The sequence below is a fragment of the Perna viridis genome, chromosome 1 (assembly GCF_037379345.1).
Source record: "Perna viridis isolate PV_CMFRI_1.1 ecotype Kerala chromosome 1, ASM3737934v1, whole genome shotgun sequence".
In the NCBI taxonomy this organism is placed as follows: domain Eukaryota; kingdom Metazoa; phylum Mollusca; class Bivalvia; order Mytilida; family Mytilidae; genus Perna; species Perna viridis.
In genome coordinates this window covers 8,529,691-8,591,111 of record NC_142445.1, presented here as the reverse complement: position 1 = coordinate 8,591,111, position 61,421 = coordinate 8,529,691, and the positions used below count along the sequence as shown (strand labels likewise).

Sequence of the window (61,421 nt, the reverse complement as noted above, 5' to 3'; positions counted from 1 at the left end):
AGGTTCTACCATGTGCAATACAAGTAATGAAGCCTCACTGTTTTGAAATTTGTATAATAGGAGAGTTCTTCGTGATGTCATCACTTACCTGTGATTTGGATTTGGTTGGCAAAAAATCCCTTGAGTGGCATGGGGCATCAAATTTAAATCACCATAACTTTTTCTTTTTTTTTAAGATAATTGAAGAATCTTTTGGTTCTCTACACTGCCAATAATACTCTTTTTATCCACGTAATTTTAAAATAAATATTCGGTAATTAGACTATGTGAGCATAAAAAATTTAATCAATTTTTAATGATAATAGAGGTTTACATATAAATATCATTTCAAATTTATTTTTTAAGTAAAAGAGTAAAAAATTTACATAAAAAATATGAATTATTTTATCTAAATGAAACATTTTACAGAACCAAAATTGGATATAAAATAACAAAGTTATAAAGTTTTGAAAATTGGGATTCTAATCATGAATTTGTTAATTGTTTATTTCGTTGTTCATTTGCCAACCAATTTGACACTTAATGATATGAAAATTGGTCAATATGACATCACTAATGAGATTGGCGAACTCTCCTATACTGAAAATTTGATAAATATAATAAATCAAGGATTTTTATTGATGTCAATATATATGTATTTTCATTTTAAAAATGTATGAATGACAACGTTTGTTGGTTCTCTCAAATATTATTATTCAAAAAGTGAAGAATGGTTATCTTTAAAGATGCCCTGAATATATCTGCTTCATTTTTTACCGGAAGAATTTTCAAATGCATTCCGTAATCGATTTAAAATTATAATAAAAATGTCATTTCCTGCATAATTAACTGACAACAAAAGACTCACAAACAGAAGATTTCAGTTAAACATCTTAATAAGTAGGTCGAAAAATGCATTCTTATAGTTTATATTTAATATTTCCATGGTAATGTACATTTTTTATCTGTCAAAGGTCAACTTCGAGCACGGCCCCTACATGGGACAGTCCGATTATAGGCAAGCTTTGAAAATTAGGTCTAATATTGACGGGACCTGGGGTTAAAGGACATGTATTTTCAATAATACTTATTTTACACCATATCCTTCTATAGTTAATTTTCGATTTGACTACACAAATGAGTTTTGTGTTTTTGTGTCCTTCAAAGGTAAAAATAAAATAACAATAAATTCTTTATAAGTTATCGATTGTAATGGATTACAAATGATAAACTAGTGTAATCGATTATTAATTGTTTACGAGAAAACATCCCTTGTAATAGATTATAATCAATTGAACTTGTCCTATCAGGCAAGAAGTTCACAAGATTTAGATGTCCAAAAATGATATTAGTTTGTACCAAAATGATATCAGCTTGTCCCAAGTATTGTCTTAAATGACATTTCAAGAAACTTCAGTTGAACTTCGGACAACTGTGATTGGAATTCCACTTGACTGAAAGTCAGCTTTTCTTGCCTGGGCAAAATGACAACTGTTGAAGTCATATCCTGAATAAGATACAATGTAAGGAGAGCATTCTGATGCCAGATACATGATTTTGAGCAAAACTTGGAAAATGAAGAGGTGATAAAGTGTCTATAAGATAACAAATTTGACTTCTTGCACCAGACTTGACAGATTTGAATGAGGCAAAAGTAACTCTTACATACACAGAGTTGGATGAGGTGTCTATGCAGCTAAGACTTCCACACTTAATACAGTGTACAATCGTGTTGTAGTAGAAGGATCTTATTTTTAAAAATGCCAAATTTAATTTGAGATATGGTACTTTCATTTGTTTAGTTCCATAAATCTAGGTAACAATAATGATTTTTTTTTATTGTTTACTTAACCACTACCTTGTTTTGTCAACTTGAAAGCTATCAGATGATTCTGTGAATGCTCAAATGAATTGTATGTTGGCATGAATAAAGGATTTTTTTCAATTAAAGATCAATGTATTTTGAGTATTAGTATTTTTACAATCACTCTTTAGCAAATTTTTATCAATAAAATAATTGGAAAACGTCTTTACCAATTGATTTTTTTTGTAGCATTTTAACAATTTTCTTTGAACTGAGCCTTGCTCTACTTCCATTATACAGCAGATGTGACATTACATGAAAAAATAGGTCTTGTATAAATCAGTTCCACAACTGTATATGTATTTACAAAAGAAAAACTTAATGATGATCAGGACAATTACATGTAATATGGAGTAGGCATTACCTGAATATGGGAGGACTGCGAGTTTCTAATTCACAATTAGTGTGATTCCAGAACTACATGTATTAGTTATACATGTATTTCTGGAATCACACTATTAATAGTTCTCTACGAATTGCAGGAATATTTTACACATTATCAGTGACTTAAACATAATTTGACATAACTTACAGCATGTTCATACAAGTTTTCCAGAACTTTTCTAACAGGTCATATAAATGATTTAAAAAAAAAATAGAAGACTCAAGACTATCAAAATTTGTGATTGGTGGATTGATATTTGAGTTGTGTCGGGAGAAAATCCAAGAAGGAAATTATTTCATTGTGAATTATCGATTTCTTTTTTAATCCAGTGAACATCACTGCTGCCTATATGATAAATGAAGTTATTTTTTTCACTGAAAAGAAATCTTTAATTATACATCTTTTATTTGTTTGGTCTCAGAAAATGTTTATTTTTTGCTGTTTGGAAAGTCACTTCTTGGGGGTTACTTCCAGGACATATTTTTTGCTGTTTGGAAAGTCACTTTTTGGGGGTTACTTCCAGGACATTACTTGTTTTTGTTTGCTTTTATATATTTTGGAATCTGAAGGGAAATTAAGATATATGTGATAATCTAAGAACTCACATTGCTTGATGATGCTTGCAGTTAAAACAAATAGTTAATGGTCATGACGAAGCAGAGTAATATAGCTTCTCAATCTCCTTACTTTTGTTGACTTGGTTCTAAACAACATTCATTAGACTTTCATATGAAAACAAATTATATTATTAATGATTGTCTGAAGTCATTCTGACTCTGTAACCCTCATCATTATTTGGGGATATTGAAATGTAAATAAATTGTTGGATTCAGGGTCAGAACAAGATTTTTTCAGTACAATATTTCACCATCATGAAAAGTTTACCAAGCTTTTGTTGTCATGAGGTAGCCATAATTAAAGTGATTGCTAAGTTTATAAATATAAACATTGTAAATCTTGCTAATGTACAGTTATTATTAACTTGGTGACATTAATGAAATAACTGTTCAACTACATGTACAGTGTACAAAATGTAGACTATCAATTCTAAGCCTCCTTATTGGTATTATACAAATTGCATGATACTAGTTTATACATTTACACATGTATGTAAAAAATGTGCAGTGTGCTTACATGTATATTGTGTATTTACAACTAATTCATCTTTATTTATTCCTCATGAAACATTTATTTAGTCTGACAGTCTTTACAAATCAACTGTTAAAAAAATGATGATTGATTTATGTTTGTACAATAAAAAATGGTAGAGCAACATTGTACCATGTCTAAAGTACTGGTAACATACATTGTACTTTTTGTTCTGCATTTCCAATACGAAATAAAGAAATGAAAGTACTGTATTTATAAATAAAAACATACTATTGTCTGATTAAACAAGACTGCCTACATGTATCTGTCTACACTGTTGGATGAAAGCAGTGTTTTTTTTTGGCAATTTTGTGATCACTTTATATGTGGAAACAACCAGTAGATTTCTTTAGATGTTTGTTTGTATATGGTGCCAGACAACCCAACTTATAATGATGTTATAATTATTTTCACTGCAAATATTGCAGATACAAATGTAAAAACTAAATATTTAAATTTTTTCAGATATCTGGCATGAAAAAGAAAACTAAGCCCAGGAAGATAACACAAGAAGACATCCAAAATGATGACACCTTTGATTTCATCAGTGACATAGTAGATGAAGACAGTGATTATGATTTTCCAAATGACTTTCTCTATCTTAGTAGCACTATTGAAAATATCACTCACAGCAATGGGACACTACAGGAGCCTAAAGATGAAGTAGGTAAAGTACCAAATGGAAATAACTGTGAAGAACTGAGTTTGCCCAATAGCAGTACATTGGAAAATGGCATACAGGAAGAATATAAAGACAGTTTTAGTAATTTTTCATCTTTGTCAGATAATGGAGAACCAAATGAAAGTTTTTCTAATGCAAAAAGGGAGTTTGACCAAGATTTCACCTATGTTTTAGAGACAGGTGAGGTGCCCAGAGATGAATATGATGCTTATGATCAGTTGGGTGAAGCTTGTTTGACATGCAACTTATGCAGTAAAAGATTTTCAACACCTGGAAATTTGAAAACACATTTACGTACACATACTGGAGAGAAACCATACTACTGCCAGTTTTGTAACAAAAGATTTACAACAAAGGGAAATCTTGATGTTCATGTCCGCACTCACACTGGCGAGCGACCTTATAAATGTCAATTCTGTGACAAATATTTTTCAACGATTGGTAATCGACAAGTTCACATGAGAACTCACACCCAAGAACGCCCTTTTACTTGTAATCTGTGTAACAAGCCATTCAGCACCAAAGCAAATCTTCATACACACATGAAAACACATTCAGGAAGAAGGGACCATGAATGTACATTTTGTGGTAAAGCTTATACAACACTTGCAAATTTGCAAACTCACATGAGGGGGCATAACCCATTTCTGCAGTCATTCCTCCCTAATGAATCAACAAGCACCAGTACAAGTGAAGCTGAACAGAATCAAACTAACTCTTTGAACATGGGTCTGAATAATTTACTACCCACCCCACCGTTACTGGGAAATATGAATCTGAACTTGTTCAACCCAGCATTATTTCTTCCTATGGGTATGCCTATTGGCATGAGTAACTTTATTCCACCTAACTTTCCATTGACCAATGGTTCCATCACAGGTCTTGATTTGTCAAACCCAGAGGATAAGAAATCAGACGGCAATAAAACACAGCAGAAGCCTTCAGCAGCAACTGGATCATCCACAGATGCCAAAAAAGAGTCACAAAAACGTGCGCTAGACCAAGAGGAGACTACATCATCAAAAGCATTGAAGTTAGACCAACAACCCACAGGCATTCCTAATGGTGTTTTACCAAATATGGCTTTGTTTAATCATATGAACATGTTGAATAATTTTGCTTTTTCAGTTACAAGCCAAAACAAATAGAACAGAAAATTTAGTATATGTTACAAATTACAATGTCAAGGAATGTATTTTGATAAGTTAAATGTTATGAATTATATGTAAATTGGAATGTACAATTTATGAAGTATAATCATACAATGGCAATATATTGTCTTGCTAAATAACTATTAGTTGATGATTACAAGCTGGCCTATTAAAGAGTACATTTAAAATCTATCAATTCATTTTGTCAACTTGTATAGTTTGAAAAATACATGTATGCAGTAGTTATTTTGGCATATTATTTGCTTAGAGACATACAATCTCTCTGAACTTATACTTTATTTATACAGCTGTTTAAATTTATTTTTGTGGTTGATCCTTTCATTATTTAAAAAATCAGCTTTATATATTAACTATTGTCTTGGTGCTTTATTTAAAGGGGGCCCAGAGGTTTCATAATATATTTTTTTTCCAAATTAATGTAACATCCATCTTTTTTTTTTAATTGCATACATGTAATAATATAAACAGCAAAGTTTGGCTCCCTTTTTTATGCCTTTCTATGGTATGCTGGTAACCAGCCTTCCACCTTTTACACTACGTACAAAAACTCAAGTAGCTGCCACCAATTTTTGTGAAACTTAAGTGAATTGTATTTCGATTGATGTGAGTTCTCTTTCATTTTAAATGAATTTCTGATTTCTTGTTTTTGAGTTATGGGACTTGTACAAAAATGGGACGATTCTCTGTTTTGGGACTATAAAGCCTGTTACAGGTATGTCAATGAAACTTTGGTGAGTTGTTTATTTATATTGATGTTAGCTCCCTTTCATTTATTGTAAATTTCTGATTTTTAAGGATATTGTTCATTAAAAAAAGGGGATTTCACAGTTTTAGGACTATAATCTCTATAACTCAGTAGTGGTTGCACCCATTTTCATGAAACTTTAGAAACTAGCTTCTTACTATTGATGTTGATTTTGAATTTTTGGACTTTATTAATAAAAAAGGAGTTATAACTTGGAAACCCTTCAAGCAATTTTCCTGAAATTTTGTTGAATTGATTTGTTTGGGTTTTTTTTATTCATGTAAGCTTCTTTTTTATTTTTATATATTTTATGTCAAATATCTAATTACAAATAGAAATTCAGGGCTCTATCAAGCTCGAATTTTGAGTCCATATGTGCACTATATAGTCAAGGTTCAACCTCTTTGCTCTGATGAAGCATTTTATTGTATTCTAGCTATCCAGTAATTTTAAAATTTGTAATATTGTATGTGAAAATAATTTTAGATACGCAAAGGAAAACAAATTTGAATTGTGATCGACCTTTTCTATTATGTGTAAACCCTTGAATGTATGCTCTGAAAATCACCAATTGCCCAATCTAATATTATGTCACAAGATTTCATAACTACAAATAGGAAAAAAAAGGAATGTTAAAATTTGACATTTTTGATTTAGAAGTTCTTTTTTTACTGAAGTTGTTTCCTGATAACCAGCATTATTTGTTATAAATATTAATTATATTTAAACCATGTACTGTATGATAGGACAAACTCATCTTTACAGTGTAGTGTTCAAATTCTAAATTGTTAAATTTTACGTCAGCGGTTTTCTAGTCATTAATACAGCATTTTACGTATTTTCTACAAGCATTTATAAACTTTTTTTCCCTGTTAACACCATTTTTATTTACTATTTCATTTACAAGTTCATTTGATCAAAATATTTTTGTTGACCATTGTTTACACATTCATATGTTAATACACTTGTACAAAAACTAATAAGTTTATAAAGTTATCATTGCTCTAAATTTGCATGTGCACTTCTATACATGTCTTTGCATTTGGCAATTTTTGTTTACTAAATTTATTTTGTTCATTTGTACTACAGTAATAATTGACAATGTGTTCTGTTAATTACATTCCATTGTATTTTTACTGGATCATTTTCCCCTTACAGGACAAGTATTCTGGATTATGTCTTATTTACAATTCTAAAAACAATGCATTAAAATCATGTTTCTTCCTGCATTGGTGAATTAAGACTTTTAATTCCTTATTTTTGATCATTTTAGCCATGACATTTGTGGCTTACATAAAACACAAATTGATGTGTAAAAGTAAAAATGATAGCGATATATCAGAGTTAATCAAAATGTTAATGATTCTATAATATACATGTACATGAATTTCAAATGTTATTTTAGAAAACATGTATAGTAATTGAACATTCCAAAAGTAACTTTCATTTCCTTTTGTCTATATGTGAAGGGCTTTTATAGTTTTCATAAAATTTCTGGATTAGCCGATATGTCAGTTTATAATGTTTATATTTCATTATTTTATACCGTTTTGTTTATATTCTACCATGAATTGGATTTGTTGTATATGTAATTTTGTGTGTATGTGTGCCCTCTGATGTATCTATCAGTAGTGTCCTCTGATCTACGTATCAGTAGTGCCCTCTGATCTATTTATCAGTAGTGCCCTCTGATCTATGTATCAGTAGATTCTGTTTTATTACTTAAATGCATGGTTTACAAAGCAGTGTTTTCAAAGGGTTTGCAAGAAGCAGATTTTTTATTATTTCACCTGTAACAGGCTGACTGGCATAAGTACAGTAAAATTTGATTCAGGCTTGTGAAAAGTTGATTTTGTGTAGATATTAAGAAAACTTTATTCAATCAATAGTTCAGGCTAGTTGCTAGAAATCATTTTGGCACATACTGTCATATAATAACACAAATTGTAGATATGACCCTTATAAGTTATTGGTTATCAAAATATCACGCAGATGACCTGTTTTATTTGTAATAAATCTTCAGATAGTTATACTATAAAAGTATTTGTTGGCAGTTTGAATTATACATTATATTTTTTTTGTTTTAAATTGGAATATCTTTGCTGAATATGTATCCTGTGTTTGTGTACATAGTAAGTTAAAATGTCTAATGACATTAAATGAAGAGTCCCAAAATAAACATTTAAATTTGTCACTTGATATAACATGACAATGAAAAAGTATAGGACTTCAGTGTAGTTTAATGTTGTCAGTATAGATGTGTCTACTAAAAGTAGAGTGTTAGAAATTGTTGTACTATCTGTTGTGACAGGACTAGTGCTGATAATGATGACACTTGTGTAATCACATGATTATATTGTCATAAGATGTTCAGTTGGTTATTTCATTCATGTAAAATATTTTGTAATGTTAATTTTTTTTTGATACACGTATGTCTTATTTTTATGATTATATCAGGATTTTTATAATTGAATGACAATGATTAAATTTTGTTAATTTTGTTTAGATGATCAGTTAATGTTATTGTTTGTACGTGTATGTATTAGTAGCGCTAGGGTGCTCTGTAATGATTGGTTTTTGTGTAGTAGTTTCTTTAGTTGTCTCCCTAAGATTCTATTTTTTTCCGTCCAAGTAGATGAGATTACAAATGGAGATAGATCTGATTCTTACTCTTTTTATCAATTAAAACTTTTGTCTCAGCATTTATTCCATTTCCTTTGCGGCAACTTCCTCAAGATGCTTTTACCCGTTTTTAATCAAATATGCTTCTAAAACAGATTTCTGTTAAAAAAATATTGGTAGCAACTACCTAGTTCCATGGGTTTAGATTTAGTAATTAATAAATATACTTTAAGTTAGGTAATTACTTATTTTAGTTGGTTTGTTGTCAACAAAGGAGCTTCACTGTATGATGTCTACTGTATTAGACTTGAAAGATCTGTTTTTATAGGCGTTTTACAGAATTAGTGCTACTTTTGTGTGTAATTGTAGATATTAGTAAGCAATAACATTAGATGTGTTAGAAATTCTATTAATTCATCTCTTTTACTTTATTTTTCTCAAACATCCAAAATTTTAAATATGTCACTTCTGGACTCACTAAACTATAAAAAAACATTTAGGCAATTTTTATTATCAACTACTTTATGTTACTACTGGTAGTTGAAAATAATTTCCTTTACTTTGCAGAAATAAAAAAAAGATTTATGTCTTCCTAGCAAAATTTGAATTATTGTTTCGGTGGAAACATGTCATGCAACCATTTAGAGTAGTTCATGTTGTTAATTTAGAAAGTTCTGTCAACTACATAACACAATTTTTTTTTCTGTAATCTTTTACATATATGACACCAATGAAATATATAGATGTTGTAGTAATTATTGTGATCAATGTTGACCCTACAAGGTATTGTGTCAAACAGTATTCAAATTAAGCATTAAAATGATGTAGTTGTCTTTTTTGTTTCTTATTTGCTGAAAATAGATTTAAGTGCCTAATCTAACAGGGTTCAAGTGGAATTTCAGAAAGTACTGGACTTGATCAGGTTTCAGATAAAAAAAAGTGGTATAATGATATTGTGCTGGCATCTTCAAAGGTAATGTCCATTGACATTTTGTCCTGACAATTGCTTTAGTGTTTAGATTTTTAAAGGAAATTGTACAACGTGCCCCATGCCACAAATGAAGGCCAGGACTGATTTTGGGGGTTAAATTGTTAAGGAATTTAGGACCAAAAGCAAGCACTTTCCTGATGTCTGGACAATAAGGACTACAAGTGAATGGACCTCTTTGCAGTTGGACCACAAGGTGCCGCACCACAAACAGAAGTGTTAGATTGATTTTTAGGGATGTAGGAAAAAGGGACCTTTTTGATTCTGGGCAAATTACTATTCTGTGTCAAATATTTAATTGTGATCAAAATTCAGAGCTGTATCAAGCTGGAAGGGTGTGTCAACACTTGCCCCAACTGTGCATCATGATGTATGTTCTGTTAAGCGTAAAAGGGTCATAACTCTTGAACAGTAAGTTGCAATTTTGAATCCACAACATTGTGTGCCATGAAGATCACTACAATCTGCTCACTTGTCAAAACGGAGTTTTCAAAATCATTTGCTTGTAGAATGGAAAAACTAAATCATCCAATCAGTTGGGAATATTAACTTAATACAGTAAGTCAACATTAAACTCCTAAAATCTCAACTGTTTGAAATACATCAGAAAAAAATTATGAAACATTCTCATGCGAGATCAAATTTCACATGCAGGGCAGAAAGGATTATAAATAAAATTTGGATAAGGTTTACATTAGAGACAACGAAAAATACTGAATCTTTTATTTCCCTCAATATTTTGTATAAATACTCAATATAAAATTTTACAGTCAAGGTAACAACAATTTTAAATAAATAAAACAGTAAACAATTACTGTACTTGAAGGTTCTAAGTTAGCATAAATTATCTAGTATGTTTACAGCAAAAACTAGTTAAAGAATAATCATACATGTATACAGGTTTATCTTACAAATTGTACTCCTATTATCAAAATTATGCTTGGAACTGCTTTGAATTGTGCACATAAAATAGTACTGACCATTGTATAAAGTTGGTTAATTAACTCCGTCACCTTTTTCACTATTTTTTTACTATGAAGCACAGAATGATATTATTGCCTACCCTGAGATGATTGTCGTGTGAGGTGCCACCTAAAATACAAGGGAAGGTAATTTTGCTCCCACAATAAGAAGTAGAGTTAGTTCTGGATTGTCCACTTTGGTCATGTGACCCAAAACAATGGTCATCATAGTGCTCATCATAAACAAATGTATTAGAAGTAGGGATAAATTCAGAAACTACAGTGTTCATTAATTATTGCATATTGTAATACAGTATCAGAACAAACTTCAATCTAAACCTGTGGGATGTAAAGACAACCGTTTTCAGCAAAGACAAATATATATCATTCATACTTGTTGCATATGTTAGTAAGATGCATTTTTCAAAATATTTCACATAAATATCAATAATCCAATGTTTACCATAAAAGCATTTCAGTAACTGTCTAACATAGAATCTATCATTCATGGATTGAAAGAGAACAAATATCAAGTATTTACACTGATAATATGTTATTTAGAATGCTTCAAAGTATTGAAATCCATTACTAAGCAAAACATTTTTCTTCTAGTAATGGGAAAAGTTTACTGGAAATGCTGTCTTTTACCTCCTCAATTACTATTTACTAAAAGGCTTCAGAAAAAAGTCATTGTCCATTCCTTTAATAAAATGCCTCAAGCTGCCTTACATCCACACTAAAAATGTGTTATCATTTTTGGAATAAATAACCTAAATACAATTTTGAATGATTCTAAGCACAAACGAAAAGTACTGTATATTGATGTCAACAAGTAATAAAAACAGATGTCACACAAATAAGATTAGTTACAACATTCTGACACCCACATTAATAAACTACTCTACAATATAAAAATATCAAACATTTCATATAACTGTTCTTCTCCATAATTTTTTTTTCTATTTTACAATAGATGGTCTTAGATGGCCACATATCTTAAATGGTTTTTACCTGTAAAGAATTATACCTGCCAAGGAATGACTCTTAAAATTTGTTGTTGATTTAATCATTCATTTAATAACCTTGCCAAAAAAAAACTGTTTTGAAGATATGTTTGTGTGTGTGTTTTTTTACATTTGGAAGGGGTTAAGTTTTGTTATATGACCTTGAAATTTTCTTCCTTTCTTCTAAATCACAAATAATACAGAGAAACAATATTTACAAGAAATAGCACAAAATCATTTAACTTAAATTTCATAACTAACTTAAATTTTCAAAATACAAAAATTTCAGCCTTGATGATTGAAACTGTTGCTATGTAACAACATTTTACAAAAACACAGTTTTATCCCTTACGAATCAATGTGGTTTATTAACTTCACAATAGTTGGACCCAACCAGTAATCATGTTCTAAGAGTTAAATGATTTAAAGCTACATGAAGCCAGAGACAATTTGCTTATACTTTGGAGGAATCATAAATGATGCAACTCATAATCAAAAATAGAATAAATAGATAATTCAAAACCTAGCTGCTTTTTTATCTACATACACATTTCACTTGAAACAACTGCTGCATTAATTTCATAATCTAATATCTCGAAATAGTAACATTTGAAAAAATTCAAGTATGTGTTTTAAAATATGTGGGCTGCATTGTGGTTTTTTCTGTTTTAAAAGTATTATAAAATATCAATATAATATAAAACTGAACACAAACAAAAAGAAAATGGAATGAAATAGCATTAGGATAGAATGTACGTATATAGAGTGTAAGTAGCACATAACATGTATGATAAATAGCACTTAAACCTTCCATACCCAACATCTCAGCTCTGAGTAACTCATTCATATTGCATATATTGTCTACTAATTTACTTCATTATCAACATCTTAAGAGACAATGGCATCAGTTACAATAAAGACATTTTAACAGATGTTATAGTAATAATTCATTAATACAAAATATCAAATGTCCATCTAGACATATAATGAAATGAAATCCCCCAAGTTTTTAAATACTGATTCTTTTAATATCAACCGATCAGGAAGGCTTAATATCAAAATGATACAACCATTAACCTTATCATATGAGGATGCTTGTGGCATTTTTATTTACTCTTGGCAGTGACATACACTAAATGATTTGTTTATCATGAATATGGATTTCATCAAATACATAATAAATTCAAAATTAATAAAAGTTAATTTTTATAACAATATGCAGCAAGATGTTACAAAAAAATTCATGTCAAAACATTCACCATTGACCTATCAACAAAATTAACTTCCTCTTCAAGAAAACATTCCCTCTCTCTCCCACACACATACTGATTTCTCCTCTGTTTATAAAACAAAGCACATTTCCACCCTATGACATAAGACATTTTACATGATGATTTGAGGATTTGGCACGGATTCTCCTATTGATTTGTGAGGTAGAATTCTTCCACCATTGATATACAGTTCATCCTTCACTGATACATCTTCTCCTAACACTGATACATTCTCCATTCTAACCTATTGATAGAAAAAAAAACAAAGGATCAAAGAGAGAGAATCAACAGAGGTCATGACAAAGACAAAGAAGTTTTAACATTTCAGACTAATTGGCACTTTGAAAACAAGTCATTGACTCACTGAGAGATGTAAATATTAATTTCAGTAGCAATGAATAAAGAAAGAGAAATAAGTCTAGCCAACGGTTCATTCATACAATACCTATGAGATTTCTATTGATAACCTACATGATACAAGTCAGTGTTTCATGCTTATTATCAAAACTGATTTCCATATACTCTGATCATTTTTACCTGATAAGTTTTTTTCAATAGGTAAACATGAAATAATTACATACAGATAATTAACAACATGTATGTAAGCGTAGTACCTACCCAGCTTCCCACCATACAGATAATTAACAACATGTATGTAAGCGTAGTACCTACCCAGCTTCCCACAGTACACTTCCAACCAATAATACATGACTCTAACCAGGAGTGAGACTTCAGATAAGCTCCCCTCAGTACTGTACATCTCTTTATACAGACACCATCTTCTATCACCACATCAGGACCAATTGTTACATTAGGCCCTATCCTACAATTGTGGCCTATTTTTGCACTTGGATCCTGCAAAACAAGACAATAACTAATTAATGAATAGTGAATTAAAGGTAAAAGTAATACACTAACCAAATAATGGTGATGGTAACTTCTCTATGATTTAGTACTTTCATCCACATCTTTGATAACTAGATATAATTTGATATTACACCGTGGACAATATGTTACAAACAAGTGACTGTCACATTGTATATAACATCTGATTGGTTGGAAGCAACATTGTAACATTCCTTACTTTGTTCTCCCATAACAACTAGTGAAGTAATGGACAGACATTGCAAGAATTTCCACCATGACAGAAGCAAAATGTCAAGCAGCCAATTAATCTAGAGGAATCAGAGAAAAAGGTTTAATAAATCGTGAATTAGGAATATTATAAATTATCAACTCAATTTCTTTAATTTCAACATCAAAACAATTTCAAATTCCAGGTTATGATGTTGAATCAAATATCTCCAGTTGATATTTTTTGTGACATTCAACTTTCACTCATTAAGAAACCTATAAATCTCAATATTGTGAATTAACATATTCACTAATAAATTGTCAGAGAAGGCGACTTAAGATGTTTAACTATTGCAATCTTTTTAGAGTTAGAAATAGAATGGGTTACATATGTGTTTGTAGAGGATTTTTATAATCAAACAATCTTTTAACTTTATATAAAGATTGCACTGTTCTTTGAAAGAGCTAAAGTAATACATAAAGAATACTTTGGGAAAAATGTCATTCAGGAAAGTTTAATCCAGAAAATTTATACATATATACCATCTTAACAATCAGCTTTAATTTCATTTGAAACTTTTACTATTGGCGCATAGCATGTACTCACAACCAATACATTTCCTACAATACCCTCTCCACTGTACAGTTTCTCGGGTGATTTCTGTCGTAATGAGGTTAAGTATAAACACATCCCTGTAAGAAAATCTTTAGGCTGACCTACATCCATCCAAAAACCTGAAATAAAAGTTTAAAAGAAAACTTATCTTTATTTTTATGCAATACTGTTTTCAATATTGATGTATCAAAGATGTATACAGTTGCAGATTTTGCGATATATAAGAAGAAATCCAGTAATAGAGGAAATTTAACACCAATTTGTTACTGTAAGAAACAACTTAGTTACATTTTCACAAGAGTAAAAAGATGGGGAATGTATCAAAATTCATAATACATTTCTAAAGTTTATAATGTCTGGCAACTAGTTAGGCAAGTTAGGCAATTAAAAAAAATGAATAATCAATCTTATAATGCGCATGTATACTCTACTAAAATACATTACAATGCTATATCATCTTCAGCTAATAATAGTTGATATCATAATCAGCCTCATAAATAGAAAGTAACTAATGGCCATGGAACTTTTATTCTCTTGATATTTTAAGGCTAATTTCAAAAACATACCCTGTAATTCCATTGCAAACAATTCACCATCTTTTGCCATAAATGGAAAAACCTCCTTTTCTATTGATGTCGGTTGTAACTAGAAAAAATAATAAACTTATAACCAACAAAGAAAAAAGGCATAATAGTAACAACTGTAATACCTGAATCTTAATGTAAATAGTAAACAACTGTGATACCTGCATCTTTAATGTAAATAGTAAACAACTGTGATACCTGCATCTTTAATGTAAATAGTAAACAACTGTGATACCTGCATCTTTAATGTAAATAGTTAACAACTGTGATACCTGCATCTTTAATGTAAATAGTTAACAACTGTAATACCTGAATCTTTAATGTAAATAGTAAACAACTGTGATACCTGCATCTTTAATGTAAATAGTTAACAACTGTGATACCTGCATCTTATGTAAATAGTAAAACAAATAACCATTATACATAAATACCAAGTTACTTAATCTGTGAAAGGTTTTAGGCATTTAATAAAGTCCTTTATTTTCACATGAAAATACAACTCACTTGACTGCAATTTTACTCTTGTTACTTTGGTTTTGTTCTTTAAAACAGTTTCAACATTCTTAAATGAAACTTTAATACATACATGAATTTCAAATCTATAGAATATACAGTTGAATGAGAAAACTATGTTTAGTTATCATTCTGTGTTTGCAAAGTCTTTCTACAAATTTTGTAAAAATCTAATGAATAAATCCTAACCAAAATGGTCTACAAAATGTCTATCAAATGTTAATCACTGAAGGTTGTCAGTGTATGACTTACTGGTATTCTCTTTAATATAGATGGATTAAATATATACATTCCAGCATTAATCTTATTAGAAACATATTCCTGTGGTTTTTCAACGAAGTTCTGTATTCTGCCATTCTCTGGATCATATACAACTACACCATACTTAGATGGTTCTTCTACTTTTGTTACCTGTAAATTAAAAAAAATTCTCAACCTAAAAAAAAACATTTTTCTATGGTTCATATACCTATTTCCCTTTTACATTGGTATTCACCATTAGGATACATGAATAAAAAAATGCGTAAGTTCTCAGGCATTGCTGCATTTCTTAAAAACATCTGTGTCAAAAATTTTATTTCCACTGCACAAAAATAAAAAAAAATATGGATTTTTTTGTTGTTCCTGGTCTGGTAAAATGGTTTCAATTTTATAATTTAGTCATCCAGTTTGTTTGGGCACTTGACTGGAAGGTTCAAAACGCTACAACAGATGCAGTTATATGACATAGATTAAAATATGGCCACTAATATTGTGCAAAATTGTTTCTCTAGGAAGATTTTGATGCCATTGAATCATCATACGCAACTTTTTCTGAATATGCACTTTTTCTGAACTGCATAATAATTTTTTTTTAAAAGCCACCTTTCAACATCAGTTTTTTAAAGAGTGCCTGAGAACCTAGATATTTTTTTTCATTGCCTAACCCAACTAAAATTGATTGAGAATAAGACTATGATACAAACTTCAAAATTGTCATACTGTTTTGATCTTCATATAAAAAATATGAACTAATAGCCATGTACATATACTGGTTCTTTTAGTAATATAACACATCAAAGAATAGTTTTCTATTTACTTAAGTATTTCTGAGTATAATCATTTATCATAAAAAATCTCTAATGAGTGATTTGTAATATTTATACTGATGGATTTATCTAACTTTTTCTTCCAGAAATACAAATCATTGTGTGGTTTGAGCATATTCATTCTCAACCCAATACAATACTCCGTAAAGATGTGTTAAGTTATTGATTATTCAGATATTATTTGCACTAGCATCTGACTTTAGATCAAACCCTATTAAACTGGTCAAGAAATAGACGTTTTATTTTAAATTTGTTTCACAAATCATTTTTGAAAACTTGGGAAAACAACTTATAAAACAAATCACTTTCTTATATTTCAGTAAGAAGCTTTCTTACTAAAAGTCATACTAATTCATTAACAAATACTTCATAGAACAAAAACTATTTTGTATTTAGGTTATACACTGGTGCATTTGTTGTGCGTCACCATATTCTTTTTTTCCACATTAAATTTAAGTTCAAAAGCATAAGCCAGAAACAAAGACACTCAGTCAGCTATCTACAATGAACCTTGAGATGATTCATTTACAGGAGATAACATACTTACAACAATAGTTCCTTCCTTGCCATGGTGTTTATGGAACTGAACCATCTTTTTAAATGGGAAATCACAAATAACATCACTGTTTAGTACAAAGAATGGCTCATCATCTTTGGTTAAATGCTCTTTAGCTAAAGCTAATGGACCAGCTGAAAGATAAAAAGTGTATATACAGTGAAACTTCTCCAAACGGCCACCACTGGGACAAGAGGAAATGGCCTGTTTTGTGAAAAATAGCAATGCATTCTATGAGTTGTTTTCATTTATGTGTTCTATAAACCTACACATCGTCAGTTTGCTGGTCAAGGCATGTTTAACGCCTATTCAAAACTTCAGGCTTTTTATTGCATTTCAAAACTTACATCATTTGTAAATGATTTGATCTTGTTTTTGTACCTATAAACAAAGTTTAATGATTTTACCTCTATATTGTTTTGGCTTGGGTACACATCACAATAATTGGCAGTTTAAAGATCGTACTATTAAATGACCCTGGTTGCCTGACGTGTGTACACACCAATTAACACCCAACCAGTGACAAAATGTGATGTCTGGATTAAATTTGTAGTTACTGTCCCCTTCAATTATCATCTATCCACTGATGAAATGCCAACTGGTCAGTGAATAAATTTTAATTATGTAATATTACGTAATCATGTACAGTTTTGTTGACACATTTATTATATGTGAACAATAACCGGTTGGTCGGAATTGAGAGGTTGTTTTTACTTGAATTATATAGCTAAAACTTTGAAAAATAGGCCCATGTATGGTTTTAGGGGATGGCTGGTCTACTGAATACAAACCACGCAGGTTTCAAGGTATATCGGCCAGGACTTTTGAAAATGGCTGGTTTGAAGGGAAGACCAGTTTTCTGAGGGTCTGGTTTTGAGAAGTATCACCGTATTCTCCTACAAATGCATGTCCTATTAGGTTTGAACAAATGAATGTCACACAGTGAGTAGAAAAATCATTAAAAGATTCTGGTTTACTATTACAACATCAAAATTTTGTAGATATCAAATATTCTAATAACATAAAAGTTCTGCATTCCTGGTGAAATCATTGAAATTACTTTCAAGTAAATCCTGCTTTGTATCTTTACTAAATAAATAGTGAGAGCAAAAACTTTAAGTTCAAGGAGATTAATCTGTGTGGAAACCTGTCTGTTATTTATATTTTTACCATGTTACATAATCATTTATCTAACACAAAAAAATGAAAAAAGTATGAAGTCTTCAGTACAGCTCAGCAAAGGATTGAACCCATTACCCCCAAACAAGTGAGTATCTTGAATAATCACATTTAACCAGGAATGATCTTGAAAAAAATATATTTGCTGAAGACAATACAAAATGCATTTCATAATGCATGCACCAGGTCATTCCAATGGTCAAGAAAATGGGATGGTGTTACACTTTATGGTTACAAAAGAAAACAGCATTCTTTGGTTACTCCTCTATTCAAAATGGTACTTATTTTCTTGTCACTGACACCATAATTCTACTAACCTGTTCCTAATGGCTCTGATTCAAGGGAGATAGTAATTGTCACTCCTAACTGAAATAATAATTTTGAGATACCTATGTAAGCCTAACTTGAAACAACTCCATAAAAGAATGGTTATAAATAGGTATTGTGTCTAAAAGGACAATATGATGCTTTATCTCAAATACTTATGTACAATGTACCGGTACTTCAAACTTTTAATTCAGACAATGACAGATTCCAAGTTTCACCAGTTCCTCAAACATTTCTGATCATACTATTTTTTTTTTAACCACAAATAACGATTATATTTAATTCATTTCTAAAGGTTCCTTATATATTTAAATTAGTGGACATTTTCGGCATTTCAACAGCAGATTACAAAATTGGCCACAAAGCAATCAATTTTAATTGGTATTCAATCTATACTACATGTATAGGAAGTTATCAGTTTTTTAAACTGATTTTAAGTTTTTAAAAACTTTCTTTTCATATTTGCACAATTACCAGAATCTTACCTGTTGCTCCATTGCCTTGAGTTCTTGCTCCATTTGCTCAGCTCTATAGCTAACAGCAAGTACAATGTGGGAAGCACCAGCCTGAAAATGTAAAGAACATATACTTTCACAAAAAATATCACTTGTTCACTTGTAATATAAGCTCAATTCACCACCTATATGTATCAGTGATCTCATCAAAATTGTAATAGAGGGGCACAACCTCTGATGCATTGGCATGATAAACAATATCAAAAAAGACAAACTCTATACAATGGGGGTAAAATTATGGCAAGAAATAATGATATTTTGACTGTTTCTTAGGTTAAGCAGAATTTCAATATTATCATTGTAAGCATTTTCTCATAAGGAAACAAAAATGACTAAAATTATTTTCATAATCTCCAGAGGGACAGAGGGGCACATGAAAAAATCTGTGCACCACTGTCTACATTTATCTTAGGCTATATACATGTATTTAAAATGTTTTGTCAACTTTGAAAGTTGTTTAGCTTTTTTTTAAGTTCGAACTCAATGAAAAAAAATCTATAAATACAGTATCTTATTCAGTAAAAAAACTATCCACTGTCAAAGAGGGTCGACAGTCCTACCACAACACTTGTTACTCCCGTAGAGGTATTAATTCAATGTGGATCCTGAAAAACTTGAAAGATCTTTTGGAGGCAATCAATTCAAGACTATTATCTGAATATATTAGCATTAAAACCTATGATTTTTCCACACTGTATACTTCTATTCCCCATACTCAGTAAAAATCCTGACTTAAAAACATTATACATAGTTGTTTTTCCAAAAAAGATGGTACACCTAGATACAAATAAATACTTCTTGGTGAAGATTCCTCATACCTTGTAAGAAATAATTCCAAATCATCTTCCAAATATACAGAGGAAGATGTTTGCAAAATGCTGGAATTTTTAATCGACAACATATTTGTCCAGTGTGGTGGACGTGTTTTTTCAACAAACGTTCGGCATTCCAATGGGAACAAATTGTGCTCCTTTACTTGAAGACCTATTCTTCACTCTTATGAGGCTGACTTTATAGCTGACTTGATCCGAAAGAAAGAATATTGTTTGGCTAGATCCTTTAATCTCAGTTTCTGATATATAGATGACGTATTATCTTTAAACAATCCTAATTTTGGGTATCTGATACATCGTATCTATCCCACAGAACTTGAGATAAAAGATACTACAGACAGTGTGAAGTCAGCCTCATATCTTGACCTACACATAGAAATCGATGATAAAGGTAAACTATTGTCTAAACTTTACGACAAACGTGATGACTTTCCATTCAAAATTGTCAACTTTCCTTTAATTTGTGGCAACACCCCTTCAGCACCTGTGTATGGAGTGTTCATATCACAACTCATACGTTATGCCAGAGCTTGCCGAAACTACCCAGACTTTTTGTATCGCACTAGAACTCTAACAAATAGGCTTCTGGAACAGGATTATGTTGCTACAAGAATGAAGTAATCACTGCAGAAGTTTTATGGTCGTCATCATGAACTCTTGGATCGTTATGATGTATCCATCTGCACCATGAAAACTGATTCATTCAACGGGTCATAGTTTTCCTTTCCTCGTTTGTCTACCACGTACTTGACTTCTTATGAGCAACTCGGCGGGTGTTTCTAAAAAAGCAGAGAACGCTTACCCTACCGGTGCACCTGGTCCATGCTCCCAGTTTTTAGTGGAGTCCGAATTGCTCATTTGCTTTTGTTACTTTGTATGTATGATTTTAGTTACTTTATGTTCTTTGTTGTGTATGTCTGTTTTCCATGTCTGGTCTTTGTCCCTGATTGCATTCTTTTGATTACCGCTATAACCTTGGTTTCCCTGATTACTCTTGATAATTAGTGAGATACCAACTTCAACAAGTGCTTCCAGCTGATGACGCAGCATAGGTTTGTTACCAAACTCCACCAATGGCTTTGCACAACTCAGTGTTAAAGGTCTCAGTCTTGTTCCATAACCACCAACTAATATTAAGGCTTTCATTCTAAAACAAAACCATCATGATTATTTTTTTTCTGAGATTTACTTTAGGTGGAAATAGTGATATAATGTTATTCATATAATACACAGTCAACTACAATAAATCTTTCAATGGTTTCATACAACGTCATGTACATATAGTAAAATAAATGTCAATGTATACTTTCTGTTGGAATACTGTACTTATTTTAAGTACAAAACTCCAAACAAAATATTAAATTCCAGTTAATAAAAATCCATAAATTCAAAACTAATTAATAAAAATCTGAGATAGTGTAATACCACAAAAATTCATACCTTCAATCTTATCTTATGGACAGTAACATATGTTTGAAAGAACTGTTTAACTTGGTGTACATGTAACTTCTGTAAATTCCACTACTGAAGATTGATGGGAGATGCATAGAGATCATATGAATTCACACTGGTCAAATAACCAACCTCTATTCATTTGAGGACACTTTGGCACTTTGGATTTTTTCCAATTTTTTGCTTCTGTTTGTCCATAAACTGGAAGTGGTCAATACAAGGGGTTGACATTGAAATGGTGGTGACAGAAATCATTCTTATTTAGTTTCCAGGTGAAATAGAGTACTACAGATTAATTCTGCTCTGGCGAGTGTTCGAGAAATGAACCCTACCCCCAAAAAATTTCATTTTTTTTCGACAGTGGAAACTTATGACCTCTTCGTTTAGCTTTCAAGTCATTATTTATTAACAAACTCTATATCAGATAGCCTCATTTTAAAGCACAGTCATGCTGCTTGCAGATGGACACAAATTGCGCTTTCCTAAACTCAGATTTACACTGCCCGAATCAATAAAATGGAACATGGTCCTTTCCCGAACAGGTCCGGGTGTAGCAGGACAAGGGTTAAGAGGGCCTAAATTAAAAATATGTTTGCCGTTCACAGACCTGATTTGAAGGGACTGACTGAAATTATTTTATTGCAAAATCTCCTACACTTTATTTTTGGTGGGCAAAATTGGGACGTCGACTTCCTTTTAGCAATTCTCAATCCATGTCGCAAAAATGCTAAGATAATCCATTAATTATTCTCTGTCTAAATCACTGTCTTGATTTAATCAATGTGATTTAAGATGGATGCCTGGCCAAATGGGGCTAAGGAATTAATGTTCCATTCCTCCATCAAAATAAAATACAGGAACACTCCAAAAATTGTGCTGGCTGTTATGAATAGACTTTACAGTCCCCCCCCAACAACAAAAAATCGGCATGAAAAGATGTGTTTGAAGACATCTCGATGATTTGACCCTTGATAAATTAGATGTAATAAGTGTCAGTCTTCAACAAATTAGCTAAAGGTATAAATTTTAAATTCTAAACCGGACTTCAAGAGGAGATTACAGTGGTTCCATTACCATTACAAATGCACACACATAATGGTATAACTTTTAGTGTAACATCATAAACAACAAGGAAATAAGGATAATATAATAACAAGTCATCAAAGAAAAGAAAACTAACTATTAACCTTATATGTGTCACATCCTTTATACATGATTTAATTCTCCATTTCTGCCTCTCCAAAAATTTCAATTAAAAATATGCATCCAGCATCCAGTTCGACACATTTTATTTTCATATTAACAGCTTTTTAGTTAAAACTATTTTATCACAAACTGTGGTTAAAAAAAAAACAAACAAAGTACTTACTTTCTAACTGTCAAAAGTGAAAACAAAATTTGTTTAGAAACGGGAACCTGCCACGACGCTACCTTATTACTTCCGTTTCCGGTGTTAGACAGAAACATACACGGGTACAAATGTTTTCCGGCTTTGTCAATTTGTGCTTAAATTCCAATTTGAATTCTGTAAAGATATGCTTTTTGTCATCTTTGAATCTTGTGACTAAAATGTGACTTGAATTTATTTGCGAAACAATTAACATATATCAATCCGCTGTAAAAATTCAATATTTACTGGCATCAATTAGTAAAAGTTATAAGCTCTCTGTTGACAATCTTTTTATTCCATTACCGAGGCTTGTATAGGGGGTACCAGATATCCCATATCCCTATAATTTTAACTCTAGTTACCCCCAAAAATATATTGAAAGAATCCATGTCCCTATAAAGAATCAAAGATATCCTGTATCCCTAAACATTTTTAAGGTTATTAATATCCCATATCTCATTACATGTAACTATTTGGCCTAACAAATTGGCAAATATCATGCATCCCGATTTCCCCTATACAAGCCTCATTTACCCTGACCCTTCACTTACATTTCGCGCATCCCTTTTTCTTACAATAAAATGACCAAGTTCAGCTATCTGTAAGGTTAAAATAAACGAAACGCTTCCGAAATAGGAGTTGTCAACGCTGAGCTCTGTAACTTTACATGATGTTTTATACATATTGAAGGCGTGTACCAACTGCAGTGAAAAATATTAAATTGATTCTTACATTACAAAGAAATGTATGGAAAAATATGGAGCGATTTCATATTCCAGGTATTCCTCATGTTAGCTCTGGTTCCATGTGTTGGAATACACGCCGCATAGTCATTGAAATAGTTATCAACATGAAGTTCTAACATTGGGATTTTGTTGTCACTGTATGAGTTCCAAGGGGGGAATATTTCTCATAATTAATGTTTCATTTAACAGTGATATAATAATGTTCATAAATACTCTGCCGATACCTGATTGATCGTCTTTTACAGCTCTGACAGTTGAATATTTTATATATTGTTATAAAACAGGAGTTAGTTTTAAACTCATTTAATATCTGATCAAGGTTACCAAAATATTTCTAGTTATGCTAGTCATTGCATTGAACGTTTGATACATGTTGAAATGTTTTTTTCAGATCATTTGTTTCTAATCAAGAATAAATGTTTTTGTTTACTTTTCAATCATTTGCAATTTAATGTGTAATATATCCATTGGTGCCCCAATCTCCTCTTTCATGAGTGTTTCCAAAAATTTATATATGTATATAAAAAAAATGCCTGCCTGCCTGGTCAGTTTCAGAAGCTAGACCTGGGGGAGGGGAAACAAACATTCTTTTAAATATGGCCTAACAGCAAGTGTAGACCTCCGGTCAAAAAATTTCGACATTGTGTTGCGTCGTAAGAGTGCCTTCTGTATGGAATTTAAATGTTCTTCTACAAAGTTAAACAATTTTTAACTTATTTTTTTTATTTATTCCTTAAAGGAAATTTGAATATTTAAAAAAAAATATTTTTATTGAATACAGTGTCTTAAATGTCTATTCAAATTAAGTTGATATTAACCCTAATTTCAGACAAAATTACCTCTACCAGTTTCAACAGTCAGAATAAAACTACGCAATACACAACCCGAAAACTATTCACACCACCCGACCGATAATTAAAAACATTTATTAACCAACTACCCAAATTACGTTAAAATATGTCAAAAACTGACTAATTGATATGAATTCAAACCGGGCATCTATAAGGGACCAATATGAAATAGAGGGCCAATATGAATCGAACCAGGGCCAACACGGCATCATAAATTCCGGTCGTTTGACACCGCCAATTTGAGTTAGAATAGGATTTCATGAACTTTAATCATCAGGACTAAAAGCTGCTGAAACACAAAAAAAATTCTTTCATTTTATACAAAAAGGATATTTAAGACTGATTAATGCAAATAAACTTATATGTTTTTGGTAACACACTATAGGCCAGACCGTTAATACAACTTAAGAGATGTTAATAAATATGTAATTTCATATTGGTCCTGTTACAGGTTTCGGTCAATCATATTGGCCTCCACAGCCGTATTGGCCCTTAGCGATGCCTCTGGACCAATACGACCGCCTCAACCAAAATGACAGACCTCAAACCTATAACAGGACCAATATGAAATTACATATTTATTAACATCTCTTAAGTTGTATTAACGGTCTGATCTTTGATCCACGCATTTTTAATGACCGAAGAGGCTCAAAGGAGGGAACAATGTCATGCAGTAACCACGGCAAGCTCTGGCATAACATATGAGTTGTGATATAAAAACTCCATACACAGGTGCTGAAGGGATGTTGACACAGATGAAAAGAAAGTTGGCAATTCTGAATGAAAAGTAATCACGTTTGTTGTAATGTTTGGTCAGTAGTTTTCCTTTACTATCGATCTCTAAGTGTAAGTTAAGATATGAGGCTGACTTCACAGTGTCTAGTATCCTTTATCTCAAGTTCTTTGGGGTAGATGCGATGTATCAAATCCCCGAAACTAGGATTGCTTAACGATAATACGAACAGTACTGAAACGATTTTAACACTCTTGTTGAATGTAATGACATCCGTTGATAACAATATTAAAACGATAGAGGCTGGAATGGCAAATGCAGAACAAATTAAGAGTTCCGTTACTCAGTTCTCTGCCGACACAAGGTCAATGAAAACTGACTTGAAGGAAATAGAAAATGAAAACGCAAGCCTGAAACAATTGTTCAAGCTTTAAGCCATCTCTATGATGAGTGTAATGAGATGGGAAAAATGCAGTCGCAAGCATTGACAGGACAAAGAAGAAAGTAGAAGGACTTGAGAAGGCGATCGATAAAACTCGTCAAGAACTCGTAAAATTGTCAACATCAGACAACAAAGTAGACGAATTACGTGCGCTGCAAGAAAAAGTAAATGATTTATTTACAATGCAGAAGTATACAGAATAACTTAGTCTTCTCATGCCTTCGGTATCAGGCAGATGGGAATTCGCGAAAACAAAGTACGTTGTTTTCTTGATCAAGAACTTGGCATAAATCACTTCGTAGAATTTGGTAATGTCCATCGATTCGGAAAGCTCGGTAGAAATGGAGCTCGTCCAAGTGTTGCCAGATTAGTTTACCGTAAAGACCTCGAGTTAGTCTTGAACAATGCATATAAGCTTAAGGGAAAACCGTTTGGAATCAGTGAGCAATATCCAGCCGAAGCTGTAGCCAATCGTAAGATTCTAAATATCAAAAATGAAGGAAGCTAAGTGCGAGAAAAGAAATATTGTTATGATAAGAGGTCGTTTATACATAGATAGTGAACAATATCTCACACCAAAGGTTCAAAGTAAGGTGATGGAAGCTGAAGCTCCTCATAGACTAACTGATTGTTCACGAAATGACCACCAAGGCAGAACTGTAGACGAGATTACACCCAGTAGAGCTAGGCCAGGAAAGAGAACACGTCACACCACGTCTCTGCTGAGATAGGAATGCAATTGAGAGAACACAGACAGAAGTGACAATACTCTTAACTGATAAACTCATATGTACATGGTCATTTGAGTATTTCCATGAGTATGTATAATAGTAAGAAAGGCAAGATAGTGAATATTACACAGAGAAAACTACATGGAATGAAAACAAAGAAAATGATTTTAAATGTAATATAGATCAGGCTAAACTGAATGAAATTATCCAAATTTTAGAATTTCTGAGAGAAAATATTGACTCGAATGTTTTAAATGATCCTGTAGGAAAGAAATGCAATGTATTCATCAGCAGTGCAAAGCACACCCTTGGAACTTATACACCTCGACATACTAACAAGGAAAGTCATCGATGTAGCGCGAATGATAAGCCTTGGTTCAATATAGACTGCAAGTTCGCAAGAACAAATTGTAGAATTTAGATGTAGATTTAAACGTCAATGTCATTGGCAAACAGGGAACAGTTAAGAAATGCCGAAAAGTTATATAAAAAAGATCCTTGTAATTCTGAAGACAAAAAAAAAGCAATAAAGTTTGGAGAAACTGTCTTTGGCATAAATGTTATATAAATGGTTAAATGTTAGATGTTATTCGAAATATGTATAAGAATATAAAATCCAATATTATTTATAATAAAGGCGTATTTCCCATGTGAGATGGAAGTCAGACTGAGTGAAAATCTCTCTCCTGTTTTGTTTTCTCTCTTTCTAAACGATATAAAGAATTTACCGGTACACTTGATGCACCAGGGTTGTCAACAATATGTGATAAGATAGAAAATGAGCTAAATTAATTCATTACTTTTAGATGTAAAACATAGAATGGTAACATACTGAACAAAACTTGTTTCTGGAAAGCAAACCAAATATTCGTATGTAATGTATGAATTATTTTACTAGATACAATCAAACTGTAGTATTTTCATGGCTTCTTTATGCTAAAGCTGCATTAGCTGCCAAATTTGTTCAGTTTTGATTCTACTGAATTTTGCTGAATCAATGAAATAAGTTTGTAGTAATGCAACTGAAGCTATTAATGTCGATACCTACAGAATGTGCCCCGTGCAGGTCCGGGTGTTAAAAGAATAGGTCTGCAGCAGCGCTAAGCTTGTCGTAGAAGGCGACTAGATAGTGCTCAGAACCTTAGCCGGGGGCTAGGGCACTCTGACCACAGAGCAACTGGGTTGTGTGCCCCAGGTGATGGAATGGGGTACCCCTGGTGTGTTACATGCTGGGGTTGTCAGGCTATAATACGGAAAACCTGACCGCAAACCACAGTGGTACACCGTGTTGGGAAAGATGCCACATTCCTCGCACGTTAAAGAACCCTACGGTGGTATACCCCTGGAGTAGAAACCAAAGGGCTCCGCCACAGGAGGCTAAATTGCCCGACCTTACCCACCTCTCCCTATTTCCAGTGGCAATCAAAATTTGTCGACCCCATTATCCTTGTGTCCCATCCCTTTTTTCATTTCATCATCATTTCATGTTCATTTTATCATCCATTTCATGTTCATCGTCTGAATATAGCTGAAATATTGCTGCTCGGACGTTAAACCCCAACAAACAAACAAACCTACAGAATAATGTGAATTATTTTTCGCCATTACTTCCGAAGATTGCCGACAGGACATTCACCAGGGTTAAAAATAGTTTAACCTTGGCAAAAAATTACAATAACAGATCAATACACAGGTAAGCACGTGTCTTGTTTTCATTTCATTTCATCTATTTCTTGATTAGTTTTCAAATAAATAATAACCATATTTGAGCCGCATTATATCACAATACGTAAATTTCAAAAGGATCCTTGCGTTATATTCGAACTTTTTTTCCTTTACGGCTTGAGTCCGTCGGTCTTCCTGGCCATTGAATAACCACGTTCGCTGTGCACAATCAGAGTTGTTATTACAGAAGCGACCCTTACAGCACATGCGCGGATTAAGGTCACCAGAAGTCACGTGCATACGATCTTATCTAGGTCAATTTTTTTGTCTTGCAAGACAATAAATATATAGAACCTATTCCATGTATTTAATGCATTTTATTTGTGGATGTCAAATGAAATTGTACAAGAAAAGTACAATTTTGTAGAAATAATTCAAAGTTAAGGTTTATTTCCAAAGAAACAAAAATTTACGTGAATGACAGCTAATACATCTTTAAAAGGGTACTTGATGAGTGTGGTCTTTCTTATGTATGGAGAATTCGGACTTTTCGTAGTGATAGTTGGTTAAAGGCAGTGGTTAAACATGTTTATTAGATCAATTTCAACAAGAGTGGAATGGTATTGTTCATGAAGGTGCTAAGCTGTAAATTGTCCAAATATGTAAGTTTATTCGTGTTATTATTAAGAATGTGTGTCCTCCAGGCAAGAGTATGTTATGAAACTGTATAAAATCACCGTGTTCAGAGTCCAATTGGAGGCAAGGGTATATGCATTTCTGTAGTGGATCAAAGTCTTTCTGTTACACCATATTTGACTTCTGTAGGAAAATTACATTTTTTTTGCTGTTTCTTTTTTCCTATTACTGTTAGTTGTTTTTTTTACCGGATAAATTTTTGGTTGTCATTTTACATGCATGTTATCCATAACTTGCGTAGTACTCCACGAGATATCGAAGTTACGATGTAAACAGAGGCAAATGCAAAACTGTAATAGGAACTATTCGATCTACTCTGTGTTATACGAAAATGACTGCGTAGTTCCAGTTGGATTTTTTTGCCAAAGGAATTTTTTTCTTTTGAATGACTTTTGTATTGCAGCTGTTCTTTTTTTTGTATCGTAATTCTGCGAAAATTTCCTAGTGGTAACGCTTTCGTAAATGATGTCAGTATGCCTATGTTGCTAACTACTCAAATGGTCATAATTTCATGAGAAGACTTGCTTTTGTTTTATGACTATGATCGATGGTTTGTTTTTCTATTGAGATTGCTCATTTGCAATTAGCAACGAAAGCCTACATTGTAAATTCACAAATAGAATAAGGTTACAGCGCCATTGAATTTTTCATGAATTAATTGCGGTGGAAATTGCGTGATTCTTTAAAATAATTACCCTTTTCAGACGGTATACTTGGAAAAGCATTTGTTTAACGGCCAAACAATTGCGTCTATTAATGTGGTTAATTTCATTTTGTAAAATTCACTTGTCGTCGAACGACTATTATGAAAAGCAGATTAAAAATCGGCTTTATAAAAAAGAGAGCAGGTGATATTTACATTTTTAATAATATAATTTTATTGAAAAAGAATAATAAAAACATAAAATCAACTAAAAAACAGTTTAGAAAAGCTGAGTAATACAATGTCCACGCTGCAGTTCCGGTGACTTTTTCGAAACTAATCCTGAGGCACTTCAACTGAGTAATCAGTGTTCTAATATTATCTTATACATAATTTTCATTTTAGGTGATACAAAAATTTAAATAATACTGACACACTGGACGGATGAACAGGAACATAACGAATACAAGTCTCATTTCTTAAATGCATGGAATACTGTCCCACACGCCTCGCACAGCGGAACAATACAACAATTAACGCACATGGCGTAGAGCTTCTGACAAATACCACAGTTGATTTCCAATACCTTCAAACATGGAGTTATAAACCATATATGGTAGAAGGCAATGTATGCGAATTCACATCCCCACTCTGCTGCAACGCAAATACCACAAAAGATTGTCAAGATATTGTAACACAGCTTTTTCCAAAGCTCAAAGCATTTGTAAGAGATTTTGTAGACGCAGTCGATACTGTGTATACCAGCAGGCTCGGCTATCACATCGTTAAACCAAAGACTCTGAAAAAATATATGATACTTATTATCAGGCACTGACTAGTTGCTATCAATTTCTTTAAAATCGGCAAAATATACCGAAGCGTCAGTAGTGTGATGATTCAAACAAATAAACATCTAAAACATGACCTAAACGTGAACATATTGAAATGATTTATTGATATGCATGGTTTTATCGCAACGAATTATACAAATCGGTAAATTTAGTCGGTTCATTATTTAAAAAAATCGGTAAATCTTGTTACGGCTATCGGTTCATTGTGTTATAAAACCGGTAAATCTTGTTATGACTATCAGTTCATTGTGTTATAAAATCAGTAAATCATGTTACGACTATCAGTTCATTATGTTATAAAATCGGTAAATCTTGTTACGACTATCTGTTTGTTATGTTATAAAAACGGCAAATTTCGTTACGATTATTGGTTCATTATCTTATGACTATCGGTTCATTTTGTTAAAATCTGTACATTGTCTGACGTCTGTCGTTTAGTTGTGTTGTGACTTGAGGTTCATTCTGTTACTATTGGTGTACAGTAATTATATAATGATTCGGGTCGGTAATACGAAGTGAATGTAGCATTCGACTCATTGTATGAAGACTACTGTTCAGTAACTTAGCCTTTTTGATTTATGAAGATTCAACCTCAACATATGTACTTTTTTGTCTTAATTATACACAATTTTCATTTTAAGAAAAAAAGTTCTACTTTATTTTTCATTCATTCCGTCTTTATTTACCACTTTGAATTTTTCCGTGACATCATTTCAACCTGGCAAAAATGCACCTTTAAATTCATATTAGAAAACAAAAAAAAACATACTATAAATAAAACAAAAAATGAGTACACATACCCCTAAATGACTGTTAATGCCATTTGGATCCCTGTTTACAAGGTCTATCTCCATATCAGTACTTTGTTCAGCCATTTATTATTTTTTTAACTAAAACAAGTACGATCTATTCGAAATGGCGTTTCCAATTAAGTCCTCCAGTAATAAACAAGGACTTATAAGGTACATGACATGTCTCCAGCAGCAACAGCCAAGTTGCCATGACTAGGGATAAACATGAAGGATACAATATGAAATATTTAATTCAAAGATATTTCTGTTTTGACTGCTTTGTTCCCATGAAGATCAATAAGAGGAGATGTTTTAGAAGAAACGTCGCTTCACACCACTAATTTAGTAAAAAAGTTAATCGAACATGCTTGCGTTGTATATTGATTTCGTTTCATTCCTCATTGTCAGCTAACGCTGTTGTCATCGTCTGTCTTATTTTCAATCACTTTTTAAGCAGTTAGCGAAAGAAAAAAATAACTGTTTTGACCATTTTTATATTGAAAGATTGGGGGGCTAGGATATTTTTGAAACAAGAATTAATTTCATTTGAAGAAAAAAAATTCTGTGCCAAGAAAGAAATAAATGAAGTTCAATAATGGTAAAAAAAATAATGTTGTACTCTGTTTTTCATTTAAAAAATGTTTTAGGTAGAAAAAAGGAGAAGAATGGCGTGTACATATAGTGAATATACTACATACTGTCATTCAACATGTTAAATTATGTATGAAGAAGAATGTAATATAAGTCTTTAATATTTTATTTAACATTTTACGACTTACAGGCGAAAAAATTCATGATGGTATAATGAGCAACTAAACGGATATCAAGATCTAGAGACTTTTGTTTTATTTTAAACCAGTATTTTAAACAAACTATTAGAATGATGCTCAGATTTAACATCCATTAGAGAAAGATCAGAATAAGAAAGTTTAAACAGGTGTTTAACATGGGGTGGGGTTTAAAATAATAAATGTTGCAGACCTTACTTCTAACAAACTCACCGAATCAAAACTAAACCTTATATAACCAATTTAGACTTTATCTCCAACAGAAAAGAGATGATAACAACAGGCTTGGTTATTAGAGTGGTTCTCCAACTGAATATTTAGGTAGACTTTGTAACTATTTTCTGCTACCTATATGTATACAGAATGGAACTTACGTACGCAACAGTTCGAAACTTAAATACAGTTTCTGAATGACTATAAATTTCCTATGTACTTATGATATAATAAGAATGTATACAAACAGGTTCAACGGCTTAAAAAGGTCTACTTTGAAATAAAAAAAGTGGACTTTGCTATTCTATTTTTGAGAAAAAAGAACTTACTTCTAATATTAGAATTACTTCTTAATAATAATGAATTTAAATTTGCTCACTCTTATTTCATCTAGCGTATAGGATGTGCATTAGACCCTGAAATATGCGACACACGAGAGTATGAACTTATGAACTTTATTGTTGAAAAGTTCCCAAACAAGAACAGCCTAATTATGCATAGAAAGCTCTGAGATGATGGCTTTATTGTCTTTAATAAGTCTTTTGATCAGCTTCAAATATTATTTAACATTGCTTTTAAGAAACTACTCAGATTTTACTTATACGTTGTCTAAATCCTCAGTAAATTAGATTTAACAATTTACAAGTCGAAAGGTTTGAAGCAACCAACCTACTAGATACAAAATCCTACATAAAGGAAACTGAAAGTTTTTAATACCTGCATTGAAAAAGTGCACGCCCAGATTGAACCTTTAAAGGTCTCATTAAGGATGAAACCTTACGACACTTAAGACTCAATAGTAGTCCAATGTGCCCAACGTATTATCTCTACAGTTCTATATATAAAGAGCTACTTGACTTCTGAAATTCAGCAAAATATGCAGCTTGCTCTGCCCACTAGCAGAGCGTGTGCTCTCAGACTTTAAGTCAATAAAAAGTTATCACCATTTGTCACAAAATACCATCACAATTACACACAATATCGTATTTGTTGTGAAAGCACTGGTTTCATATTATTAATGACCCTGAATGCTCTTAACTATTTGAACGACCATTCATCGTGCATGTAACCTTTAAACAATGAAATATTAGAGCCGACTGGTCAAACCTTATAAATGACACAAGTCTATCATGAACAATTTAACAATAAATATTACTCCATAGCACCTTTTATCTGCTAAAGATAAAATTATCATCTGTATAAACCGTTCTTTAAATATGCATTTCACCCTTGTAAATTGTTATTGATACAATTATGCTTTCACAATATACTGGAGGGGCGGCTGATGATTGGAAGCCAATACAAAATCCGTGAAATATACTCGTTATATGTGTACATTTTGTATGTATTATAAAATACACAGATACCCGTTGACGTACTCCCAAACAGTTACAGTGGGGAAACGCTATCTGACACACATGGGATCTGGGAGTAGGCCAGAGCGTCAACAGAGCAGCCCAGCTGTTAGTAGGTCAGGTATCTGGAAGGCTTGGCTCCGCTTCCCCCAACTACTAACAGACATCTACTAACACAATCCTCGCAAGGGGGCCCCGTGCAGGTCCGGGTGTCAAAAGAATAGGCCTGCAGCAGCGCTAAGCTTGTCGTAAAAGGCGACTACATAGTGCTCAGGAACCTAGCCGGGGGCTAGGCTCTCTGCCCACGGAGCAACGGGGTTGCGTGCCCCAGGTGATGGAATGGGGTACCCCTGGCGTGTTGCATGCTGGGGTTGTCAGGCTATAATACGGAAAACCTGACCCCAAACCATAGTGGTGCATCGTGTTGGGAAATATGCCACATTCCTCGCACGTTAAAGAACCCTGCTGTGGTATTCGATAGGAGTAGGAACCTTTGCGCTCCGCCACAAGGCTAAATTGCCCGACCTTATCCATCCCTCCTTTTTTCTAGTGGCAATCAAACGTTGTCGACCCTATTATCCTTGTGTCCCATCCCGTTTTTCATTTCATCATCATTTCATGTTCATTTCGTCATCCAATTTCATGTTCATCGTCTGAGTATAGCTGAAATACTGCTGCTCGGACGTTAAACCCCAACAATCAATCAACCAATCCTCGCAAGGGGCGGTCGTGCGAGATTCACAAGGTGGTCAAGACCGTAAAAACCACCAATCAGATACAAAATACATTCAGTTTTCAGGGCCGTACCAGGTTTTCTGAATGGTGGGTGCGAACTGATCACTTAAAAGCAATTTTACTTGGTGTGATTTCTCCTTAATTACAGGCTTAGATGCAAAATCAAAGTTGTTTGATTTTAAGAGGGGTTGCGATTGCAACCGTCGCATCCCCTGGCTACGGCCTTGGTTTTATTAAACTACAATTGAAGTACAGTCATGAAGTTATTCATACGCTACAATGCTATATATTTGCACAAGTATATAGAAGGAATATTGGTGTGCAAGGGTTTTGATTAGATATACAGTCATAAATTTACTTATAGATAACTTCCTGCCTAATCTATATATTTTGGGATGCTCAAATATTATACATGGTGATCAATCGAGATTGACCATGCATAATTGATTGTGGTGTGGGCTCTGTTATGTTTTAGAAGAAGAAAGTTGGAGCAGCTCCTGGTCCAATACCTGGCTACATACAAAGCCATTTCTTGTCTAGGCCAAGTTTACTTAAAAGGTAGATTTTCATCCAATCTTAAAAATATGGGATGTGTGGGAGGATTTTTATTTTTTATTTTTTACCAGATATTTGCTAGCCTAATTTTAGCTATTTGGTGTAAAGATATTTTTTTAAATCCATAGCCACATCAGTTTCAGAGAAGAAACATCATTTTAGTCACCAAGAAATGAAAGATTTGAGTGTTGTAGTATCTCAATACTAGAAACTGACATAAAAAAATGATGATTTTGAAATTCCCGTCCCATTTTTTTTTTATCTATTTCATTTTTTTAGGGGTGGGAAGGGATGAAAATCTATTAATTGATTTTATTTGGCCTTATTAAAAATACAATGCCTTAATGAACTGAATTCCCATATGCTCTCCCTTGGTGTTTTTATATTTTCCATTTATTGTTTATTGTGAAGTTGACTGACAAAACAAAATCTGTCATATTCCTAACAAAAAAATACAATGCATTTTCTAATGGAAAGAAAATTAAGAAGAGCAAAAAAAAAAATTTAGCAACATGGAAAATCCCAGCCCCCTCCCCCAGTCTAAAAATTGTCGGTGCCTTATTCCAATGTAGATGTTTTATATATGCAAGTAATAATTTTAACAGCCAAACTAACTAGCAATTTATCATAAGTAGCAGATATTTATCAAGGTTCGATAGATGTTATGAGTGCTAAATTTAGATCTTTTTGTTTTACAGTAGCTGGAACATGTTTTTAGGGGAACCTTTCCCTTCTATAGTTGAACTCCAGTCTTACAGGAACCTTTGTTAACTGCATCATTTTACAAAATTGTGAGAAAAAAATATACATGAACAGGCTATATAGATTATTTCTTCATAAAATAATCTGTGATCTCCCCAAATTTCAGTTTTAATTTTTACTAGGCTTGCTCAGTTAAATATTGCAACAATTAATTTCGATTGGTATACATGTATATATAATTTCGATTGGTATACATGTATATATATATATTTGTTTTTGTTTCCGATGTGTTTAACTACATTGCCATTTCAGTTGCAGTATATTGATGTAAGCTAGCTTTCCGCTGATCCGATCAACTATAATGAAGAAACAAACAAGCGCTTTTAGATCGAATACCCACATGAACGTATGTAATATTTTATTTAAAAACAAAACATGTTTATTGAAATTAGTCAAGAAACGGTTCACTAAACACAATCTTTTATTCCTGAATGTGACTGTAGCTTGTTATACTCGACAATTACTTTAAAGAACATTTTACTATTTCAACATAGGTAGACCGAGTTTTACATAGTCCTACGGACAGAATATAACAGCTTATTATTTATTCAAAAGACAGACAACAAAATGTTGATTTTATATAGATTTCGTTTAGTGCTACAATCCATTCGGGTTTCCAATTTACACCGCAAAATTTATCCCTTTTGATAATTCTAATCAAAAAGTCCAGAGCGGATCATAAGTGTCTCTGTAATACACTTTCTTGGTTTACAAAAGAATGCTGGATTTTTCACGAAAGCTAATATAACTACCGTTAAAGCTTGGAAATTCGGAACTAGCGAATTGTTTTTCCCCAGATGGCTAACACCTGTAAAAAAATGCTATATACATGGATTCAATTATCTGTACAATAAGACTTGGAACTTTTGATTTTTTTTTATGGGGGAAGGACTAGGTTATTCATACAAGCTATATTTTTTTGCCCTTATAGGGGCCAGATTTTTTCACACATGAGTATTTCAAGAGCAATTGTTTAGGTTTTTTCCACGGATAAATATTAGTTAGGCTATTGAGGTTTTTTTTTGCTCACCAGATGCTGGACATTTTTTTGCGGGAAGGGAAAGATAATGTCCGCCCAAGAACATCAAATGGTCCGTGTCTAGGTATATAATGATGCATCTGTTCTTTTATCCATGTCCGTCCTTGCGAGACCCAGGATGATAGGCCAAGTTATTAAAATTACCCTTAGTCATTATTATCATGTAAACAGTTGGTTGAAATAATGAAGATTTAGCGCAGTTGGGTATGATAAGTACAATGTCATGTTGGTTAACTCTATGTTGTTTTCAGCTTAAATGTCTTCTTTTTCTGTGTTGTTTTAGCTACCTTTTTCCCTAGTTCATACTGTGTTATGTTCTTTTTCCGAGCTTATTCTGTGTAGTTTCAACTCGTCTTCTTTTCCCGAGATTATTCTGTAAAGTTTCAGCTTTTTTTCCTGGTATTATCCTGTCTTTTTTCAAATATATTCGGTGTTGTTTCAGCTTATCTTTTTTCCGAGATCACTCTGTTTTTTCAGCTTATCTTATTTTTCCGAGTTTAATCTGTATTGATTTCAGTTTGTATTTTTCCACCGGCCCGCGGGATGATATAGGTCGAGGGTTGATACAGTATGTGATACAGATTTTGACACGTCATATTTCAACCATACTTCAGGTATGGTCCGTGAAGGGGTGCAGTATTGGGTATGCGATATAGGTCTAGGGGTGCAATATAGGGTATGCGATATAGGTCTAGGGGTGCAATATAGGGTATGCGATATAGGTCTGCAGATGTGATATAGAGTATTCGGTATAGGTCTAGGGGTGTGATATAGGGTATGCGATATAGGGTAAACAAAAACTTATATAATGCATATGCAAAAGTTATATTTTAAAGTAAATATATGTTATATGTGAATATCGTGTTCATACAGTCGGGTGCATATTTGATAGTGGGGGCAAATCCTTGTGTTTTAATCCAGGCCTTAAGAAGCAAGAACCAATGACAAGCATGTAAACTAAAAGTATTAATGACAGTCTTGTCCAGGAAAAATAGTACAATGGTATATAAAATTACAGGCTGTTCTAACCTCATATAACAACTGTATGCTGCTGAAACGACGGAACAAAGAATATACCAGGTCATATGTTTAAAAAATCAACATATCTGTATTGCCCTACTTTAATTATTGATTTGAAGTCAAAGATTAGTAATGATAATGATCGGTTACCGATTGGGGCATAATTATGAATTATCTTTTTTAACATATGAATCAATAATCTTTTCTGTTAAAGCTTCCAATTATACGCCTCTACATTAAAATATTAAATTTTGCTATGTAAATCTATATCACAGATAGATCGTGACGGTTTTCAGAGGATTTATTACCAATGTAATTGTTTGTGGGTTATGTTCTAGAAAGAAAACTGGAAACGTTCAAAAGAAAAAAGATTCAAAGACTACAAGAAGAAAAAAAAACACACCAATCTTATCATCAATGATAACTCAATATATTTGAGAATGTATGAAAAGGTCAACAAATTATTGCCTTTATAGTACAAGTATACAAGTATGAACTTTCTGGAGAGTAAAAAGGATTGCTCACCGTAAGCATATTTTTTTTTCGAGTGTTTCTCTCTTCTGTTGTCCTAAATAATTCATTAGTTTATAGATGTGAAAGGCATTTCAGAATGCCAAACTGTAAAATTCCATTATTTATGCTTACTTTATAATTTTGTTCTTGATATTATACTGATTTATTTTACCTTAAAAATGATCCAAAGACGGGATAGGAATCATCGGTTAGGTGAATAGTTTGTCTGATAGGATGGTCAATTGTCCAGTTAAGGCAGCAATCCGGTAATGCCCATTCAGTCAATAGAAGAATATTTAGTTATTTAATTACTCACTATAATTCTTTACTCTCTGGGACTCGATCTGGTACATGTATATGGTACATGTATATGGTACATGTATATGGTACATGTATATGGTCGAGTAGAATTCCGTATATGACACTCTACTAGAATAAAAGAAGGAAGAAATCTTCTTCAAACTTAAGCTTACTTATTTAACATTATAGATATATAAGGTTGGAATTTGGGTGTAAATTACAAATTAAATCAATTGAAATATTTTTAGTATTTAAATGAGAGATTGGTTTAAATTAGAATTTCAGAATTAAGAAATAATGTTTTATTTTTAATTAATATACTCGGTAATAATTTAGATCTGATTTCTTTCAATGATAGATGTCAGTTTTGGATATTAATAAGATTCATATTGTTATTGGCAACACTGATGAGTAACAAAAGTGATAATTAGGATAAAAATACTCATCAGAACAGTTTTATAGATAACATCCGGGTAAATAGAATTAGTATTACTACATCAAATTTGATTTAGCAATATTGATTCGAGTACCTGTCCCTCGCAAAGTAACTATAGAAGTCTATGGGAATATTAATGCAATACTGAGACCTTACACACGTTCAAAATCTACAAAATGTTCCATTTAGGCTCTGCATACGGAACGCCGAATGGGACTCTTGTAGTTTTGTACTCAAAATTCAACTTTGTACAGACAAAAGTGAATTTTGTTCAACAAAATTGAGTTCAGATTAACAAAATTTATAACATGCTATATAAATTTTGTCAGACTAAGTAATCTCTTAGTGGACAAAAGTTACTTTTGTCATAATAAAATTCATTTTTATATCACATACTTTACTTTTGTTACCTAATTCGAATATTCATTAACAAAGTCCATTTTGTATGGAATTAGTTTAGTTTGGATTCTGTGAACTAATTTGCATAAAAAAACTGAGAAATATTATGACAAAATTAATTTAACTTTGTGTTTACAAAATTGAATTCTGTCATGACAAAATCCTTTTTGCATGCAATTTAACACGCAATTCACCTTTGTGTCACAAAAGTCAATTTTGTCTCACGAAATTCAATTTTGTATGCAAATTAGTTTACAGAATCCTTTTGGATATGCAAATGATTTCTCTCATCACGATTTTGTAAGAAGATTTCTCATTGGATATAGTAACCGCGGGTCTCGCAGACGCTAGTTTCCGATTACTGTCCGGGCCAGGACATATAATATGGGTGGTGAGCTATTCTGCAAGAAGTAAGTAATACCTAATTAAGTATTGCTTTTGCAGAATAGCGCATCAATCGTATAATATTCCCTTGCTCGAAGTAATCGGAAACCTGCCAGACCCGCGGTTACTAAATCCAATGAGAGGCCGTCTTACAAAAGTCGTAATGAAAGAGAATTCATTTGCATATCCAAAGGATTCTGTAACTAATTTGCGTACAAAATTGACTTTTGTCTCACAAAAATGAATTTTGTCGTTACAAAATTGAAGCAATCATAAAAAAGTCTGTATAACATAGTTTTGTACGACAAAAATGATTTTGTTAGTTGGAATTCACTTTTGTGTACACAAAATTGATCTTGATTACAAAAAGATCAAGTCCCATTCGGCGCCCCGTACGTAGTAACTAAATTAAATAGTTAGTAGATCTAGTTTTAATTAGATTGAAACGAACGTACAAGACATTTAAGCACGGACCATTATCTTCTGATGATGGTGGGGGATTTATTGTCAGTAAGAGTTTTTTTGTAAGAAACAAACCTGAGCTAATTTTCTTGAAAAAATCTACATTGATAAGTGATTGAAAAAAAAAGGAATCATATTTTTCTGTCTTTTTGCTAAATCCCAGCGCCCGCATCTCTAAATTAAAATTATTGGTTCCTAAAAATGAATTATTTACCTTTGCAGGTAAGAACAGCTTCCCGTGTGTACATCTAATCATGAGTAAATGAGCTATCAAAAGTCGCTAAAATCCGTGAAATTGTAAGGATGTGTACCTATAAGATACCATATTTACACAAATGTGATCGGTTTAAAATAATGTAGTCTATTGTAAAGATAAATCCAACCAGGGCAAATGAAACTGTAATACAATTAAGATGCCTATAAAAATAACTAGCATATATCTCTTATTGCTCTAACCCCGCGCAGGTCCGGGTGTTAAAATAATAGGCCTGCAGCAGCGCTAAACTTGTCGTAAAAGGCGACTAAATAGTGCTCAGAACCCTAGCCGGGGGCTAGGGCGCTCTGCACACAGAACAACTGGGATGTGTGCCCCAGGTGGTTGAATGGGGTACCCCTGGCGTGTTACATGCTGGGGTTGTCAGGCTACAATACGGAAAACCTGACCGAAAACCATAGTGGTGCACCGTGTTGGGGAAGATGCCACGTTCCTCGCACGTTAGAGAACCCTACTGTGGTATTCTCCCGGAGTAGGAACCATAGGGCTCCGCCACAGGAGGCTAAATTGCCCGACCCTACCCACCTCTCCCTATTTCCAGTGGCAATCAAAATTTGTCGACCCCATTGTCCTTGTGTCCCATCCCTTTTTCATTTCATCATCGTTTCATGTTCATATTGTCATCAATTTCATGTTAATCGTCTGAATATAGCTGAAATATTGCTGCTCGGACGTTAAACCCCAACAAACAAACAAAACAAACTTATTACTCTATCTTGGTTTAATTCATTATCAAATATGGGCATGTTCACCTCATATTTGTGATGTGTTGAGCTCTCGTGTTTTATTTATTATATTTAATTTTATGTTTATTTTGCGCATGTGAGTGTGTGTTCTTTTTATTATATGACAGGTTTATGAAAAGAACTATCTTGAATCTATTGTTTCATATATTGTCCCGCAACTTTCTGCAATTACGACTCTTTAAGACAGAGCAATTCAACAGTATTGATATGCTGACAATCCTGTTATGGTTGTTGCTAAAACAAACCGTTGATCTTATTGTAAGTACGTGACTGAATCACATAAAGAGGGACACTTATTTCTTATTCAGTTTAATGTTGAATGAGGGAAACGGTATTGATTTGCCATACATAGACAGTGAATGAGAAAGAACTCCAGCTGATATCTTTGACATACTCATTGATCAAAGTGCAAAATATTCTCCATATTTTAAGTTGACTATAAAATGGTATTCGATTGTAAAAACAAACATTACACAATAATAAAGTCCAGAACAACATATTTTATGAAGAAAAAAAGAACTATTATGTTGTAATCGAGATAGCATAGAGTGGGTTTTGCTCGCGATTTTACGAAATATGGAATGCGTGTCCTATAAATCATTGCTTGATTTTCTTTCCAAATCATACGCCTATATTTAGTCCAAGTCCGTTTGACTCGAATTATGCAATGCTGAACCTTCCTGAAAAGAAAATGGAATAGACTAAATATAAGATTGAAGCATACAAAACAATTTACCAAACATCCATGAAAAAATGGCATGTTGTTTATGTGAAAGTAACGGAATTCTGAATATATAACTATGTATAGTTGTATTGTTCATAGTCAGTAAATAAATGATAAAACTCTTATGGAATCGATTTTCCACATAGAATCAAAGCAACCTGGCAAACCAAGCGTACAAAGTTAATCAGTGTCATTATGGACATAAAAAATAAGTTCGTTATGATCAATGTTGCTATGGATGTGAATAATTGCTTGCTACGAATATTGGTGTAGCAACAGTTGGTGTGTATTTAACAACGTCATGAAAATATAGAGGAAAGAATGTTATATTGAAAAGAAATTCGAAATTAACGCAACAGTATTTCATTTGCTCATTAGCGTTTTCTATACCTTTTTAAAGTTCTGTTAACTCTATTTTGCGTTTCAGTCATTCCACTCCGATCGAATTCCTATAAACTATAAGAATTTATTCTATTCTTTTTTGGTTTATTGTTTCGTTTGTTAACAACACAAAATACAGACACGTTTAGTCTTTTTATATCGCTTTGATTTCGTTTGTTTGTTTGTTAGGGTTTAACGTCCGAGCAGCAATTTTCGAATTTTTCGTCTCTTCAGTTGCATGTTCTATACTTGTAACTGCAGAGACGAGTATAAGTGTCTGGTTCTTGTCATCTAAAGCGGAAATTATTTCCGTTTTATTTCACAATTTCCAGATCGACGGAAAACGTTTCAAAAGTTCAAAAAGTGAAAGTTCGACAAATCGCTAGACATTTGTTTTGTTCGAATTTCATCCGTTTTAAATGGTTTAAACCATAAAAAATGAAATATGTGTATTCCTAAGTGTATGTACAATTACAAAGTATCATTATTTCACGGAAGAAATTCTCAGCTGATTGTAGATTTGCGTCGGAGCAAAAACATTTTCAAAAAGACGTAACTTTTTTGTTTGTATTGAAAATTTTGTCAAATGCCGACGTAGAATTGCTGAAACTATGTACATTTTTAGGAAAAATTAATCGGAAAAGAATATTGTGTAAATAAGTTCTAACATTAATAATAAAATTTGATTACTGAACACTTTTAGAAATCTGACCATTTACCAACACTCATTTTTGCACTGAATATTTTTTTGCCTAAAATTTCGATAATTATCTCAAAAAGAACATATGAAATTATTCTTCCAAGCAAAATTTGGCGAATTTCGTACCTTCTGCAATAGCGCGATTCACTATTTTAGCTTTTTTGGACCTTCAGTGTGTTACACTTGGCATACGGAATTTTGACGTTTTTACGGTTTTTCGGAAAGTTTAATTGATAATAAAGAATTAGAAGTACCATGTGCGACAAATATTCAAAAATTGTAATTTGTCCCGATTCCAACAGTAATACAGCTTGCACATAAGCACAGTTTTGATTGTTTTCAATAGTCATTTATAGTTAAGATAGGTGTGTTTTTTTCGACACAGCCGCAATAGCGTGCGTAACGTCAGAGAAAGCCCATTCTGACGGTGACATCACTAATTTATTTATACAAGATGTGCATTGACGCGGGATGTTTTTGGTATTTACGAGTTTATATCCCATATCAGCTTTGTGAAAACCATTTTTTTTCGTGATTCGGCTTCCTGTTTGCCATAACCTTTTCCTTCACTTTTTATCAGTAGAGTTTCGTAAAATTTCGTCGACAACACTTACCATAAACTGTTCAAAATAAAGATATATTAAAGAATAACTCCTGTTAATTTAAAAGAAAAATATTGATTTAGAAAAAAATCTGTTATTTCAAATTTGAATTTGGGAATTCAAATATTGTCATAACTGCCATTTTTTTTTCAGTAGATTTTTTTAGAAGTTTAGTCGAATAAAACTCGTTAACCCTTCGTGTAAGCTATTTGAAACTTTGTCCTTAGTCTGAAGCAATTTGAATGGCTGACAAACTGAGATTAACTATAGTTTCTATTTTTAGGCTACAGCCGAAGCAAAAAAGTGAGGATAGCTTCCCGTTATTATGGTTCCCGCGGTCGGTTGTATCAATGCGCTCGTCAATTTCGGAAGTTCCTGTTTGTCGTACTATTTTTGCCAAAAACTCCAGACAACTTTACTTGTCGAAGTTTAATTACAAAAATACGGAAAGCTTTTGATATATAATTGTGAACGAGCTCTGTGTCTTATCCACCTTATCTTCAATGTTTCTTAAAACGAGGTCATCTGTGTCTAATGTTCGGAAGCCTATATCGGTCTATCTATTTTTCATTTAAAAAACAAGTTGAAAATTCCAGATAACAACTTGAATTTTCAAGAAAATAAGTTGAAAATTCAAGAACATAACTCGAAAATTCAGATAACTAGTTGAAAGTCAAGATAAGAGCTACGCAGAGCGCAGCATGATAAGACAACAGTAAGTTGAATCATGCACGTTAGGGACCAATGTGGATAATTTCAATTGCCTTGGACACATGCTGAAATGGTGGACTGACAAAGCATCTTAGTCACATGCAGAAAATGGTGATTACAGCTTTGATTTTAAGTCTTTTATTATTATCTATGATCTAACACTATCTTTCTATGTGTGTGTATGTTTTTGTTCTTTTCTATTTCTTGTATCTCACCTCTCGTTTACTCTTGTCAGATGGCGACTGTAATATGTGGATACTGGATATAATCTTGTTTCATTAAATTTTTTTCCTGTGTTGTAGACTTTCGGGGATCTGTATAATATTTTCATGTTGAAAGAGGAAAGTTTGCATAAATAAAAATTAATGCTTTCATGCTATCTTTTTACTTGTTTTTTTTCAAGCTTGAGACCCTCAAGAGTCTGAGGGAAACGAATGAAAATCAAAACTCCAGCTTTATCCAAGAAAGGGACCTACCACTTTACTTGAAGGGATGGGCCTTCTTTTCGTACAAAATACTTCGATCCTGTATTTGCAGAAAAAAATGCAAAGAGTCAGGCTGTATCGAGACTGAAACCAAAGGCTGTCAAAGTCTGTGAAGCTCATCTGGTTTCGAATATCACGCGGATTGGGTGAAGGTGAAACCACAAACTTCAGGGGCCAAAACTTCAATGCCAGTGATTTGATTTTAATGAAATGTTACAAGCATGTTGAACTGATCATGCTAACCATTGATTATTTATATCTTATAGTTTTCCAGATATTAAGCTTACAAAATACAGAAAATGATAAAATCATGTAAAAACGAGGGGTCTCACTAATTGCAGATAAGAAGCGTCAAGAAGCGACAAGAAATTGATTTAGCGACAAGAAGCGACATGAAACTTGAATTAGCTACAAGAAACGTTGAATTAGCGACAAGAAGCTTGAATCAACTTTTGTACATGCATAGTTGATATGAATTTGCCATGTAAGGTTTAAAATACAAAAGTTAGTGACAAAAGAATGAAGAGGAAATTATTCTTCAAGCCAAATAAATTTTGTGACTTTCATAGTAAAGTTACCAATCTGTAAATATCAAAATTTTCAATGCTATATTTTATTTTGATTTTGCGTTATACACATGCTTAAAGTTGACCAAAGTTCCAAAATGATTGTTGTTTTGTTTTATTTTATTTATCTTTTTTTTTCAATTTCTTTTTTTTTTAATTTTAAAATGAAATAAACAATTTTTAAAATTTGGAGGCACGTGTTTTGACTATTGAAGTATCATCAGTAATGCTTTGCCAAAAATAGCGGAATTAAATGCAAATTTAAAGGACCAAATTAATTCGTTTGATTATCTTTGTTTTATAAATTTGTAATTTGTTCATTTTTTTTAATTTAGATATTGAAGTAACTTGTGTTTTATAATTTTCACTCATTTGGAGTGCTTTGCCAATTTGGAATAGATAAAAAAAAACATTTTCTTTGAATTTTAAATTATACTAATAAAGATAAGCATTGAATTTTACTCAAATCATTTTCATGTTAAATTTTGCGAATATCATTTATGAATTTAGTATCTTTTTCTTTTTGCGTGCGATTATTTATTTATTTATTCATTTATTTTATTTTTATTAATATTTACATATAAACATATATACAACATTCACTGACTGTGACTGATAAAATGGTCAGGTGTTCATGTCTTGCTGAACCCGATGCAAGACCCAGTCCACATTAGAACCAAAGGTTCCTTTGCTTTTCCCTTTAGTGGATCAAAGGTAACATTAAGGATGCCAACTGACTTATGCATGAACCCATTTCTAGGTGGATAGACTGACTGAATCGGACAGCCAATAACTGTTGTTATTTTTTACATCAAAAGGATCAGTGTGTTTGATTCTGATTGATAATGTAGATGTAATAAATCAAATGTCAGTTGATGCTTTGTTAGATGAGTTATGTGGTATTTTTATATCATCTGGAAAGGTTACTTTTGGTACAACACCCATAAGAAGTAGTAAAAGTACCCAAGAAAAACATAAGAGGGATAATAACCATGGTTCGACGTGAATTGTAAATTTGCCCGTAAGAATTTTCGTAAACTTAAGAGAAAATTTAAGACTAATAGGTCTCGTAGTAATTATAATAATATGAAACAAGCAGAAGCACGTTATAAAAAGACTCTGGATGAAAAATATAAGTTGTATTGTAAAAATTTATCAAAAAATATTAATGATATGAAGTCTAACAATTCGAAAGAATTCTGGAGGTTTTTGAAAAATTCTAAAAAGAAATGTCAACCAAATATTGACATTTCAAAACTTTATGAATTCTTCAAAAATTTGAATACCGCTCCTCAATATGATGACAGAGATGAATTACCCGATATCGATAATCCTGATTTAGATCGTATTAATAACGACCTTAATTCATATATTACACGAGACGAAATTTACAATTGTATTAGAAAACTTAAAAATGACAAGGCTTGTAGAGAAGACCACATTGTTAATGAATATATTAAATCCACATCGGACCAATTTATTGGAATATATGAAAAACTTTTCAATAATATATTTGACACGGGACTGATCCCAAACAGTTGGGTTATTGGAACCATAAAACCTATTTATAAAAATAAGGGTGATTTCAATGACCCGAAGAATTACAGACCAATCACTGTTGTTAGTTGTCTGGGAAAACTTTTCACTTCCGTTTTGTGTAATAGACTAAATGAATTTTCAAATGAGTATTGTATTATAAAAGAAAACCAATGTGGATTTCGTCAAAACTATTCAACTCTTGACAGTATATTTACTTTGTATATGTTATTTGAAATTATGAAATGTAAGAAAAAGAAACTGTACTGTGCTTTTATAGATTTTGAAAAGGCCTTCGATACCATGTGGAAAGAAGGCCTTTTCTACAAGATGTTAATAATATTCATGGTAAAATGTACAATGTGATTCTAAGCATGTATAGTAGTATAAAATCTTGTATTTCATATAATAATTTTAAATCAGATTACTTTCCTTGTGAAAATGGCGTCAGACAGGGAAAAAATTTGTCTCCTTTTTATTCTCCATTTTTCTAAATGACTTGGAAGATTATTTAATCAGTAAAAATATTGTTGGATTAAATACCATTACTGAAAACATAGAACATGAATTAGATACATACATTAAAATTTTCATTATGTTATATGCTGATGATACCGTTCTATTAGCAGAGACGCCCACAGATCTCCAAGACCAACTCAATTACTTCTATGAATATTGTACTAAATGGAAATTAAAGGTTAATGTAGGTAAAACAAAGGTCATGATATTTGGTATGGGTAGAATTCTACCAAACATTAACTTTAGCTATAATAACATAGAAATAGAAATTGTTAAGGAGTTCAATTATCTTGGCGTCTTACTTACAAAAACTGGAAATTTTGGACTAAATAAGAAATATCTAGCAGACAAGGCTTTAATAGCTATGTATGAAATTTTAAAATTCGGAAGGACGTATAACTTGTCTGTAAAACTTCAACTTGACTTATTTGATAAAATGATTTTGCCGATATTACTATACGGTTGCGAGATATGGGGGTTTGGTGATAATCAGCTATTAGAGAAAATTCACTTCAAATTTTGTAAAGTACTTTTGAACTTGAAACAATCAACACCCAGCGTTATGGTATATGGGGAACTAGGCCGACATCCTATTGACATTGATATCAATGTCAGAACAGTGATGTTTTGGGCTAGATTATTAAACAGTAAACAAGAAAAATTTTCTCGTGTTTTATATAATCTATTATATTGTCTGAATACAAATCAAAATGTACGAATCAAATGGATTGAAAATGTGAAAAATATATTTAATACTTGTGGTTTTAATTGTGTATGGGAAACACAGAATTTTATAAATAAAAACTGGTTGAAATCAATAGTTAAACAAAGGTTAATTGACCAATTTCTACAGGACTGGTATTCTCTTGTTCAAAATTCTCCAAAGTCTACTAATTCTCGAATATTTAAAACCAAATTGAAATTTGAGGAATATTTCAATATTTTAGATATCAAAAATGCTATTGTTTTTTTTAGATTTAGAACTACTAATCATAAGCTACCGATCGAAACTGGGAGATGGCAAAATGTAATGCGACAAAACCGTATATGTCTATTATGTAATACTAACAGTATTAGGGATGAATTCCACTACATTTTAGAATGTAATTATTTCTCTGATAAACGCAGAGAACATATTTCGAAAACTTTTACTAACAGACCGAATATACTTAAATTTTGTTCACTTTTTACAAACAAACGAAATCCAGTCCTGTTGAAGCTTTGTAAATTGATTAGATGTATAAACTCAAGTGTTTACCCTCCTGGCTAGATATCTGCAGAACCTCTCTCATCCTTTTTGTGTTATTTGTTTGTATATATTGTAAATAGTCTTGTTGTATTTGTATGTTGTCTCTGTACCAGTGTAATGCATTGGATGTGCGAGAAATAAAGATATGGTAAAAAACAACAATTCTAGCTACCCTAACTCTTGATTGTGAGATCAAAGGGTGAGTGGTTTCTTTTAGGTAATTAATATCATAGCTACATCAATTAACAATTTAACGACCCACGTGCCGGGGAATGCCCATGTGCCACCGTAAGTCAGTGATTAACACCTTGTTGACTGGCACGTGGATGAATTCATAACTTAATCCGATTGGCTGATATGCGTAAATATACAAAGCTATCAGAATTTAGAATGATCTAGAATCCTGACATATCTGCATTCCTTAAGAAAGACTTCAAATATTTTTTAAAAATAAAAGTAGCATATAACATCAAAGAAATAGATAACATATATCTTAATCTTTTGATGAAAACGTAGCATGTTTTAAACTCAAATCTTTGCAAATTACGTTATTTTTCACCCTTTTCATCAATTTATTTCTTTATTATATTTTAAAATGTCATTTAAAATGAAATATTTGATAAATATTAGTTTCTCGAAATTTTAAACCTCATATGGCAAATTTTTACCAGAGACCTGAATGTGTATTAATGTCTCTGTTTTAATCAACTTTACATGTACAATTTAAAAAAAAATATATATAACCAGGGATTTATAACTGCTTACAATTATTTCTATTTTTTCATCTTTTTATAATTCAAACAGCAAATAAATATAATCTCTCTCCTCTTGTCGGTATTTTTTAGTTTCTTGTCGCTTCTTGACGCTTCTTGTCGGTAATTAGTGAGACCGAAAACGAGCATTCCATGGGCAATTTCTTCGATATTAGAGATCTGATTTTAATGAAATTTTACGAAGGTTTAGACCTTTAAATTTCAAATTAATATCATGAATTTTCAAGTTATTATTTTTTTCTACAGTTTTTGTCACTTGTTGTAGTGAACGGGGCATACTTTAATTATGTTACATGTAATTAAAACTTAGAACAGTGATTACATACACATTGAAGATGTGCACCTCCTGCTATGGATCCCGGAGAAATTAAATTTTTCATACATTTTTAGCATGCTGAACATACCATTTTTTCAGAAGTATATGCTAAACTTCGTGTAGTGTTACAGATTACAAAAAGCGTGACAGACGAACGGAAGGCGGATTTGGGCGGCTACTAGACCGGCTTTTACCGTTGGTGACACAGGTAAAAAAATCATAAACGAGTATATATTCAAATTGTTAAAAGAATAGGTCCTATATAGCAGTTGTGAAACATCAAAACAACCTATGGAAACACATTACTACCACAGACACACTCATGTTTATTGAGTATGTTCAAATACGCAAGTAAGGAACAGTGGCGGACCCAGAGACTTTGAAACGGGGCTGGGGAGTTCCAGGCTATCATTTGCTCAGTTTTGTTTAATTTTTGCAAGAAAATCACAGAATTTTCCAATAAAATATTTGATCTCGAGCTATTTGCGTACTAGAAGGGAGGTAATTCGTTTTTATTAAGTTATGGTGTGGTTCCATCACATACGTAAATCAAAGACTGAAATCTTCGAAGTCGCTAATAGTCAAATATTCCATGCCACTTATTTTGGCCTGTTTTCACCATCCGAAATGGCACGAATGCGATATGTACGGAAAGCCAGAGGTATCTTCAGACTTCAGAGTTTATACTTGACACTTCTGAGTTCTGATTTCGTACTTCTGAGTTCATACTTCAGAGTTCATACTTTATACTTCAGAGTTCATATTTCATACTTCAGAGTTTATATTTCTGATTTCTGACTTCATAGTTGAGAGCCTAGCTTTAGAGTTCCGACTTCATACATCTTATTTCATAGTTAGGATGCATTAAAATTTAAACGGTTTAGAGTTTGATATTTTTTTAAATCACGCGACCAAAGAATAATGAATAAATTTTGTGGGATTGTTAAGCACCATATGTAGTTGAACATATTGTACCCCAAAATTTAGCAAATTTTAAGGGAGTTGTGGGATATTTGGGCTTAAAGAGTATTGTCGGTCCACAATGGACACCATAAATATATATATATGATTCATTAGAATCATTGCATTCCTGCTCGTCCACCGAAAAGACTCATTCACCCATAACATGAAACAAAACATTTTGAAATAAAAGCAATAAACACAGGTAGTTACAGGTATGTGAATTTGGGTATTGCCGGTCCACAGTAGACTAGGATATAATCGAAGCAAAGACGACCTTAATCACGTTGTACTATCCAAAATTTATTTAGTGACCCAAGTATCATTGCCATACCATAGTACCTGATAAATTACCATTAACTAAAGCACTTGATGTCCATCATTACCTTCCGACAAATATGGCATCAATTTCATCTCAGTTTTACCTCAATTTTCATTTTGACTACAGATAAACCTGTGTTTTTATGGCATGGCATTCCCTAGAAAACATCACATTCAAGTCAGGTCATGATCAGCTTTTGATATAATGTTTCGGAAAATTCAGGCGAGGGATGGGGGCTGGTATGGCAAATATTGTTGTCCAGAGCACTTATAATAATTTTTGTTGGTACATTTCTACTCAGTACGTACTTTTTTTGTAAAAAAATGCCAGGTTATTGAACTAACAAATTACATGTATACAAGTTGAAAGATAAGTGTTCGTTAAGTCATGTCAAGGGGATGCTATGTCTTAAAACAATAAGATACACAGGTTTGTATGTAGAGTAAAAATTGTATTTGTCGAAAAGTAACGATGAACATTAACCAAGCCACTCGACGAAAAAAATGCTATAGACCCTTTTGTAGTTGGTTGATAAGCACGCTCAGTATACACCTCCGCAAGGTAGGGCTTGGGTAGAACAAACGAATTTTCCTCGCGGACGTGTATATTGAGCATGTTCTACGCATACTCATCGACTATCCCAGAGAAGAACAAATGGGTCTATTGTACTAAGATCAACAATAACATCCAAACCTTGCAAAATGGACCTTAACCAATTAATTTAACCAAATCACTCAAGCGAAAACGTAGGTTAAGGTGTCCTTATTCGTAGTGAAATATGTTCTTTTGGATTATTTTTCTATGAATAAAATAACTAGAATAGCTGCAAGCGAAGCTTATGATAGGATATACCCAGCTCCTATATACCCAGCTCCAATATACCCAGCTCCGATATACGTAGAACAGAACAGAATCTTTTATTAATAGTCGAATGCACATTACAAAACATAAGCTCTATTGACTCGTATAACGAAACAACAAAAGCACGAAGCATTTTGAAGATTCAAGTTAAGCCCATGTTTACTTATCGGCAAACATAAAGTAGATGTCGGAAAGATACGCAGATGCTTCTCACAGTAAAACATACCGATAAGAAGCTGGAAAATATTATGTAGTTGTGATTTGTAGAAGCTCAGAAAAATGCAGCAAAATTTATTTTGCGGATAGACGAACGGACGGACAGAAGGAGGGAGGGTATGGCAGATACAAATTAATGATCTCTATATATCTACCACTGTAGACGTTACTGTCCTTGATTTGTTTCTTTTTATGTCCCACCAACGCTGTTGCGGGAAATATATACTAATGGAAAAAAGAAACTGCATACCTTTACATGGAATTCCCATTTTTTTCAGTTTTTGCCTCCAAAATGAGCTACACTAAATTATCTTGGCATTGTGTAACAAAATCGAGCGAACAACTGCATTTCTAAGGATTTTACGAGCATTTAAAATAATGTTACTATTGAATTTAAACGGGAATGTACAGTTTCTTTTTTCGATTAGCATATTTAGGTATTTGGTCAGTTCGACGTCTACGTCTACAGCCTGTGTAACCTTACAAAGACAGCACAGGGTGAAGGTCAATATCCGCAAAAAAGGTAATCTTGAAATTAACACAGGCCCTTAGGACATTGGGAGCATGGACCAGGTGCAGCTTAAATTTCTAGAAACATCCGCCGAGTTGCTCATACAAAAGTCAATTCTGGGATAGACGAAAGAGGAAAGGAAAACTATGACATTATAAACAAATCAGTTTTCATGGTACAGATAGATACATCATAACGATCCACAAGTTCATGATGGCGACCATAAAACTTCTGTAGTGATGATTTCAATCTTGTAGCAACATAACCCTGTTCCGGAAGCCTAATTGTAAGAAGTCTAGCGCGATACAAAAAGTCTGCGTAGTTAGGGCAAGCTCTGGCATAACGTATGAGTTGTGATATGGAAACTCCATACGCAGGTGCTGAAGGGATGTTTCCACAAATGAAAGGAAAGTTGACGATTCTGAATGAAAAGTCGTCACGTTTGAATCTATTTAATTCTAGAAATAGAACATTTTTTTGCCCACCGGTAACTCCGCCTCGTTTTTCTCATAGAATTTTTTTTCCAGTCAGTATCGACGAATCGTTCGTTTCTTGTCGTATTTTCATTCTCGCACAATACTTATTTCCGGCGCGACAGTATCTTTATATTCAGAATATAAACTTTTAAAATTCAATGCATAGAAAATGTTACCGTGCCCGGAAACTTCTATGAATTTCCAGGGGAAGTAACACAGATTGACTCCCCAGACGTTCCGAAATAACTGGAAAGAAAGAAAAGGCATAAGAAGTCACGATAAGGAGTAAGCACGGACAGGTTGGTAATACGTGAAATAAACCGTCTTAGTTTTTACCAATAAATAGACGAAGATCAATAATATTTATGCATATAATTTAATTCTAAACGGTCAAAATATTTGCTTAACTGGACAATCAGGTACTGGCAAGCCCTTTGTAATTTATAAAGCTGTCCAATCGTTAAGGAAACTAGAGGCTCTAGAGCCTAAATCGCTCACCTTGTCAAAAATAGTCTTTATAGCTTTCTAAAGCTGGACTCTTGACCTTACTGTACTATTGTCACAAGAATCATTTAATCAATACAGAACATCTTAATTATCCATCCAGTTTTCATATTATAAAATAAATCTGTAATTGTCATTTTGTCTCTTCAAGGGCAATAACTCCAACATTAAGCAATAGATCTTGATGAAAACTTCAGCATAGGTCGGTCTCACCAGGCTGATCAATACCCCCTAAAAAAAGGCCATACCCTTTGGTTTTCAAGTTATTTCAACAAATCGTCAATTTTTATTAGTGGTGGCCATGTTTCCGACAGATAAAAAAAATGTTCAGGATATCCTAACAAACATTCATGCAATGTTTGGTTACAATCCATCCAACAAGTTTTCTAAGAGGAGATTTATAAAAAAAAAATCCATTTCAGGACCCACAACTCTTTCATTTGTCAACGGATCTTTCTGAAAATTTCGGGTCACGTACATGTAGGTAAACCCATCATGATGAACAATTTTAATCCCTGCCAGATTTTAGCTAAACCAAACTGTTTTTGAGTTATTTGCATAATTCTGAAATTTGACCCCTACGGTCTATTTTAAGTAACGGTGGCCATATTTATCACAAAATCAAAAATCAACACACAGATTGTTAAACGTGTTTTACATAAGATTAATGCAAAGTTTTGTTCCAATCTATATAGTAGTTTTAGAGGATAAGATTTACAAAGTTGGAATCGTAAAATTCGGGGAAAATCCATTTCAGGACCCACAAGGCACCGACCATTTTTATATTGGGGGGGGGGGGAGCTGGGATAATTTTTGAAAAAAGAATATTAATTTATTTATAAATTATTAATGAAGAAAAATAAAAAATATGTTTTCGCTGTGGCAAGAAAAAAAATAAATTTAGTTCCTTAATGGTGAAAAATAATGTTGTATTCTGTTTTTCCAAAAAAAAAAGAAAAAAAAAAGAAAGGAGAGGAGAGGAATCTCATGTACATATTGTGAGTGTACCATAAACTGTCATTCAACATGTTAATTATGTATGAAGAAGTTTGTAACAAATGTCTTTAATTTTAACATTTTACAGTTTATAGTAGAAAAATTCATAAAGTTATAATGAACAACTAAATGGATATCAATATTCAGAGGTATTTTGTGTTATATTAATCCAGTATGTTAAAGAAACTATTAGAAAGATGCAAAAATACACGAACTATCACTAAACATTCAATGTAACAAATTTATATTTTATCTCCACAATAGAGAAAAGGTATGAATACCATGTCCGATTATTTCTCATTGTGGAAATTGCGTAGACTTAACTATTTATTTGCTACCTATAGTTAAAGACTACGGAACTCATGTAGGAGACAGTTCGGAACTTTTGCAGTTTCTAAATGACAACAAATTTCCTATGTACTTATGACATGACAAGCATGTATACAAGCATGTTCAGTAATGAACTAATTAGGCGGCTGCAAACTTTCACTTTGAAATGAAAAAAGAAGTCCATGCTATACTTTTGAACAATGAGAACTTGCATATGATGTGCAATGAGGACAGTCCCCAGGCCTGCCATACGCGACATACAAGCGTAAGAACTTATTAACTTTGTAGTTTCGAGATGATGGCTTTATTGTCTTTAATGGGTCTTTTGATCAACTTCAAATGTTACTTAACATTGCTAATAAGAACCTGAACCACTCAAATTTACTTATACGTTTAATAGTAAATTTTGTAGAGAAAGTGCAATTAAATCCAAATGGAATAGGGTGAATCCTTACGACACTTAAGACTTTATAGTAGTCCAATGTGCTTAATGCACATTCTCATAAGTTTTAATTCATTAAAAAGTTACTCGAACACAAAATATAGCAGAGCGTGTGCTCTCAGACTTACAGTCAATAAAAAATAATAAAAAGTTATTAACATTTGTAACAATATACTATCCAATATTACACATAATCTCGTATTTGTTACGACAACACTGGTCTTATATAATTAATGACCCTGAATGCTCTCAACTATTAGAACCACCACTAAAGCAGACCCTGGTCAAACCTTTATAATGCACGTCTTTCATGAACAATTAAACTATTACTCCATAGCACTTTTTATCTGCTGAAGATAAAAGCATCACATGTATATACCGTTCTTTATATATACATCCTTTACATGATATATTTTATTACGAAACTGACTAAACTGATTAATATATTCACTGTATGATCTGAAGCCAATGCAACATTCGTGAAAGAGTAATCAAGGGAACCAAGGTTATAGCGGTAATCAAAAGAACGCAATCCAGGGACAAAGACCAGACACGGAAAACAGACACATACAACAAAGAACATAAAGTAACTAAACTCATACATACAAAGTAACAAAAGCAAATGAGCAACTCGGACTCCACTAAAATATACTTGTGATATGTGTAAAGTATATTACAAAATACATTCGATTTCACTTAACTATAATTTTTCATCCGCCGATGAAACTTTTCTCCCTTAAGACTGCCTCAATGATTGCAAGCTGGAATGTGGAGATATTATACGAAACCAAAAAAGCTGCCCAGCTGCAATAGAAATGGAGCGCTACAACCTTGATATTTTGGTACGAAGTTAGATTGACATCATCTGGAGCGGTCATGCTATCTTTAGGGCAAATTCTAGTGTACTCGGGACCGCCAAGTGAGGATGGTAACCATCAACATGGAGTAGAAATCTCACTCAACATGAAGGCCAAATCATCATTCATCGAATGGAATCCTGTGAGTGGAAGATTTATCGTGGCAAGATTTATGTCAAAGATACAAAAAGTAACACTCATTCAATGCTACACTCCAACCAACGTAGCAGAGGAAGAAGACAAAGAAGAGTTTTAAAACCAGCTCCAAGCAACCCTAGATTTAACAACACTTGGGGCATCTTGATTGTAAGGGGTGACATGAATGCCAAAGTTTGGAAAGATAACACAAGGAGAAAACTCATCACGGGAAAGGAATGAATGGATAACATCAACAAAAATGGAGAACTCAGAATGCAGATTTTTGCTCCCAGAACGATCTGGTCATAGGAGGTACGACATTCCATCTCCCTCACATAGATATATCCCAAACCGGGTCTACAAAAACACCAAATACCAAGTCATCCACAGTTCAACACTTTCACCATCCTTCAATGGACATACAAGAAATACCCCAAGGTTGTCTCCTGTCACCCCATATTTTCTATATAAGTGTGCAAAAATTTTAATTACATATAACATACAATCACGAATTTACTCATAGATTGCTTCTTGCCTAATTGACATATTTTGGGTGCCAAAGGGCTATAGACTATATTGGCTATGCTTAATTGATTGTGACGTGGGCTGCTTCCCTGTACAAGTCCAAGACTTTCTCGTGCTATCGCAGGGGAAACTTTCCGGCCTGCACGAGTCTCAGACTTTCTCGTGCTATCGCAAGAGAAGCTAACCCGGTCTGCACGAGCCCCAGACTTTCTCCTGCTCTGTGTGATTTAGAAAAAAAACTCCTCATCAATTCCTTGCTACAGGCAAAGCCACGTCTTGTTTAGGCCAAGTAAATTTCATCCAATCCTCATCAAAAACATGGATTGGTTGGGAGGATTTTATTTTTTTTTATTTTTTACTCCTTACCAGATATTTGTTGGCCTAATTTCATCTTTTTGGTGTATAGACATGTTCTAAATATATAGCCACATCAGTTTCAGAGGAGAAACATTATTTTGGTCGCCTAAAATGGAAAGATTTGTGTATTATAGTGCTTGGATACAAGAAACTGAAGTGAAAAAAATCATGATTTTGAAATTCCCGTCCCATTTTTTTTTTATCAATTGTCATTTTTTAGGAGTGGGAGGGGATGTAAACCTATGAATTAATTTTATTTGGTCTTAACAAGAATACAATATCTGATTATCGGAGTCTTAACTTTCATATGTCCTCCCTTGATATTTATGTATAATATTTTCCATTTATTGTTTATCGTAAATTTGACTAGCAAAAGAAAATCCTGCCATATTCCTGAAAAAAAAAAATTATAATTCAATCGGTATTGAAAAAAATTAAATAATTTTAAGAAGAGCAGTAAAAAATTATTTAGCAACATTGAAAATCCCACCCCCCTTCCCCTCAGTATAAAAATGGTCGGTGCCTTACTTATTCATTCGTCAACAGATCGTTCTGAAACTTTCAGCATAGGTCCATCCCATCATGCTGAACAATTTTACCCCCTACCAGATTTAGCTGAACCAAACTTTTTGGGTTATTTGCATAATTCTGAAATTTGACCCATAGTCTATTTTTAGTAACAGTGGCCATATTTGTCGCAAGATCAAAAATCCCCAAACAAATATTGCTACACATGTTCTACATAAGATTCATGCAAAGTTTTGTTCCAATCCATTGAGTAGTTTTAGAGGATAAGATTTTCAAATTTTGAATTGTAAAATTCGGGGGAAACATCCATTTCAGGACCCATAACTCATTCATTCGTCAACAGATCTTTCTGAAATTTTCAGCATAGGTCCATCCCATCATGTTGAACAATTTGACCCCACCAAATATCTTCTAAACGCAACCGTTTTTGAGTTATTTGCATAATTCTACAATTTGACCCCTGTGGTCTATTTTTAGTAACGGCAGTCATGTTTTTTGCCAGATCAACCCCCCCCCACCCCACACACACAGATTGTTCAAAATACCTGCAGGAACATTCATGCAAAATTTGGTTACAATCTATGAAGTCGTTTCAGAGGAGAAGATGTTTTAAAAAGTTTGTGGACGACGACGGACGACGGACACGTAGTAATGGCAATAGCTCACATGGCCTTTCGGACAGGTGAGCTAAAAAGGGGTATGTGGTATAGACCTGCTCAACTGGTATCGGAGCAACGGTGTTTGAGGACGAGAGAGCTTAGTTGGGAGTTACCCTATGGTCTATTTTAAGTAACGGCGGCCATGTTTTTTGCCAGATCACAAAGATTGTTAAAAATACTCCCAGGAACATTCGTGCAAAATTTGGTTACAATCTTTGAAGTACTTTCAGAGGAGATGTTAGCTGTGTAAGAATTGATTAATTGAATGATTTTTACATTTGTTCGTAAATTGTCTTGAAATATTGATCAAGTACGCACCAGTTATTTACCTTAACGATATGACGCAAAATTTCAAAATTAAGTGGCGTTCTCTTTCTTAGAATAGAAACATTAAACAGAACATATGCGGGAGTTTTTTTAAGTCGTTAATATTGTTAGCGACTTCTTGCACTCGTACGTCAGTACTTTATATTTGCATATGATTTGCATAATTATGTTAAACACGTAATGCTGCAGATCTGTGACGTGTTTACCGCCATAGCGTCATAGTTCTAGCTTCATACGAGATAAATATACCTCTTAAATATCATACACATGTGTTATTTAACAAGGTTTAATAACATGTTAATAATTCGTTCTATTTATTGATATTAATAAATGATTTATCAACACGTTAATAAATATTTATCAACATGTTAATAATTCATCTATTTATTAATATTAATAAATTTTTATGCACATGTTAATAAATATTTATTAACATGTTATTAAATATTTATTGACATTAATAAATGGGGAATTAATTCCACAACGGCTTGCCATAGTTATACGTGTGTTTCTTGCTTGTATGAAAACGGGAAGTTTACATGAAATAATCGGTTAGCACTGAACATTACACAGTTTCTGATTCAGGCACAGGGGCTCGTTACAAGACTATGTAGGTCATATAAATTAGCAGGGCACGATATCTATGAATATTCATTGCCAGTTGTTTAATCTGGTTCCTGATCTGGTTCCCTGGTCACTATCATAAGCCAACTAAACATCGCTACTACGTTCCTAGGATTTTAGCGCAAGTCACCCGATTTAAGAGCATATCGCATTCATTCCATTTCGGATGTTGAAAGTAAGCCAAAATCAGAGACAGAGAATATTTGACGATGAGCGATTTTGAAGACTACCAGTCTTTGTTTTAATCGTGAATTCATATTCTTTATTTCCTCATAAATGAGATTATACAATGAAGCATTATATTAAAGCAACACTAAACTAAAGGAGAGAAGAACACAACACAAGTACTGATGAAGTAAACATATATATCACACATACTATACACAATGCGATCTCAAAATACAATTTACTATGATTTGCTAATGACACATCGTGCATTACTAAAGAATCAGTTTTGTCGATCGGCCGAACTTGGCGATACATTGTGCAACATGCGAGTGGCATAGTTGAACAAAGTACTTATAATCATCGCTTTCGAAACTACATATAGGCTCACGACCGAGAAGAGTCTGAAAAAACGTTTCGTCGTCGTATGAAAATAGTTCAAGACACAGTGGCAGTTCAAAATTCTCTATAATTACCTCCCTCCATATCTCACGGTATGCCTCTGTGCAGGAGCAAGCACTACACGCGTGAACATTGACATCGGTATAATGGAGGTTACAAACATCGCAGACTACGTGACCGGTCGAATAAGGAATTTCAGTTATGAGTTTGGTAATAATATGCATTTCTAATGTCTTTAAATGACTCTGCATTTTTCCAGAAACTCGTAATTGACACAGTTTCATGCATATTCGCAAAACTATTGAAATTCGCATCGACTGAAATGCGATTTCTCTAGTCATTGAGTTGTATATCTACTGTTTTGTGTACAATTGATTTCCATCGTGATTTTGAGGGAAAGACTCCTTCCCTTACATATTCTTAGAGATATTCAGTTAGTTCGTAGGTACACAGGATACTCACGATATCTGGAATAAAACCGTATTGATTTCTTTTGTTATCCATAAGACAGGAAAAAAAATCTCATGAGGAAAATTTGTTTTGTCAAGTACGTACTGTTAAGAGAACACAATTTCTGAAGAAAAAATAGTTTTCTTTTATGTATAGAACTCACTATTGGTGATAGGCCAATAATACTTTCGCACATATCTGATCTGGTGGCAGTTTTTAAGTGAAGTATGCTTTTAACTATAAAATGTTGGAAACAGTTCAGAGATGATATTTCCACAGACTTGAGATTGTTCCACAACTCGCAACCATACATTACACTTGGTAATACGACAGTTTTGTATAATCTAACCATCCTACCATAGGATTCATTTTGTGCGAAAAGACACCATTTAAAGCAAAATAAACATTTTTTCCCTTTTCTACATACCTTCTCGGTCCTTTCTTTAGATTTAAATCTATACCATAATTGGCAGAACACTGAATCGTATCATCACCAGTATTCCATGAAAAATCTGACTTATTAGTCATCAAAAATTGCACTAAACATGACTTGCTTGCATTGAAGGTAAAGCGCCATTTTTGAGAGAATCTAAAACCGACATCTTACATACATTGTAGCGCCAACGGCGACGTTGCTATGCACGCTATGTCATCAGCAAGGGCAGAAGCACAACTATTAAGATTGAAAATGCCCATATTTCTATTACATGTTTCTATTTCACAGATTAAATCATTTATTAAAAAAACGAATAGAGTAAGCCAGACAGAACACTACCTTGCCTTACTCCTCCTAAAACAGGAAAATATTTTGATTGATGTTGGTTAACTACAGTAGCACTTTGTGTATTTAAATGTAAATCATTAATAATCACCCACAGTTTACCTTTAACACCATGTTTATAGAATTTATACATAAGACCTCGTCTCCAAACAGTGTCAAAGGCCTCCCTGCTATCAAGAAAGGCAACATAAGTTTTACTATGTAGTTCACTATTATGAAAAAATGTTTTTTTTTTTTTTTTGGAGATTAAAGGATGCTGTTAGGCAACTGAGGTTCTTCTAGAAACCTTGTTATGGGGATTTGGGAAGGGTGTCTTTTCCAAGATGCAATTTAAACGATTTTTAACAA

At 32.8% G+C, this 61,421-nt stretch overlaps 3 protein-coding genes across 3 annotated transcripts; 1 reads left to right on the top strand and 2 right to left on the bottom strand.

Annotated features, from left to right (window-relative positions):
* The first annotated feature begins 794 nt into the window (after nt 1-794).
* Nucleotides 795-9,431, top strand: LOC148627111 (uncharacterized). The gene is made up of 2 exons (XM_088567566.1): nt 795-879; nt 3,843-9,431. Exon 2 carries the CDS (start codon nt 3,852-3,854, stop codon nt 5,205-5,207), a length of 1,356 nt encoding a protein of 451 aa, XP_088423692.1. The 5' UTR covers nt 795-879; nt 3,843-3,851; the 3' UTR covers nt 5,208-9,431.
* Nucleotides 9,432-10,295: 864 nt separating this feature from the next.
* On the bottom strand, nt 10,296-23,017 carry LOC148627110 (mannose-1-phosphate guanylyltransferase catalytic subunit beta-like). Its single transcript, XM_088567555.1, has 10 exons — nt 22,930-23,017; nt 21,126-21,255; nt 19,246-19,326; nt 18,751-18,799; nt 17,246-17,388; nt 15,863-16,021; nt 15,080-15,158; nt 14,505-14,632; nt 13,496-13,678; nt 10,296-13,067 (listed from the first exon to the last, which is right to left on the bottom strand). The coding sequence occupies exons 2-10, from the start codon at nt 21,252-21,254 to the stop codon at nt 12,936-12,938; spliced, it is 1,083 nt and encodes a 360-aa protein (XP_088423681.1). The 5' UTR covers nt 21,255; nt 22,930-23,017; the 3' UTR covers nt 10,296-12,935.
* Nucleotides 23,018-29,663: 6,646 nt separating this feature from the next.
* Nucleotides 29,664-31,260, bottom strand: LOC148627109 (caveolin-3-like). Its single transcript, XM_088564648.1, has 2 exons — nt 31,109-31,260; nt 29,664-30,256 (listed from the first exon to the last, which is right to left on the bottom strand). The coding sequence occupies exons 1-2, from the start codon at nt 31,181-31,183 to the stop codon at nt 29,930-29,932; spliced, it is 402 nt and encodes a 133-aa protein (XP_088420774.1). The 5' UTR covers nt 31,184-31,260; the 3' UTR covers nt 29,664-29,929.
* Nucleotides 31,261-61,421: the final 30,161 nt, after the last annotated feature.

Bases quoted from the DNA above. Each gene is read 5' to 3' on its own strand.
- LOC148627109 (XM_088564648.1), bottom strand. From the start codon at position 31,183: ATGGCTGAACAAAGTACTGATATGGAGATAGACCTTGTAAACAGGGAT. The intron at 30,257-31,108 runs GTATGTGTACTC...ATATTTTTTCAG, and splicing joins GCATTAACAGTCATTTAGGG to AGTCTTTGGTTTAACGATGT.
- LOC148627111 (XM_088567566.1), top strand. From the start codon at position 3,852: ATGAAAAAGAAAACTAAGCCCAGGAAGATAACACAAGAAGACATCCAA.
- LOC148627110 (XM_088567555.1), bottom strand. From the start codon at position 21,254: ATGAAAGCCTTAATATTAGTTGGTGGTTATGGAACAAGACTGAGACCT. The intron at 17,389-18,750 runs GTTAGTAGAATT...TTTATCTTTCAG, and splicing joins ATCAGAGCCATTAGGAACAG to CTGGTCCATTAGCTTTAGCT. The intron at 16,022-17,245 runs GTAAGTATGTTA...TTTAATTTACAG, and splicing joins GCAAGGAAGGAACTATTGTT to GTAACAAAAGTAGAAGAACC.